Source organism: Chlamydotis macqueenii, chromosome 5 (genome assembly GCF_036417535.1).
Source record: "Chlamydotis macqueenii isolate bChlMac1 chromosome 5, bChlMac1.mat, whole genome shotgun sequence".
Classification (NCBI taxonomy): Eukaryota; Metazoa; Chordata; class Aves; order Otidiformes; family Otididae; genus Chlamydotis; species Chlamydotis macqueenii.
In genome coordinates, this window is record NC_141560.1 from 63863257 (window position 1) to 63934896 (window position 71640).

General features: G+C 43.9%; 1 protein-coding gene across 2 annotated transcripts; it reads left to right on the forward strand.

Moving 5' to 3' along the window:
• The first annotated feature begins 19241 nt into the window (after window positions 1–19241).
• On the forward strand, window positions 19242–53848 carry WT1 (WT1 transcription factor). 2 transcript variants are annotated; one of them, XM_086748629.1, is made up of 9 exons: window positions 19242–19935; window positions 23506–23628; window positions 23806–23908; window positions 28791–28868; window positions 38163–38265; window positions 39633–39783; window positions 47088–47177; window positions 48861–48953; window positions 52398–53848. In XM_086748629.1, exons 1-9 carry the CDS (start codon window positions 19545–19547, stop codon window positions 52517–52519), a joined length of 1254 nt encoding a protein of 417 aa, XP_086604755.1. In that variant the 5' UTR covers window positions 19242–19544; the 3' UTR covers window positions 52520–53848. The 2 variants fall into 2 exon arrangements, with proteins under 2 accessions (XP_086604755.1, XP_086604756.1); XM_086748630.1 differs by having other exon boundaries at window positions 48861–48944.
• Window positions 53849–71640: the final 17792 nt, after the last annotated feature.

The window sequence follows — 71640 nt, forward strand, 5'->3', positions numbered from 1 at the left end:
TGATTTATGGCTTTTGACTGAGGTCATCGCTTGGCACATAGTGATGACCAGTTTGATGGATGAAGGACTCAAGCAACTCAAGGGCCCTTAACATTTGTAACCAGTCATAATCTGGCTGGCAATGACCACAACAAAAAAAAAAACCCACATATTCTTGTTTGGATATATTTTAAACTAGTTTGGCTTTGTTTTCTTCTTGGAGACCTACTGCTGCCATAGGATACTCTTTGGTTTGCTTCCAAGGATGGGTCAGAGTCACATTTTTCTTTGATAAACCTACTTTGGTTCCCTCATTGATGTATGCTGCTGAAAGCTGCACGTTTCTTTTCGGTCTGCTATTACATTACCACATCAAGGAGAGGTTGAGGGGCCAGTTCTGCAGAGCAGGAAAGAGGGGATTTCACAGTGTCGGTGAGAGCACATGCAATATTTTTCTTTTGTATCCGCTGAAGCAGCAGGTCCTGATTAACAGCACCTTAGATAATCACCAGCTCGTCTACACCTGCACAGCATGCGTAAGGCACAGTGCTCCGGAACTGGCGTTAGTAAGATTTTTCTCTACTGCAGAAGCTGCAAGGGAGAGTGGCAAGCTCTTAGAGAAAATACATTTTCCTAGGCAGACCTGCAGTTGTGAGAGGTACGTTGACATCCCAGTACTATCAAGCAGTAGGTAGCTCAGGTTTGTGACATGTGGAATTTTCCTCCCTCTGGAAGGTCTGCAGACGGCTCCTCCCCAATTCCATAAGCTTTCCTTTGTGAGAGCCGTTCTCTGTTTTAGCCGTTGGTATCTCTTGGAGATGCCATGAGTCCCTTCCTCTCAATAATGTGTCCTTAATTTGTCTCATTATTTTATTTGGATTATACAATATCTTGTAATACTTGTATTATTGCATACTGCAATGCAAGCTACAGAATATCCCCCAGGCAGTGGTGGGAGAGAAGCTCTGAATATGGGAAACTCTGAATATACATTGTTCACATATTTTGAAAGTGAGCTTAGTTCAGAAATAAAACAGTCATATCAACAGCAATGCTCTGCAAGGCTGATACTGATGTCAGTGACAGTGTGATGTTGTGCTAGTTCAGTATTGAGCCTCTTCCTGTAAATCTTTGAAAGCTGGCTTTTCTATGTCAAAAGAGTCTTGCTCCACTGCATGGCTGGGAAGGAGATATTTCTCTGATGTGTGGTGTAAGCAGCTCAAACAACAGCAGTCAGAATTAATACTAGTCCATACTTATGTAGCACTTTTCACCCACTGCAGTGAAACAACATCTCTTGCACAGGAAAGTCCCATTTTATTAAGGCAGCCTTGTTTTGAAGGTGGTGATTTTTTTTTTCCTATGGTATTTCACAATCACAGGAATTTATTTAGAGGATATTGGTATGCCTTGTGGGTTTTAATCTACTCTGTCACATTTTAAGTTACTAAAATATAGGTTGAAAATAAATTCCGCAGAGAATTGTTATTGTTTTATTCTGTGGCAGTGCCTTGGAGCCACAGTGCTGGTTCCCTCACCAGTCATAGGGGCTGTATAAATGTAGAAAAAGGTGAACCTTGCTTCCAAGAGAGAGAAAATATTTCTGTGGCATGCAAAGGGAAATAGATATGAGGAAGGCTGTTCTTTTGCTCAAAGTAGCTCCTTCCAAGTGATTTGCATGATGAACACCATCTTTCCTGAGAAGATCTCTAGCTGAGAATCATGTGTGCAGTGCTCCTGAGCTAAAAATCCATGCTGGGAACATCACCGCGTGCCCTAAGCACTTTTGGGCTCAAACATGTCTGTTTCAGAGAACTAAGAACTGTCCTCCCAAACCGTCCCAGATCTTCATGCTCATCTTAGAAAGTGCACCTCTTCCTTTCACAGATGGAGGTAGGAACCGAGCTCTGTTTGACTGTGCTCATGTGATACGTCACTGAAAGAGCTGGGACTAAGACCTACTGCCTAGTAACCTAGTCACCTCTGCCTTAATCACAAAGGGGTGGGGATGAAATGAGTTTTCTTCAGATGGCCAAAAATGTCAGCAAACTCCAGAGATCTCCAAACCTAAACTGTCTCCAACGCCTTCTCATGAGTCTAGAGCCTCACCTCGTCCCCTCTGTGAAGCTGCCAAAACCTCTAGCTTCCTTTCACTGACAGCTTCACCAGTGCAGCTGTGTATTTTCAATGAGTAGGAAAATTTGGGGGTGGAATATAATTAAATTTTTAAAACCCACAGGAAAGTTTCAGATTTGAATATATTAGTCACTCAAGTTCAATTAAAGTTTAATTTCTAAAGAAGTTACGGGATGCTACCACAGATGATCCAGAGAGCTGCAGGATGAGCAGTGCTGTGGATTATGCTAGCCCCAGCACTGTCACTCTCATTCTAATTTGAATCAGTAGGAAAACCAAGGTACTGGAGGTCAGTGACAGACTCGGGGAAGGATTTGTGTCGGAACCAGGTTAGGTCTCGGTAACCTCTGGTTGCAGTTGCTGTGCAGAAAGCCGTGACAGTGTTCCTTTTGTGAAGCACAGCAAAAATCAGCCTTTCCTTGACATCTGCTGAAGAGAAGGTAAACATTAAATGCACCTCAGTTCTTAGCGGTTCTGAGTTACGATTCATACAAGCCTTGTTCAGTGAAAATAAGGTAATGTTTCAAATTAATGTGTGCTTGCCTTGTAATCCCCTGTTTTCTTTCCTTTTATGCAGCCCTACGTGCTGCTGAATAGAGGTAGGTCTGCTGCTGAAGCACACGCCTGTGTAATCCTGCTTGCTTTCTAAGCAAGGGATTCTTGAGCTTATATGGGGCGTTCTTGTAGCTGGTGTCTCTTCTTGGATCTGTTCTGAAAGTGTGCTCCCACTGTACGAGACACTGATATGCTCTGGATTCATTTGCCGGCTGTGGAGTTGTTTAGCCCTGTCAGAGTCCTTGTCTGGACAACAGGAAATCTAAGGACACAAATGCTAGCTGAATGGAGCCAACAAAAATAGTCTGGGCTTTCTTGGGCATACAGCTCTCACAGGTACAAGTTACAGCTCTGTGAATGTGTCTGTCCAGATGAAAGGGCAGCAATGGCAAGAAATCCTATCCAGCTTTAACTACCAAAAAAGCAGCTGTGGATTCTCTGGTGTGAAAGCTCACTCCTCACCACCATGACCACCTTATTTTTTTATATATATTTTTCCTTACATGAGCCATTAGTTGGCACCTAGAAAACAGGGCAACCTGGAGCAACCTGGTCTAGTGGAAGTTGTCGCTGCCTAGGGCTGGCAGGTTGGAATGAAGATGATCTTTAAGGTTCCTTCCAGCCCAAACCATTCTGTGATTCTCTGATTCTATGAGATGCATCTGACATACCCTGACAGGAGATGATGGCAGGAGAGTGCAGCCGTCTCTCACAACCGTCTTTACCTTCCTTCCAAACCTGTTTGTGTGGCTCCATGCTCCTGAAACAACTCTGCTGTCTCTTCAGCAAAGACTTTTGGTTGTACTGTGAGATACCCAGGTTTGCTCCGCCAATGAGTTTGCATGGTCCTTTCTGGCTCCTGCCTCTTATCTTTCCTCTTACCTCTGTAGAATGCTGCAACCTAAATTATGAAACCACCTAGTAAAACTGCTCTGTGGGCAAATCCCGCTGCTTTTCCTTCTACAAAAGTGCCACATGTTACATCTGAACTTTTCCTCTCTGCAGTGTGCTTTGGCCATTTATTCTCAGAGTGAGACCTGGGCACATACCAGCCTTTTTCATTCTCCTCTGCTCCTGTATCTCAGTTGCAATGAGGAGGAAACCCCCAGACGCCCAGTGGGAGCCACATGTGTAATGCAGGGCCAGGTCTTCAGGACAAGCTGTAGCAGGTACCTCCAGACAGTTTAAACACAGCCACTGGGTTGGGAACTTTTTTGTCAAAAAGGTTTAGTCCTAAGTGCTACTAATCCCACCTTGTACCTAGCAAGACACTGAAGAACAATCCAAACTTCTCTTTCCTATGGATATTGAACTTGCTTTTTGGGAATCTCAACTGCTACTGGTATTGGGAGCAAACAATGGAGGAGTTAGATCTCTGCACTTAAATAATATTGGAACCAGAAGAGGCTTTCCAAGGGTTTGTACCATGCCTTTAGGGATGGTTTTGTACCATGCCTTTAGGGATGGTTTTGTGAGAAATAACAACTGGAATTTTAAGTGACAGCTACTGATCTGATAGAGACTAGAACTCACTCCTTTGGTGATAATTCCGCTTCTGCCCTTGTCAAGCCCCCTGTTAATGGCTGGCTCTCTACTCCACCTAGAGCAGAACCAAAGCTGATTTTGGATGTCACTGAATGCTTAATGACATTCAGCAGTGGAGGGTACCGTAACGACGGAGCTGGTGTCACAGGTCTTGTCACATGGGAGAAACTGAAAACTGAGAATGAGAAGACTGAAATTTTTCTCATAAGAGTATGTATTCTAGAGTGACCTGAGCACTTTTATATCATCTAGTCAGTTTTTGACAGGGCAAGGAATTGATATATAGCTCACAAATACATCTGTCTGGCGTGGTTTCTGTCAGCTGGGCTTTTTTTTTTTCTGGCCTCCTTTTGTGTATGTCACAGGAGAACATTTTTATGGGATCCTTTATAGGAAATTAAAGAGAATTGGTTTACATCCTGCTTAGAAAAAATGGCATCAAACAACTTCTTCAAAGTTCAGCACACTTCCCTAAGCACAAGTAAAAGCCTAAATGGTTAAATCAATCCCAACTAATTCAACATTTAGTAAACGCTGTCCTTACTCACACGTTCTACTATTCCCAGGCAGAATAAAAGGTTGGTTTATAGGGGACAATGGTGCAGATGAAAAGAAGCATAAAATATCCCCCTTTGAAAAGATACAAGCTCGTCTTTGGAGTATTTAAAACAACCTGATGTTTGTTGCACCTCTGCATCAGTGGCAGTCTTTTCCTTCCCCCATCAATGTAAATGTTCAGTTCAGCTTGCTGAGGGCAATGGTATCTTCTACCTGCAGAAGCCTGTATGGTTGGAAGCAGGATCTGAAATTCCAGCAAATAAAGATTTTTGCAAGGCCAATATCAACTGAGCTGTGCAAATAACTCATTTTACTAGTTTCTTGGCTGAACTGAGAAACAAGTTGTTCTATAACAGTGGAACTAATTAATCCTGGCTGCTTCGAATCCTTGCCTCTGAGCTCTTTGCCCACCCCTCAACCCCTGCTCCCTACACATCCCCTGGGATTCCCTCTCCTGCCACTACCTTCACTTCCCTTAATTCTCCCCAGAGAGCAGCTGGGCAATGGTAGCACACATTGTAGTTAGTTCTGGTGAGTAACTGGCTGGGGGAGCCAAACTGTACAAATAACTGCTGAGCTCACACGGCAGTGCTGCTTTAGTGAGGGCACTACTTTAGGTCCCTTGGTTTCTACTGAGCTGCCAGCTTCTTTAAGTTTGTGCACACTTAGCATTGCTGGGAATGTCATGTCTCTACGAAATTCAGCTGAAACAGGTCTGAGCTTCAGAAGTTACGCGAGAGACAGAAGAACTGGCAGTGCAATCACATAAGCCTTGCTTCCTTCCTAAGGGAAAATGCCTTTAAATGCTTTGCTTGAACCAAGATAAAATATTTTTGCTTTGTTTTCCAAGACTTGTTAACTGCTTGGATTAAACTAAATATGCAGATGAAATAATACTTTAAGCATATTAGTACTTTTCTATCAGTTTGTCCATATTTTGTTTATAAAAAATAGGAGTGGATTTCTTTCTTTATAGATTTCACAAGAAAAGCATGGCACAGCTAGTCCTGCCTAGTTTATGTTGGTTTCACAGAATTTTTGCTATCACGCTGCTATTCCTTTGATACCTTCTTCTTTCCCTTGACATTTGATGCGTAGCCCAAATGTTGCGGTTTTCATGGGAGAAATAAACAGTGTCTTTCAGACTTTGCTGGCTTCTTAAAAGGTTCTGGTGTTAGTCCAAAAGTGTTTTTCTCCTCACCTTAGCATGTTTTCAGGTGTTCAGATGTTAGGTAGCTTTACTTATTATGGAAGACCAAAAATGATAAAGAAATGGCTAAGTATTAATAAACTATAGCCTTTTGAAATGACAAGTCCTGGTTTGCCATTTCCTTGAAGAGATATCATGCTTCTGTTTGGGCTTTTTTTGTTGACAGATGGAAATGAATACCAGGACAGGGTCTTCTGACATGCATTGCCATGTCATATTTAATGATAAAAGTATTTAGTTTTCCTCCTTGTGGGCATAGCAGCCATCGGCATTAATTGGTTGTCCATCCTGGTGAAAAAAAAAGGTCTGACTCTTAAATGCATAAATATCTTATTCACTACATCCAGTTTCTCTCCAACTCATCTTCCTTTTCCTAACTCATTCTACAGTTGTGACTAGCGTTTTGTACTGCACTGCAGGTTATTATGTGATCTTGGTGTTTGCAGAGACACAACGTGATTAGGGATTCTTTTCTGACGAAGGAGCTTATTACTATTACTATACTGCTATATAGAAGGCACAATAATAAAAAGATAAATGCATCACTACTATCATCATTATCTAACTTTAGAGTAAGAAGAGTTGTACGAACTATAAAAATGATGCAGCCGGCAAAAGCGATCAGTAACTCTGAGAAGAATTGTGTGGAAACCCAGGCCCTAGTTTCTTAGTACCAGGTGTTAAGCTAAGCCATTAAGAATTAAGATTCTCTGATAATCTCTTTTCATCTGCTGCTATTCTTTATTTGCGCTGCTGAAGTTCCTAGGAACCCTGGTGACAGACCAGTGTCATACTGTTCTAAGCACTGTATAAGCATAGAACAGAGAGGAGATTCCTGCATTTAAGGGTTGTGAATTCTCATAAAAAGTAAATCAGTGGGTTTGAAGAACACCAATAATGACATTATCAGCTATTAATCTACTCAGTAAATTTTATGTCATCTTTTCACCTGTCTTCATTTCCAGATCTCATTCAGAAAAATATTCCTTCTGCATATGCCTGTTAATTTTTGTCCTGTATTTCATTGAATGCGCTGTACTAATGTACTAAGAGAAGCTGTACTTCCAGTGAACTGTGTGATCACCCCATGATACAGGTGAGCTTTAGTGCATTAGTCTTTGCAATGCGAGAGCAAAGAGATTCTTACGGCAGGAAAGAGAGATGCTTACTAAATCTAAGGGAAAATACAAATGTCTCAAAACATGGGAGAGATGAGAAAGAGGTAGGTTGATAAGTTACAGTGTTTTTTATTATTAGTGTATTCAAATCCAGTCCTGATGGTATGAAATGCATCACGGTATTAAATGCATCATTATCGTTATCACAGTGCTGCCCACTTCGTGTCTGGTAAATGGATTTCCTGCTCACAGGAACAGCCAAGCTTGATGCTAATTGCCATCTTTGTTGCCATGGTTATGCAGAACAAACATTTCTCTAACCCCCTGGGCAGTTTTTTCTATACTTCCTCTATTACAAATATCAAGCTCATTTGAGCTTTCTGTTCAGAAATTTGACAAAAGAGAGAAAAGGTTGGTTGACCATGGCAAATGAGAGGAATAAATTCTACACATCTGCTTCTCCAGTTCTTCCACTGGCTGTAAGAGCAAGTCTGGTAGACACAGAGGAGCTGGAGGAATTGTGGTCATTTTGACATTTTGTACGGTCTGCTTGCTTTAGCAACATCCTTTTTGGCCTGCGGCTAGAGGGAGTGCTGCGCACAGCCGCTGGTGCTCGCAGCAATGAGGCGGATACAAAAAAGTTGTGCCTCCAGTTCACAAGTGCAAAACTGACTCTATCAACTGGCAGCAGAGTACGTTCTGTCTGCAAACTACACAAAAATATATTCTTAATGAACTTCTTCAGTTATAAAAGCCATTTAAATGACATATGACTTTCAAAACAAGATATTCTATAGGGTCTATATATCTCTCCCCACTCCTGTGTTTGCTTTTCCTGCTTTGGCATCTGACATTAATGTCTGTCGTTGAACATCTCAACCTTTCTGTCTTTCTCATGGGAGACACAGATCAGAGTGTTTAAGCTTTGTGATTTGGCATTGCTGGCATTTTTTCTTCACCACAAATGTTTCTGATGATACTAATGACATTTAGTAAGTTTTGGAGGAAAAATCATTAAGAATTGAATTTAAAAAAAAAACCCTTAGTGATCCAAATTGCTCTCTGAATAAGCTCCTTGAAGCTTAAACTCAGACACAGCATCCGAACTTTCCATGTGTACTAGAAGTGAAACTATTTGCAGTTATTATTTAAGAGAAAAACAATGTTGAAAACTTTAGACAAAAGTTTTTGGGTTTGTTCAGAGAAAGTATGACTATTGATCAAAAATACGTCCTATGTGTTTCCAGTTTATTGAGGCATACTCATTTCCAAGACCAAAACTGCTGTCTTTTTAATTTTACAGTCTTTGTTTGAACCGAGATCCACATTCATTGTTACTGAGCTTTAATAATCTAAGGGTCACTTGAAGGGCTTTTGTTTGAAAGACCTTTCAAGCCAAGCCAAGGCAGCAGTTTAGAGAATGTTTCTTGTTTGTAGACAAAAATATATTAAAACAACCAAGGGAGCTATTACTCTTCCACATAATTATTTTTAATGTCTCATTGGACATGTATGAAATGCCTTTCAGTTCCTGTGGGAGAATTACTTTTTTGTTTTGTTTTTACATTTTGCAGCATGGCTTTTGTTAAATTTCTATGCTGCTTTTCCATTGAGCAACATTCACCCCAAAAGACTTTATAAACACGAACAGTGTCTCTAAGAATACGCTTCCAACATAATCCACATAGTACTTAGAGGCTTGTCAGCAGTCATAGGGACCGATACCCTTCATGCCTCATGCCACCTATTTTTTCTAGCCATCATCAAGAAAGAACGTGACCCCAGTTCACAGTGGAAAAAGTCAGAGAACAGCCAAGAGTCCAGGACTGCGTGAGGTGAGCAGAGCAGCAACTTTAACGCTGCAGCAGCCAGTGCTAAAGGCAGGGGAGAGGGGAGGAGGGCTAAGACTCCCTTCACTCCCTTTCCCCTGGTGAATGCAAGCCCAATAATCAGAGCAATTTTATGTCTTTGGCATGAAAATTATCCACAAATGTTCTGTGTTTTGTAGCTCCTTTCACTTACCTAAGAAAGACGGAAAAGGAGAGCATCTTCTCTTTTATAACGAGCAAATTTGGAGGGAGGAGAAAAGGCACAGAAATTGGAGGCAGATGCAAAGAGTAGCTTTATGTAAAGACAGAAACCATCCTGTAAGAGTGTAGTTCTAGTACAAATATTTGGGCTTGGCTTGGGACATGTGCATTATGTGCCATTTCTGCTCCGCAGAGGTGCAGACTTAGCAGGTAGGTGCAGGTGCTTCACTGAGATGTCTCCTTCCTATCGTGTTTTTGTCATCCTTTAAATCTGCCAGTTGGCCTTTCCATTTTGAAAGATGGCCAGATGTTTCTTGCTCAGGCATTCGGAGTTCCCTCAGGTCACATAAGTGCTTGTCTTAATTCTGTGGCCATCGCCCTTCTGCCAGGTTCAGTGATGCCAACTGGACTGTGTTGTTAGCTTGGTCCTGGCACACGCTTTGGGCAAGCACCCAGAAAGCATCAGGGTTCACTCTAAACCTGAAACCTTCCATGGATTAAAAAAAGAGAAGTTACTACTTGTCTGTGTGTTGCACACATGTCATTTAACATGCTGCATTGCACGTCGCAGTACCAGTACTTGTCTCATCTCTGTCCTTGGGGCTGATGTGTGCTCTGAAGTTCTGAAGACTTGTCTCTGCTGCTATAAAAGGAAAATCAAACTCTGACTTCAAGGAGTGATAATGTAGCTCTGTGTCAGCTTTGGCATGTTACACAAATGTACACCATTATCAATGCCTAGTCATAAAGCTGATAAAGTTTAGCAAAAATGAATATACAGATAACTGTCTTTCCTAACTGGATGCAAACCCCATGTCAAATATGTAGTGCTCCCAGGTTTTGCAGAGATAAATTGACATGTTCACCATCTTCAGGTGACTAGACTTGAAGTCTTTCAACCCGAGATTGTAAAATTGTAAGTTATGTAGATAAAGTACAATTTGTAATGTGCTCTGGTTTGAGGAATGACCTTGCCTTGTTTGTGGATAAGAACCGCACATTTCTAGCAGTGAGAGGCTGAGGAAGCTGTTTCTTTGAAGCAGGATGTGATGATAGAAGCAAACTACTATAACTGTGTAACACAGTGATGTTCTAATGTTTTAAGCATGAGTTGCTCAACAATGAGTGATTTAATTGGGTAAAAAAGTTGCCTTTACACGAACTTCAGTATCTTGGAACAATAATTAAATTGTGTCTCAATAATATATTGCAGGATTGTAAGGATAATATGCACTTACCAGTATCTTCCTCATGTTGCAGTGACAGAATGTTTATAAAATATTTTGTACATAAAAATCACTGCTAATATGTCCTTGATGACACATTCGTTGAAACAAGGACCATAAAGCAGACCAGGGAATTTCTTGAAGACATTGTTACTCGAGGGCTTCCTGTGAAGTTGATCTTGCAGTGTCATCCAAAGTTCCCTATCCTGATTTGACAATTTTATGGCTTTGGACTCTCACTCAGTTGTTCAAGGTGATTTAGTCATTGGTTTGTGCATCCTTACATCTAGAGGCTGCCAAATGTAATTGTTTGCAGAATATCTAGTTCAACTTGGAGGGCTTCTATTCTGGAGAGATGCTGTTGGAGGGAGCTGAAAAGAGAACAGCAGGAAAAATGAAAAGGACTAAATACTTGCAGCCTGAAAAAAGGGTAGGAAAAGCTGGGATGAAAGGACATAATGGTCTACATGTAACTGAAACACATAAACATGAGAGAGAAGAATTATGTTGAGTTTGTCAGGAGGATGTAATGAGTAATAGATGGAATGATGAAGGGGAAGTAAAATTGGCTGGATAAAGAAAAGCTTCCTGACTGCGAGATCTTGTTTGATTACTGAAGTCTCCTAGGGGACTTCTGTGATTTGGGAAAAGCTGTACAAGACTATTCAGAGCCTCGCAGTGGTCCACAAAGCATAGCTCTGTAGTCACCGAATAACTTCCATCCAGGAGTGGATACTGCTTCCCATCTTCCAACTGTGTTTGAGGTTCTTTGGGTTCCTTGCCTTTACTGGGCAGCCCAGAGCATCCCTTGTGTGCAGGGCAGCCTGTGGCTTCTCTTTGGGTTAGGATCACTAAATAACATTACAGCTCTTAAAGAAAACCTACCTCTTCTGAGCTAGTGCCTACAAATGTGCTTGCTGTGGCTGTGGGATTGATCCTGTTTCTTTGATGCTAAGTGTGGGAGGCTGCAAGGTTGGATTCAGCTGTCCAAAGGGACACAGTCTTTGCAGACGCACTAGGCAGCAATTGTGTATGCCTTTGTGTGTGTACTCATAAATCTGGGCCCAAACCTTTACAATGTCTGGATGGGTGTTATCGATAGATGGTGTTGGAGTGGAGCATAATGCAAGTGTGAAATACTCTGAAATTCTGATTTGACTGAGAGATTTTTATGCTCTAACAGGGACTAGTAAAATAAGGAAAATTCTTGAAGAACCTATTCAACTTACTCAAGAACTCAAGAACATGATAAAGCACATGGAGCTATTACAAGGTGTTCATGTTACCCATACGTAGAATTATTTCATTATAGATCTGGTGTCTGGCTAAAGCTGGCTCCAGTAGTTCCTCTGAGAGAAGTTTATCTGATGAAAAATTAAGTGTGTTTTTAGATGATATCCAACCGATTTGCTGAACTTATTTTGACTTCTTCCAAGAGGTTTTGAGAGTAGATTGATAACTGAGAATCCATTTGGAGAGAAGCATGCAAAAACCAAGAAACGCAGAGACAGTGAAGACCACAAGGCTTACAAGTTGGGAAGCTCAGATCATGGAGTTAGGAAAATGGGCTGACAGACTCTTTTCCTGGTGGGTCTCTTCTGCTTGGCCTTTCAGTGTGTTCCTTGTTTTTTAGCAGCTGCTCAAAGCAGTGGAACCTGTTTCCTCAAATGCATATAGAAATAGCAGAGGCTGCTGCTGCTCAGGGTGAAGCAGTGACACAAATATTGCTAAGTTTTGAAATCGCACAGAGTCCAGCATCTACTCTGCTCCCAAGAGCTAACTGGTTGGAACTGTGGGAGCCCTGAGTTTTGAAACAAATTGCACAGAAATGTGAGTTTTTTCATGTAAGTTAATCCACTAATAAATAAAAAAAGAAATCTTCTTATAAGGATACTCCTTCTTTGAATTATCTTCTTATTTGAATTTAATATTTATTATCTCATGGGGGCATGATTAACTCTCTTTCAATAGGTACATAACTTGTACATTCTGAGATACATCTAGCGTCTACCAAAGGAAAAATATAAATCATTTAGATCTGGAACAGTGATCACAATGGAAGTTTCGTTTGCAAAGGATTTATGGAGACTTGAAGTCAGTACTATGTTTTGAATAAATGCACCATTGACCAGTATCAGATTTCCATAGGCTTTATCTTGTTTTTTCTAAGCAACTGCTCGTAAACTTTTTAAATATCTTGATTAGCATGATGGTGCTACTTGCAAATCCGTTTGTGGAGCTATTAATCTATGATAGTGCAATCTAGAGAAAAGAATCACACTTACATAGTTATTCCTTTCATTATTTCTTTTAAAAAAAAACCCCATAAATAGTAAGTTGACAGGGTTTCTTTGTGCTTCTTTCTTTTCAACTAACATATTAAGTATTTCAAGCAAGGTTTGTCAAGTCATCACAAAAGTAGGTCTTAGTTCTGATCTGTACTTTATTGAAAACAAGTGATAGATTTGATCAGTTTAAGAGTCCACAACTCAGTGGCTCCAGCAAACTCTCGGTGCTTTTAATTTCTGTGTCGTAGCAGTACTCAGACGAATTTAGCAGAATCAAAAGTACCTCAGATCTGAAGGGAAAGGAATCTCCTGTGCCTCATGGAGAATAAATTTGACTTCTAAGGCAAGTTCAACGCAGGGGCTCCCTCCTTCCTCTCATTTCTTCCCCCACCTCTCCCTGCAAGCTTCACCTCTAGCTGTCCCTGCATAGCTCCCTCTCAGCGTGAGCTTTGCGAGACACATCTCTTGGTGGCAGCTGGGTCAGCAAAGGCTGCTGCTGCACAGCGACAGTCACAAATGTGAGAACGGCCGAGTCCTGCAGTGACACGCTGGTGAGAACCGTTGCAGGCACCTGCACGGCCCAGTTAGGTTGTACTCGGTTCTGTGGAGGGCATTGGGACTTCTGTCACTGCTTGCAGAAGATCTCCCGTGGGCTGAGGCCCTGAAGCCATGGAGTTTTCAGATTTCAGTTCACCCTTGCAGCCAGACCAGATATCCCATGCAGGAACATGTGATAAATGCACAAGGGAAACATGGGCTGCAAAGCTTTGGTTTTTATGAAAAAAAAATATATTGAGTGGGAAGCCTCAGAATAAAGAACTGGGAAAGCTCTTGTTTTGGTTGGAGCTACATTTTTGCTGCCTGTAGCTTCCAGCCAACTAGATGAGAAAAATGAGCTTGTTTGCCTTTTGTGTATTGCTGCAATCCACATGTATCAGTACATGTAGTCCAGAGAGAGAAAAGAGACACGTACCTTTATGTATCTGCAGTTAAATGAAGGACTGGGTATGCTCGGTTACTAACGAAAATAAAGGGCTGTGCCGGGGGGCTGAGGGCAGTGGAATCTCTTCCTTAGGCTGTGAAGGAGCCGTTGGCGTATGCAGTGCTAGCGGGGCTGGGAGCAGGGACTCTCCATGTTGCAATAGCTCTCCAGCTCCAGCCCTGCCACCCCCTCACAGGTCACATCCCTGGCAGATCACACAGAGCTGTGCTGCATAACACAACAACCATCTGCGTTTCTTTGCTTACCCAAGGTCTCAAAGCACTCCACAAATACTGCCGGATTCCCCCAATGTTCTGGCAGAACTACTGTCACCTCTTCCATTTCCCCGGAGCATGCAGAAGGCATTGAACAGAACCCAGGAGCTTTTGTTCCCCATCTGCTTTGGGTGCTAGGCGCGTTGTCATCACTGTGTTTTGCACTCACGGAACATCCGTAGGCAAAGAGGATGTGCTTGGTTTTCCCCACTGCCTGGTGTGAGGCGTTAGACCCTGGCGGGCTGAAGTCCTTAAGCACTGATTTCAGTGGGATCACTCTTGCTCTAGAGCACCCTTAGTCAGGTGCTCGCGTGCGTGAATTCTTCTGAAGTGTGTAGGATGGGATGAGAACAAAATCCCCTGAAAGGGGTTTAGATGCTCAACTGAGGTAGGAGAGAGCAGCCTCACTGGAGCCACGCTAGTTTCCCACGGAGGAGGACTGGTCAAGAGAGAGTCTTTGCACAGGGCTGCAAAAGGGGCTTTGCAAGAACAACGTGAGATTTGGACTTTGCTTGCATTGTTAAACTGTTTGTTCAGGAATTAAGTTGAAAGATAAAGGCATGGATGGTTAGTGTTTAGGAAAACATGTTAATGGCCAGTCAACTGGAGGAGCTGGTAAAGGACAATTCGTCTTCCATCCCTGTCCTGTAGTACCCAACGGGTATTGAGACCTGGGGCCGCTGGTGGCATCAGTTACAAACTGCCTTGGCTTACCCGTGAGGTACCAGAAACACTGTGGTGTGTGGCTGGAGACAGCAGGTCTGCTTCAACTGGACTTTTCCTGACACTTTTATATGTGTAAGTGTTTGGTTTACCTTTCTGATGCGTACCCGTATTCAAAGACAGTGTTCCAGGTGGCTCAAAGAATCATTTGGATTTGTGTCAATGAATGACAGGTTTTATTACTGATTTGTTCCTATATTATATTTAGAGTTCAATATGTCTTTATGGTGGGATCTGCATTCTACAATCAGGGAGAAATCAATTCTTTAGATCTCAGTTACCATATATCCATTTATACTGTACTAAGTTTTAGAATACTTTTTATTTCTATTTTTTATTTTATTCTTTTCAAAGTCATGAGAGATAATGCCAAGAACTGAGCATATTACCTAAGAGCTCCCCCCCCAATTTCTTTTGTAAGTACCCAATACCTATAAAAATTATACATAACAGTTTTAGCTGCTCCGTAATTACATCCCGTTGTATATCTAAGACTTTTAAAATGTTACATACGCCGGATCTGAAAGATGTTGCCGATACCCAGCTTTCCCTGGATGCCTTTTTACCAGAGCCCCGCCGAGGGCAGGATGCACAGGGATGCTTTATGGCTCTCTGCAGCTCCGTGATTTACACGGAGCCTCGCCTCGGCAGGGCGCTAATAAATTTAGCGGAGCCCCTCGTGCTTCGCTCCAACCCTACCTCGCACCCCTCCGGCCCTGGAGCGGGCACCCCCTGAGTTTGGGGCGGGCGGGGGGGAGCTCGCAGCCGGGATCCCGCAGGTGCTGGGGGGCGGAGCGTGGCCGCCTCCCCCCACCCCGGGTTGAACGCGGGGTCAGGGCCGCGGTCCCGGCGGGGCCGGGCTGGGCTGGGCTCATCAATTTCCCGTGCTCGGTGCCTGCGTCCCGGCGCGGCACTAATGCGGAACAAATTGAGACATATCCTCTCCATAATTAGTTCCAGCGTTTCAAAGATTTACGGTAAAATAATGGCCTGGGGCCCGCCCCTACGCGCTCCGCCGCCGCACGGCGCTCCGGGCGCTGGGGAGGGGACGCGGGGGCCCGGGCTTGCCCCGCCGCAGCTCCCGCTCCTCGCTGCGGGGACCGGCGGGGACACCGGGGGGGGGGGGGGGGGCGGGGGAGGGGCGTCCGGCTTGCCGGGCTCCCCAGATTGGGCGGGGGGCGGAGGGAGAGGCACAGGTCTCCGGGCGGTGGGGGTGCAAGGGAGCATCCTTCCTCCCTCCGTGGGCCACCAGAAAAAAAAAAAAAAAAAAAAAGTTTGTTTTTTTTTTTTTCCCTTCTCAAGGGATAAACAAGATGTCCTCTCCTCGGCTCCACAGCGTGCCTATGGCCCCGCCAACCCACGCAGGGCAGGCCCGGTCCCGTCTCACCGAGGGGGAGTGCGGCGGTGCCCGCCCCGCAGGATCGGGCCCGCCGTGACGGGCTCCTGCGCGGCTGCCGGTGTCCCCGCGGCTCCGTTTCTGCTGCTCCCGGCGCTGAAATAACCCAATTTATCAGCTCCCTGAGTGAGAGGAGACAGATCCCCCTGCGAGCAGGGCTGGGGCTTGAGCTCTGTCTGAGTCTCGCACATCTCCCAGCCGCGAATGGATCGTTTCTGGAGTTTATATTAAAGTGTAGTGAGAATGACCGGTCCGTTAACTGGTTAACACGATCGGGGAAAAAGTGGAACGGGGAAACGCCGGTGCTTCGGCAGTGCTCAGGTCGGAGCAGGTTCCCGAGCCCATTTTGCCCGCGATCGAGTGGGATTGAGCAGAATAATCCTTGTCCGGGAAATAACCTGTTGTTTAATCTCGTTGAGCATGCCGTCTAGCGCAAGCGAAGATTGAGCGTTATCGGGAATTACCGTGGCTGTGGAATAGCGGGCAAAACAATAAAGCCTGATTGCTGCCTTGCAGGGATTTGGATCGGCCCGGGTTTGGAGGGGATTTGGGTCTGGGCACCGGGAGGAGATGCTGTCCCCAGACTGCCACCTGTCCGGCCGCTGCTTTCAGCCGAGCACCCAGGCCCGGACGCGGGCGCCTGTTTTGCGGGATATGGGGTGATTTACGGCCGAGCGCGACTGGAATCGGGGTCAGGATCTCCGGGGAAGAGGCGAGCGAAGTTCCCTGGACGGAGCGGGGAGGGGAGAGCTGCTCCTCTCGGCGTGCCAGGGCTCTCCCGAGGGGACCCGTTGCCCCCGCTCCTGGCCTGGGCTGGGAAATCTCCTGGGCTGGAAAGAGATTTTCCTCTCTCCCTGGTGCTGGCTGGAAGGGAACGGCTGCGGAAAGCGGCGCTGGCCCTTTCCCAAAAGTCCCCAGCCCGTCCCGGGATAGAAGGCTGCTGGGTGTGTGTTGCCCCCCCGCCCCCCCGCCTCCTCCTCCTCCACCTCGGGCTGGCAGCCGAGAGGATTTCGGTGCTTCACCGCCGGGAAGGGCGAGAGGGGCGAAAATTTGGAAGGACTTCGGCGTTTCTTCCTCCCAGGTGGAATAACGCAGACCTAAGCCATCAAGAAAACATCTTTCCCCTTCAAGAAGGTTTATCAAGCTAGGTTATTTCGATAAAATAAAATTTAAACAAACAAACAAAAAACCAAACCAAAACAAAACAATCCAAACCAGAGTAGTTCGGAAATATTCCGCTGCGGGAAAGGCTTTTTCTGTTTGTATCGAGAGAGGTCTGGTGTTCACGAGGAATTCAACACCCCGCTTAGGCTGGCCGAAGGCTTTTAGGTGTGCGCTGCGGATTTTAGGGCTGGAGGTGGAAGGGACTCACCTCAGGTGTCGGTCCACCGCAGAAATGAGCAAGTCCAGCCGCAGCCCTGCTCCCGATTCCCTGGGTATTGGGGCTGGAGGGAGGGAGCAGGGCGTCACTGCACCCCCCCGCACCGGCGCGGGCTGCCTTCGCCGGTGCCATCCCGGAGCCGTTGGGTTTTGTGTGCGCTCACTCGAGGCGGCAGATCCTGCGAACTTGAACGATCTTTAGTATCGGCAAAGAGAAACAACAACTCTTTCGCTCTTATGTTGCACGTAGGTTTCCGTAACAAACAGATTTACGCTTAAAAAAAAAAAATTAAAAGAGAATTATCTGAAGATAGTTTGTGAAAATAAAAGTCATTTCACTAACAACAAAACTCGACTGTTTCCGTTAAAGAGTTTAAAGAGAAAATGAAATTATGCTTGGCTACTCTAATAACAACGTGTCTTAATTTATTTTGTTGTAGCATTTTACCCTTTGAATTTTAAAACATCGTTTCAAGATTGGAGATGCTTGCGGTAAGGAAATACCGAAATGTAAATTGTCACCGGGAAGACAACGGGCTCGGTCTGCCCGGCGGCAGGTAACTGAATGTTCGCGGCGTTGCTTTTACAGTTTTAGGGGCAAAGGCAGGCAGGGGGGCCGGGGAGGCTGCGGGCTGTGTGCCGAGCCGCAGCCCCCGATGCGGTTTCGGTGAAGACGCGCACGGGACGAGGTCCGCGGTGCTTCCCCCGCACACGCTTTGCCTGCCCGCTGCACGGGGCACAGCTCCCAGGAGCTGTCCCACGCGTGCCCGTAGACGCTAATCCCCTCCCCGGGGGATTACTAATCAGCAATTTTGAAGGTACAGCCACCTCCCACGGGGCTCTGCCCGGGCTTCCCGCCCGTCCCGCACCGCCGAAATCACGGCGTCCCTCCTTGCCAGGGCCCACTCGAGACCCGCCGTGTCGCCTGGAAGGACCGCCTCAGGATAACGTGTGAGATGCCATCGCGGGGGAAGTGGGGGGTGGGGGGAGGTTCTCCCGCCACCGCCCCCGGGATGCAGCCTGAGGAGCTGCTGCCCAGGGGGAATGGGGGCGGGGGGGGGGGGGGGGGAAGCCCGGGGCTCCCCGGCAGCGCTGCCAGGTGAATTCCCCGAAAGCAGGTTCCACACCGGCCCCGGTCCCCTTGCAAAGGGAGCCCTCCTCTCCCTGGTGGAGCACCTGGTGCCCTGGCACGGCGGATCTCCGCCACTGCTCCCCCCGCTCGACACCCCCGAGGGCCAGCGTGTGCGGGGGAGCTCGGGGAGAGGCAGGTTCCTGCCAGAGCGGCAGAGGCACCTGGAAAGCCCCTTTCCCGTCGCAGGGACGGGGTCATTTTCGCCCGGCTCCCGCGTGGGCGGAGGTTTCTCCCCGCGGTCCCGAGGGCCCGCGACCTCGCCTCCCTCGGGGGTCCCCACGGCCACGCATGGAGCTGGCGGAAGGCGGGGGGGGGGATCATCCAGCGAGTACTTACTGGCCACCTGGATCCCTCTAAGCGAGTCTCTCCTAAAGCGAAGGGGCGTCAGGGTGAGATTTAGTGGCGCTTACACCAGAGGAAGGGTGGGAGCGATGTGTAGGGGAGGTGAATTCTCCCACAGTAACCTCTCTCCCTCCATCTCCGGCTCTCCTCGCCCCCCTCCCCCCGCGGGTCTGGTCCGGGTGGGTTCAGCAGAGCGGGCTGTGGGCAGCCCCTCGGCGGAGGTTGTGTGAATGGAGGATCGGCCTGGCTGACTCCTCCTCCCCTGCAAGCGCCTCTATTTGAGCTTTGCAAAGTTGAGGGCGAGCAGGCATCCGAGGTGAGGCGTGCGAGGCAGCTGTGCCCCCCTAGCACGGACAGACGGAGGAACGGGCGCACGGACAGGCACACACGCGGACCCACGCACACCCCGCCCTGCCCTCGCAAACGGGTGCAAGCCCGGAGGCGATCCTGGAGAACAACCTTTCCCTGTCGCTGCTGCCGGCTCCCGCAGGGCTGGACCCGGGGAGCTGCGTCGCGGAGCAAACTTCCCCAAAAGGGCTGAGCTCCCCGGCCTGGTGCCTGCAGCCGGAGCCGGCCTCCGGCTTGGCGGGCAGGGGCCAGGTATCCTGGAACAAGTGCGGCCCGGCGGGAGACTGGCTGCCCGGCAGCAGGCAGAAGGTCTGCGAGCAGATGGGCTCCGACGTGCGAGACCTAAACGCGCTGCTGCCGTCCGTGCCCTCCCTGCCGGGCAACAGCAACTGCGCGATGCCGGTGAGCAGCGCGGCGCAGTGGGCTCCCGTCCTGGACTTCCCCCCGGGGGCCTCCTACGGCTCGCTGGGGCCGCACTCCTTTATCAAGCAGGAGCCGAGCTGGAACGGGTCGGATCCCCACGAAGAACAATACCTGAGCGCCTTCACCGTCCACTTCTCCGGTCAGTTCACCGGCACGGCCGGGGCTTGCCGCTACGGCCCCTTCGGAGCCCCGCCGCCCAGCCAGCCGCCCTCCGGCCAGCCCAGGATGTTCCCCAACGGGCCCTACCTGCCCAACTGCTTGGAGAGCCAGCAAGCCATCCGCAACCAGGGTAAGGGAGCGCTGCCGGATCCCCCCCTCCACCCCCTATGTGCCAGGCTCCCCCCAGGCTGTGCAGCCTCTCCTCTCGCAAAGGCTTGTTCGGGCCGGGGCAAGTCCTGGAATGGGGATGGGGCCGGTGCCCCGAGACAATTGCCTCTGCAAATCTGGGATAGTGGGTGGGGGGGTACCGCCTCCAAACCTCCTCCTGAATCCGAAAACCGCTTCCCCGCACTTTGGTGTTTTGAAGCCCCTCGTCGACTTGGGAGCGCTGAATGTCCCCAGGCCGGCGTACGCGAACAGGGCAACCTCGTAGTTTCTATCCAGCATCCCCGTGGCCAGGACCGGCTGCGCTGTAGCTCGCTGCGCCACGGGAGAAATTCACTTTGCACCGCCCCGAGAAATTCCCGTGGGCTGCAGGGCCGGGCCGCGGGTCAGCCCCTGCCTGTGGCACCGGGACCGTCGTCTCATCGGTTTTCTTGCAGTGCCTGCGGTGTAAACATCTGCTGGTACGAACGCGAGGAAGAAAGGAGGGGGGAGGTGAGCGTGCGGAGACCCCTCCTTCAGCTGACCCCGCGCTGTGGGGCGCCTGTCCCGCACACCCAGCCCGGGGCCGGGCGCCGGGGGGGGGTGGGGGCGAAGCTGTGCTTGCGCGGCCTGCGGACGGGCCTCAGTAACCGCGTACGCGCAGAGAGCTGCGGGAGGAGAGGCCATGGCGGCGGGGACGAGTGGGTGCTCGGCAGCGGGGCCGCGCACGGGCCTCCCCCGGGCTGCCTTCACCCTCCCGGCCCCTGCCGGCCTCTAATGTCGGGAAAATGGCTGGGAAAGGCGGGGAGCATCCCTGGAGCTCGGAGGGAGACCCCCGGGGCCGCCCCGCGAGAACCCCAGGCTCCAGGCGGCGGGACGCGGGGGAAGCGGCTTGAGATCGCCCCGGTACAGAGCGCGCCGCGCCGAGGTTTTATTTTTTAAACATCTGAAAGGACGTCTGACATGGGAGAGGGTTTGTAATCGCTGGGCGGAAAGCGACGAGAAGGTGGAGAGGAGGGTGAGGGAAGTCAGCGCTGCCCCGGGCGGGCGAGGGACGGAACAGCCGCCGGTCGCCTGAATTTGCCCATCCCGAGGAGAAGCGGAGCCTGTACCGCACCGAAATGCGGAGCCCCCGCGGGGCTTTAGCGGCTCTCCGGCGCTGCTCGGCCCGCGGCCCCACGGTCTCCACACACCCGCACCCATGCAGGCCCGCAGAGCCGGACGCCGGTGGCCCGGGCCCTACAGCGGCCTGTGGGCAGGGGCGGTGTCCCGGCCCCCTCCCCTGCTCCGCGGGGCCGGTCCCCTCGGCCTGGGGCTGCTTCCTGCACGGAAAGCGCCGGAGCTCGGCCACGGCCGTTTCTGGCGAGCTCCTCCGGCAAGGAGGAATTCGGCAAAGGGCGTTTGCTTCCAGCCCTTTTTTTTTTTTTTTTTTTTTTTTTTTGGTGAATGGATAAAATGTTCTTGCTTTGGATCTCCTCAAGGTTGAACTCCTATTTTTTTTTTTTTAGCCGGTTCCTCCGACCGTGGGAAAGACGCTACCTTGGCTTTGCGATGACATTACTGCCAAGTCTGGGATGGGGTGGGGGTTAGGGAACTAAGGCTTTGAAATCGCTGCCCAATTTTCCTCTTCTCCTTCGCCTCTCCCTTTCATCCAGTGGGGCTCCTCCAACAACTGGATGCCTCCAGCGGGCCCCGTACTCCAACAGATGTACAACTTTCAATTATTTTCAGCACATTTTAATCAGGCCTGGCTCAGATAACGCCCTAATTAAAGAGACCTCGCTATCGGCACCGCGGTTCAGAACTCAACTTTCTTATCACATTCCTGAAGCTTTGGGTCAGGCAACACCGGAAAATGCGGCCAAAACCTCATTCTGCTCCGAGCTGCGTTTTCAAGGTCACTGAAAGTCTGCGCCGGGCCAAAAGTAGCCTAGAAAGTGTCAGTGTTTGCTGAAAGTTAAAAAAAAAAAAAAAAGAGAGAGAGACTGAGGGAAATGGGGAAAAGGGAGTTGAAGGTTGAGCCGCTGCCCCGAGGACTCGGGGAGGAGATAAGGAGCGAGGAGCAGCTGCGGGACGGGACCCGCGGGGCACCGGGCTGTCAGCGCTGCGGTCATCGCCGCGAGAGCCGCTCTGCTGCTGGGGCGGGGGGTGCGAGAGGTTTGGTGCGAGAGGTTTGGCCGGGGGTGAGTCGGTCCCGCTCCTGTCCCAGCTCCGCAGCCTCAGGGCCGGCTTGAAATCACCGCGCAGGTGAAGGCTTCGAAGTCTTTGCGGTGTTGTTTTGTTGTTGGGTTTGTTTTGTGGTTTGTTTTTTTTTTTTCCCCTGCCCGTTGCTCCTTTCACTTCTCCCGCGCAACCCCGCAGGTTCATCAATTCCTGCAATGTCGCTGGATCTGCAGAGACAATAAGATGGAGAAGCAACGGCCGAACCCCCTTGCCGCCTCTCCGTTTTATTATCTCTGCCCCCGCTGCTGTTGTCGGCCGGCGGCGGGGATGCAGGGACCCGCACGGCGCCGAGGGAGCTGAGAGAGGAGCCCCAAATCAGACCCGGGTGCTCCCCCCTCGCAGAATGAAGTCACCCCCAGGCCCCACGGCACATCCAAACGGGGCCATGGGGTGCCCGTGGGAGAAGAAGCGGGTTAAGAGAGGTGTGCGAGGGAGGGAGCGCTCCTCGTCAGTTTCGTTTCTTTTCCCAGCCCGCGACGGACTTTTTGTTTTGTTTTGGTTTGGTTTTGGAAGAGTGACTCTCGGAGGAGCTCGGTTCTCGAGGTAAACGCTGATGAGCCGAGAAGCCTCTGAGATAATATTACTTTGTAATTACTTTTTTAGCTGAAGTTGTTTAGCCAGCTCCAAGTCATTAATGAAAGTTGGTGTCCGAGCACCTGATTTACGATTTCGTCTCGGCCCAGGGTCAGCAGAGGTGGTCTCTTTCCATCTGAATCTGCTCGGTGTAGGAAACAAAATAGGCTGTTTATTATTTTGGAGAGCAATTTTCGCTGAAAGGAGGAGTTTTATTTTTGCATGTAACATTCCGCCTCTTTATTGCAGACTCTTCAGAGAGCTGCTCTTAAAAAAAAAAAAAAAGATTAAAGGGTAACTTCTAAATTGGAAACGGCAGAGGAGTACACTGAGCAGATGGGAATCTTCCTCTTTAATATGAGCAACAATTAATGAAAACATCCTTTTTTATTACCGAGGCCGATCCGTTCTCTTTAAACACCAACGAGACTTCCGACTTTCCGCCTCTCGGAGCGGGCTGCCCGGCTTGCTTCTCCCCGGGGCAGGGGGGGGGGGTCCCACGCGGGTCCCGAGGGGTTTCCACGGGGGTCCTTCCCGCGCCCGCAGCCTAGGGAGGTGCGGGGAGGCGGGGGGTGCGGTGGGAGAGTGAACGAAGGGGCACAGCCTCGCGGTGTCTTTTTCCCCACCGGGGGAAGCCCAGCGCGGTGCAATAAACGCCGAGTTTTTTCTCTCGCTCGACGCCTGCTCGGAGGGCCTTCGCGGGGCCGGGTGGGCTCAACCCCCCTCGCCCTTCCCCTAACCCCGGGGATCTCTTCGGCAGGTTACAGCACCGTGGCCTTTGACGGGACCCCGAGCTACGGCCACACGCCTTCCCACCACGCCGCTCAGTTTACAAACCACTCCTTCAAACACGAGGACCCCATCGCCCAGCAGCCCTCCCTAGGTAACCGCAGCCTCCGCGGGGTGCGGGCCGCCCTCCCGGCCGCGGCGGGTCCGGTCTCAAAGAGCACTGACGATCCGGAGTGACTCCGGTGTCGCACCTGCGGACCTGGGGCGCGGGGAGGGGGGGGGGATATGTCCAGTCGGCGCAGGGGTTAACTCTTTGCCGCTTTCTCCGCAGGGGACCAGCAGTACTCGGTGCCCCCCCCGGTGTACGGCTGTCACACCCCCACCGACAGCTGCACTGGCAGCCAGGCCCTGCTCCTCCGGACCCCCTACAACAGGTACCTCCGCCGGCGGGGGGCGTCGCCTTGCCTGCTTCCGCGCGGGTTTGTTGTTCGGACGTGGTCTCTGCCCCGCATGCCGTTCAAACAGCTTTCCCCTTTCGGCAACGAAAGAGAAAAGAAAAAAAAATCACACGTTAAAAAAAAAAAAAAAAACAAGAAAACAAAACAAACAAACAAACAAAAAAAAACCCAAATAACCACAAAACGAAAAAAAAGACTTCTTGTCTCCCTCCCTGGCCCCGCCGTATCTCAGAGCCCTCCCGACCCGGGGTGTGAGGGGCTGGGGCTGGGCTGCGCCTCGGGGCAGGGAAGTGCCCGCCGCCTCTGGGAAGAGGGACCCGGGCCGCCCGGCCTCCTCGGAGCATCCCCGTCACGGCGGGAGCCCGCTGGTGCGGAGGGTTTGGGATTTGCCCTCATCTGCACCGGGGGGAAGTGTCCAGCCCAAACCCTGCTCCAGAGCATCCCACCCCCGCCCCGCTCCCGTTCTCTCCGCCTCGGCTTTTGCAGACTGAGAGCCCTTCCGACGTGAGGTGGGGGGGACGGGACACCGGCGTGCGGGGAGGTTATTTATTGAAAACGGGGCAGTGGACCCGTCGGATTTCCTCGTCAGGAGAAAGGTGCGTGTGGGGCTTCGCGGCAAAAGCGCGAAATCTCGTCGCCAACAGACGGGGCGGTTGCGAGCGCGGCTTCCCGTGTTCTCCGGTCTGGCACGGCGGGGGCTGGGCGCGTCTCTTGCAGTTTTACAACGTGTTTAGTGAGCAAAGAAGCTCCCCAAAATTTATTCTTCAACTTTTTGTGAACTTGGAGCCGGTCCCGTATCCCAGTGTTGCTAAGTAACTCTCGCACACAAAACAATCCGCCCCGCGCGCAGGCCGGTTATTTCATCCCCGATTAATCAACACTGGACGCGGGACAACAAAATTCTGTCACTTCCAGAAGCCGCTTCGCTAATGAACGCGAGCTGACGTAAAGGGAAGGAGGGAATGAGGTAATGAAGGAAGGAAAGAAGCCTATCCAGAGAGATTAGCTTGCAGAATAATTGGCGGGGCGAAGTCCTGCGCCGCGGCGACAGAGATTGCTCCCCTCGCAGGGAAATCTATAAATATGGATCGCGGGGAGGGCGGCCCCGCACCGGGGGGGGCTCCGTACCCTTGGTCCTGCTCTGTTTGCGGGGAGGTTCACCGCTCACCTCGGTGAGATAAGGGTTTAACCCCTCCAACCTCACGGTACCGATGCGTCGGGGGTGTAAATCAGGGCAGAACTGGTTCCGGGTGGGGGGCAGCTGCAATTTGTCCAATGCAATTTGCCTCCCGCACCTCAGCCTGCACAGGTGGGTGAGAGCATCGGGAGCAAACGGTGTTCCTACTTTGCGAGTGCTGTGGAGAACGGTTACGGTGCAGAAACGGAGGTGACTCATTAGCCGCATCTCCAGAGGCCAAAAACCCACCCACACTCTCTTTATCCATATTTATATTGATTTGACGAAATCGCGTTGGGTTTTTTTTTTTGTTTGTTTGGGGTTTTTTTTTGGTTTGGTGTGGTTTTTGTTTGTTTTTGTTTGTTTGCTTGTTTATTTTGGGGGTTGTGGTTTTGTTTTTGTTTGTTTGTTTGTTTGTTTTTGACCGTACGTATTGATTCCGCACCTCCTTTGCGTAGATTTATTTCCCTTCTCGCCGTTCGGGTCCGGTTTGCCAGCTCCGCTGTGACACCCGACGGCTCGGTTACCGCATCCGAGCGGCGGGGCCGGGGCGGTGAGGCTACCGGTGGCCCGGGCAAAGCAGCCGGGAAGGCGACAGCTTGAAAGAAGCAGTCAAAAGATCGTAATTCTTATACTGGAAGCAAAACCATCTCCGCAATCTCCCGTCTCGGCAGCTGCCCCCTCCCCGCGCACCGCGCAGCCCGCCCCACTCGGGAGCCGGGCGCGGGTGACCAAACCCGCGCAAGTTGCGCGCCTGCGTTAGACGGCTGGCGTTGGCGGGTCGGTTCAAAGGGTGATGTGAACTTTTCTACCTCGCGCTGTTGGATGTAGTAAACATGCTGGATGTTGAAAATTTACTGTGAGTCACACTTACAAAGACTTTAAAAGTGGAGGAGTCCGGGTTCAGATGATAGCTCGTTCTGTGCGGAGGTCAAGAACTCGGTAATACCGCAACGCAGGCCAAAACAAACTCTATATGATCTACTACTGGCTTCCTTTTAAGTTCCCTTTTTGCTCAGCGTTGACTTCCTTTTATTCCACTCCAACTTACATTAATCCCCGTTGGAGAAACGTTCTTCCCTCCACCCCCTTTTCCTCTCGTTTCTCTTTAAAAGCATCTCTGTAATGAAAATAAGTTATTTTTAGTGTCTCCTTCGTGGCCGTTTGGAGGGCCAAGGATTCAGATTGAAAGCAGCGCAGGCGTATCCCCGGGGAGCCCGCTTTCCTTCTCGCCACTCAAACCCCATCGGACGCTGAGATTTTGAGAGAAGCTGTCAATTCCGTGGGATCATCTCACAGTGCCGTCAATAACGAACCGCGGCGAGGCGTAAATGGAGTTAGGGATGCCCTGTGATGTCACACGTTAGATGCGAGATGCATCCCTGCCTCCCCCCCCACCCCCCGCGGGACCGCTTTCGCGATTTCGCCGAAATTTGGGCAATTCCGGGTTTTTCGGGATGTAAACCTCGCAGAGTAGTGGGCTTGAGATTTCCACGGAACAGAAGTTTCTCCCCTTGGGCGCTGTTGGCAGTAGAGCTCACACAGAGATGGCACCCCGCGCGAGGGGTGTAGGGGTGCCCCTCCGTGGGCATCCCGGTGCCGGAGCACGGCCCACTCGCGGCGTGCCTAGAGCCCGCAGAGCGTCCCGCGGGAATCCGCTCGCAGGGCCTCGGGTGAAACGACTCCTTTTCCCCAAGTTGCGCAGCTGAAACACGCCCACTGCCGGCTCCGGCGTGGGTGCGGCCCAGGCTGGCGTGGGGTTCCGAGACAGCCTGGCGTGGGGTGTTGAGCCCGACGTAGCATGGGGTGCCGAGCTTGGGCTGGCGTGGGGTGACGCGCCGGGCTGTTGTAGGGTGCCGAGCCCGGCGTGGCGTGGGGTGCCAAGACGGCTTTGCGTGGGGTGCTAAGCCCGGCCTGCTGTGGGGTGCCGAGCCCGGGCGCCCGTTCCTCCTGACCCTACTCCTTCCCCCGGCTCCTGCCTCACCGCGACTGCAGCGAGGGGGCAAGGAGGGGTTGGGGGGCGAAGGCTGCGGGTCCTGCAGCCGCCTCGCGCCGGAAGGACCGGCTGCGGCAGAGCGGGGTCCAGCAGCAGAAGCGGGGCTCCCTCGCCTCCTCTCTCCCAGCGCTTTCCGAAACGCCCAACCCGCCCGAAAACCACCCCGGGCTCCCTTCGACGGCTGGGACCGGTTCGAGCTCCGCCGCTCAGCCCTGCCCGAAGCCGGGGGGGCAGGAGCGAAGCGCGGCTGCGGGTCGGGGAGGGCAGGAGCTTCAGGCGGGGGGGTGGGGGGAAAGCTGCGGGTTCAGCTGGCCGCTGGTTTCCGAGCGGTTTGTTTTGGACACTGTCACCCGAAGGCGGCATGCGGTACAGTGGCTGGGAGCTAGTGACAAGATGAATAAGTGTATGGCTTTATGAAAAAGCAAAGGAGGGGGAAAAGTGGATATTGTGGGGGAGGCTCTTATAAATGAACTGTCAAGGGAAAGAAAGTTAAAGGGAAATCTCCTGCTGTAAATGCATCGGGCGGGCACTTCTAATAAAAATCAGGGTCCTGGAGGAATTAATTACAGCAGCATTACAGGAAGAATTCGTGGAATTGCAAAACGTAGTTGGCACAGACCAGCACGGACTGCTATTGCAAATGGGGAAACTGCAGGAGAGTTTAACAATTCCTGAGCTGATATGCAGGACATTGTAGTAGCATAATAGCACTTCAGACACACTAATGAATAATCGTGTCCAGCGATACTGACAAATGATATTACGCATACTTCGAGATTGAAGTCACTTGATTTGTTTTTATATGCAAAAGCTTCCCACTGGAATTTGACTTTTTTAGGTCGCTTCTACCTAACACGAAGGAAAAAAATAAGAAAAAAAAAAACCAAACCAAACCAAAACAAACCCTTCCTCTAATAACAGAATGATATAAATTCACCGCGTAAGTCCAGCGAGTTTAGGTGTAATTAATCAGCAGGGAGACGCGGGGTTATTGCGAGCGGCTGTTCCCCGGCATCAATCACCGAGCCCGGCTGAAAGGCCCGCGCCCCCCCCCCTCCCCCCTTGGCCGGGGCGAGCGGACAGTGGGGCGGCCCCGCAGCCTGTCCCGGGGGCAGCCCCTCCGCGGCCCCGCCGGCGGGGGGGGGCTGCGGCTGGACGCCGGGTTTACCGGTTGGACGTGGCCGGGGAAGGTGGGGAGGCAGCCGGGACGAGCCCCGAGCTTCGTGCATCGCCCGGCCGCCCCCGTCCCCTGCTCCTCGGCGCGGCGACATCCGTCCCGAGTCGCGATAGCTGCTGCCCCTCCCCCAGCCCAAAGCAGTTTACAGGTTTGCCTTTTTCACACAAATACCCCCCTTCCCCAGCCCGCAAGGCTGCCTACGCGCCTCTCGTTCATTTCAGTGTGTCACGATCGGATATGGCTTTTCTGTAAGGAAAAAGTTTTCTCTCTCCGCTTCCAGCTATTTACAATTCGATTCAAAGAGGCTTTTCAATGCGTAGCCGTTCTTTTATTTTATTTCATTTTCTCTTCTAAAAACCCATAATACATCGATAATGGGGATTATACAAAATAAATTCACTTTCTACCGTTACGTATGTAAAAACAATAACAAAGAAAACGTTGCTTTCTCGACGTATCGATTTTAATTTAACGGCAGTACTTCTAATTCTTCGTGTTTTCACCACAGTGACAATTTATACCAAATGACCTCGCAGCTGGAATGCATGACCTGGAACCAGATGAACCTGGGATCCACGCTGAAGGGGTAAGGCGCCGCTTCGTTCCTCCTCTTTCGCCCTGGCGCCGCCGCGTTGCTGAGCCACCTTCACCTGGCGTTTTACGAACGAGCCCGGTCGCTCGCACCAAAAAACACCGGCTGGTTCCGACGGTGGCAGGCGGTCGGGCTAAGGCTCACGGCGCAGTTCAACACCGCCGGTAACGACCCGAGCCGGGGGGCAGGCGCGGGCTGTACTGAGCCCGGCGGCAGGTTCGTGTTTACCGGGCGAGGCCTCGGCGGGGGTCCCCGGGCAGCGCTCGGCCCGGTTCGGGTGCCGGTGCCGGTCCCCGCCTCGAGTGGCCGGCCCTTCCTACCATCTCCTCTTCCCTTTCCCTCCCTTCGCCAGGCCCCGTGTCCGGTGTCCCGGCCCTGCCGCCTCCCGCCTTCCTTCCTCCCGGCCATTGTCGCCCTCCCACCTGCCGGGAAGAGGCTCCGGCACGCCTCCCCCGCGGGGCTTCCTGCCGCCGGGCCTGCAGGAAGGCCCCGAGGCGCCGCGGGGCCCCGCCGGGGTGGCGGGCGGGCGGGCGGGGGCCGCGCTCCGGGCCTCCGCCCCGGCCTGGGCCTTGCGCCGGGCCTGCCCCCGCCGGCTCCAGGCCTGGGCCTTGCGCCGGGCCTGCCGGTGCACCCGGGGGCGGGAAGGACGAAGGAGGCGACAGGGCGGCGCGAAGGAGGCTCCAGCTGCCCCGCTTCGGGTCGAGTGTTCTCCAGAGCGCCCAGAGGCAGGGCCGAGGCCCACCGGGCTGGGGCACTGCCCCAGCTTCACTTTCTTTCATCCAGCATCGCTGCCATGGTCAAAAGAGACACCCTTTGGTCTTAGCCAAGGTGAAGCCAAACATGGCCTGCTCTGCTCGGAGCAGGTCACTGGCTGTGGAAGCTCCGCAGCCCAAGGTAGGCATCGCCAGCTTGCCTGGAGATGTTCTCGTGTCTAAGCCTATGCAGTCGCAACTGAACCGCAGGAGAGGTCTAGCAGAGCCCACGTAGAGCTGTGCTTTCATGTAGTTGTAAATGTGAAAACCTTGTTCAAGATGGACTTTGCGTACAGTGCTGTAGCGTGGTCAAGGAAAAAAAAAATGTTATGAGTCTGCTTCTAGCTCATTCACAAATGGTCTTTGAAGGTTAGAGGGAGACGATAGTAGCATAGTAAACTATCTACACCAGAATGAACTAGGGAATCGAGCCCAGAAAGATCTGTCAAGGAACTCTCTTGCTTAAGAAGATCCCCAGATCCTACAGTTGTGTAGAGTTCAGTGTCTCTGCTGCCCATCCTCTCTTTTTAAAGGTTATTTCCTACTTTTATTTTCCAGAAATGTTTTTTATTTCCTTTTTAAACCGTACCCTTTAAAGATCAGTCACTGCAATATTAGACACTGTTTTGTCTCTTCCGAAGAAAATATCCTGCAAAATGGAGAAACACCTCAACCTTGACTGAGGTCCAAGTTATTAAAGCAAGGAAGAGGTTATTCTTTGGGGAATTCAGTGAAAAAAAAAAAAAGACACAATAGAAATATTAAAGGAGTACTGAACAAAATAAATGGCTTCTTACTTGCCCAGGAGTCAGACTGTTAGCAGTGTAAAGTATGTGACCTAGGATGCATGGAGGTTGGGGGGGTGGAGGGGAAGAAATCAAGATGAATGATCTATGGTAAAGCAAAGCTGAAAGTTTTGGTATAGGCCAAGATTGTAGAATCTGTGGAAAATCAGTGCTAGACATAGCCTCATCACTGGTAATATGAGCCAAAATAGTTATCTGTCTTTTCTGGCTGAGAGTTACAATACACAGTACCTCCAATCTCAGTTGCCATGAACATAAGGTATTCTTCCCAAGATTTACATCTTTAAAATATATGAACTGTTCATAAGCGATTCCCAGGCGTTTAGTATTTCAGATGCTTTTCTCAATCTTGTAGTTGTAATTTAAGAATTTTGGAATCATTCTGTCTGTTGAAATATGGAGCTTCTAGATTCTGTCCAACGATGACAGTCCTTGTTTAGCTCCTTGCCTTGAGTTCCCCCAGCATTTCTTCCTGGCTTCGGCTTCTGTATATTATAAGAAGGAAGAAAACATTACCAGCAAGTTCTGCAAATGGTTAGAGACATCTATGATTATATAAAAGTTATGGGTCGTGCACTTTATACTGGACAGTATACCAGTTCTGTAGCTTGATTTCTGTTCACGTGTTCAGCTTAATTTACTGAAATGAAGCTGTGGCTGTCCATTTCAGGCAGAGCGTGTTAGCAGCTTCTATGCTTAACATTATCTAGCAGTTTATCTGGGAGCGTTCTGGTTTTAGCTGTTCACGTTCTTGCCAATATTTGACTGATCAGCTCCAGAATCTCCTTGCTCCAGATTAAAAGTTTGAAATTTTGCAAGGAGTACTGTCAGGTGGCCAAAACTGTGTCCTTTTTAGTTATTGTGAAAATCATTCCCATTGAGTTGCAAGCCAATGAACAGTCTTGGTTATGTGTGATCAGAAGCAAGAGCCTGGCAGCTAACCTATCTGATGATTTTATCTCCGAGAGCCTGCTTCAGTCTATGGCTTTAGGGCCTTAGAAGATTTTTTTCCTGTTTTTTTTTTTTTTTTTTTTTTTAATTCTTCCTTGGGTGTTTCAATATCTGATATTGGAACTGAGGGCAAGAAGTTTATTCATCCTGGTGGGTTTTAGTCTTTGAGTGCTTTCAAGTTGATTGTAAGCATTAGGGAACTGCAGAAGGTATGGCCTGAGGGTCAAGCAGAGGTGGATAATAGAAGGTATGGAATAGTGCGCCTGGCCAGCCATTGCTAAGTGGGAGAGAGAGAGAGAGAGACATCAGGTGAACAGAGATGTCTTCTGGCAGAGCACAACAACGTGATAGACTGGCAGGGGAAGGGGACAGAGGTGTAAATGGGGCAGCAGATAGAAGAGGCTGCAGCCAGACTACTCCAGAATGTGGAGTAGGTCCTAAAAGTTGAATTCTAGATGTTTCTACTTGCTGTCAAACCAAAAGGAAGTCTGATGACCCAAAATAAGCTTTCCTCTACAAGGAGTTGTCTGTGGAGAAGAAAACAACCTGCTACTGCTACCGTATAGTCCAAGTGACTTCAATCTGTGTTGTAGGTTTTCACTTAGGTTCTGAGTGCCGAAGACTGAGCTCAAGTTCTGCTTGTAACTCATGAGGGAAGAACAGTCCACATCTGGTGCCTTGTGAGCTAGTGTCTTGATTATATGTTGCCTGTTTGTCCAGGGACTTCTCTGTCACCTTCTGAACTTTGGGTAGACAAGAGGGAGGGCTGGCTTGTTGTCTGTGAGAGCTGTCACACAAACTGGCAGCTTTAAGGATCTGAAAGAAAAACTTCATGGTTAAGGCAGCGAACATCACTGTGGGACTGGATTTCTATCTCTTCAGACTGTTTGCTTGTGGTTTGTTGCTTATTTTGTGGTATTTTGTTTGAAGCAGCTGAGATCAGATTTATACTCTTGCGGGGAAGTCAGTGGGTCCTTTGCTTATTGTCCCGAGAACTCAGGTCTTGGACATCTCAAAATGGATGTCCTAGATTAGTGGGCACTTTTCCTCTCAGTTTCTGTCTTTAATATTTTTGTGTTGCTTTCTTATTTGTCCAATGTGGAAAATACTGCTTCCCTTGTAGTGGTACTGTTGAGGCAGACCTTGTGAGTATAAAACCTTCCGTGCTATTTTGATGAGATCTGTGTACAAGTGACATGGAAATGATTTATACCAAGCGGGAAATGATATGGCGTGGTAGCCACACACCCAACAGCAAGATGTAATAGAAATAATTCACAGTTGTCTCTTCAGCTGCTTGAGTAAAAAGTTGTGTATATAACCAGAAATAATTTGTTGGATTATTATTTTTTTTTTTTCCTTTCGGTTTTGCTCGGGTGTTACATAGTCAGCATGTTCCACAGACATTTGTTTATATTGCTGTTTGCTTAGGATCACTGGAGGAAAAATTAGGTACAATGTCTGTAGAACACAATTAAAACTGCATCAAAATAAGGCAGTGAAAACTTTTTGTCTAGGAGTTAATGGTAAAGGTTTTTCTGTTTAGCTTTGGTAGTATTATTAGTAAAATTTGGAGGTGCAAAACTTCCTACTTGGGTCCAGTTTCTGCAATCATCGTGAATTGTAAATGGCCAATGACCTATCGTCTCTGATGCTGAATTTCCCCTTTCCCACTGATAGCTGAGGGTCTCGTTTTGAAGGGAAGTGTTGGGTGAAATCCTGATTCCACTCAGGTCAATGATAAAAAAAAAAAAAAAAAAAGAAACCCAAACCAAACAAAGACTATTGAAGTCGGAGAGACTAGGGTCCCCTGAAAATCCAGAGCCTTCCTTTCATCAACCAGCTGTTTTTCTCATTGAAGATGGCAGAAGGGCTGTAATCTGTGAAGTCACATTTTTAAATATTCCTTTGCCTTGGAAAGGGCAGATAAAAGTGCAGCTTTAGACTCCACACTCCGTAATAGTATTAGACAAAAAGCAGGCAGAAACATGATCTTCTATATAACTAATCAGGATCTTTTTGCTGTCTCCATACATTTTTTTTTCCCAGGGTGCTAGGATGGTAAATATTTTAGCAGAGGGAATTAACTCTACTTCTCTTCCTTTATGTTCCGTTATCAACGAGACTAGCCCACACCCTCACTTTGCCTCATTTTTGGCTCCGTTTCTAAACCCTAAAATTCCTGTTCCTGCATTGAAACACAATTAAATTGAAGCTTAATGTGGTGCCTGTTTTATGTAATCTTGCTTTCTGGCTTTTTTTATTCTTCCAAGCCTGAATCTCATGAATCAATGTGTATTCACGTTTCATCTGAAATTTTCTAACTCTCCTCAGAATGCCCTAAAGCTTCCCTTTTTTGGTTTATGAAATAATAATAAAAACCTTAACTCTTCAGATTAAGTTGTAACTGCTTTATACATTAGACAGACAATTTCAGTTTAACGAAGTAAAAATGGTGTGAGAGAGAAATTGCAGCTTGATTATTTTTTAAAATATTCAGATTAGAATGTCATCTTTTATGAGGTTTTTTATAACCACTTAGATTGATACAACTCTCAAAAGCTGCTCTGTTTTTCATCACACATTCTCATCTGTAAAACCTTCATTTTTATTAATCTTTGTACAATCTGTACAACTGTGAGATTAATCATTTTAAAAGAGCTGTTTTCCTAGTGTTAAGGATTTGCTGGGCTAATGGTAAATGCAAGTGCTCCTAAATGCTCTACAACATGTAGCGCTTGCTTAGCGTTTTGTGTTGCATAAGTATCAATCTTTGTTTCCCAGTTATCTAGAGTTACATTTTATTGCTGTGTTTCCAGGTCTGTTTCTCGCTGCCTAGAACCAGAAAACAAAATATACCGAGTCCCTTTTTCACCAACTAACTCCAATTCTAAATATTTATAGTCCAGTTCTGTCTTTGTGCAGTTACCATTGAAGTCAAAGGGAGTTATGTATTTACAACGAAGGCAGAACTAGACTGTGGGGCCAAATCCTTCAGTCCTTACTCGAACAAAAATTTCTGTTGGATCCTGGCAGGCCAGTTTGGCTGCATCTAGCCTTGCTTAGATTTGACTTCTTTTAGGAGTTGTAGAGGGATTGGTCTAGTGTCTAACTGTAATTCTGGGCCTTTCTGGTTTTTTTTTTGTTTTTTTTTTTTTCTTTTTTCTTCTTTGGTTGTTCAGCTATTTGCCCCTTCATTATCACCCTGGCCATAGCTGAGTTTCTCCTGGGGGCTGCTCAGCCCTCGGAGCAGCAGAAGACATGGCGTAGCAGCTTTGGCCGTGCTCTCAGCCGTGCTCCGAGTGCACTTGCAGCAGGGCAGCGAGCAGCTCCCTTGGCAGTTCTCCAGGCTGCAGTGGTGTTGCTTGAGCCGCTCATCCTGCCGAGAGAGAACACGTAGGGCCTGGTCCCAGAAGCCTGTGTCTCCTGAATATCAGTGTTTACCTACCCTGGATTATCGCCGTTCCTCTGAACGGCACAGTATAATGCATCTTCTTTTTAGTTTATAGTTCATATGTTGTCAGTGGGGTGTACGGTGCACACATTGCAGTGCTTTGGTGGAAATCTAGTCTGTTACCTAGTCCTGAGAGTCTGTCAGGGTAAATTTTCATTATTATACTTAGAGATTTGGTGCCTTAAGTGTCTAAGGCATTGTCTCTTTGCCTAGTTAAACAGAGAGTGCTTGCCCAGAAAATATGAAAGTTAAGGAATCTCCTACCCTCTGAGGATTTCAGTTTAGTTAATGTACTGCAGGTATAAATTTGTCAGTTGCTCCTATTGCTCGTATATGTGGGATTGCATCTGACCATTGTCTCTTGTATGCAATAATGCAGGTGTTTGAGTTTCAGTAACGCATTTAGGAGGTTTATACTGGTTTTTCTATCAGTGCTTTTATTTTAGTATATAAATTACAGCAATATGAAACAAGCTGACTGTGCAAACTGTGGTATACATTTTGTGGCATACATCATGGATGCATTGAGTAAAGACTCTGGAAGAAAAAAGATTGTGTTTCACAGTGAAGTTACTGTCAATGCAGAGTGAAGGTTGAAGTTCAAGAGAGCAGAGATGTAGGGACGGTTTATGAAAACTCCTCCTTCAGTATTCCAATTTCTCCATGGACTGGAAAGAACATTCACCTGTTAATTTCTAGCTCCCTGAAGGTCTGATTATTCCGTAGCGCATCATAGTAAATAAATAGTATTTTAACCAAGAAATCTCATGTCATCCATTTTGCTGTCATCATCCATATGACCACACTGAGTACCAGCCAATGTTGATGGAAATGTGGCCAGTGTAGCATGGGAACTAGGGTTCCTGCTTGTTAAAGCGTCTCTCTGCGGGAGCCGGTTAAGTAAATGGCTGTTCATTACTTAATATATTAGGGTCAAGAGGCTCTGAAAACAGGTTTGAATCTTCAAGGCTTTGCAGCTGTATGTACAGTTTTAGTGAAGTATCACTAGAAATAATGGGAGGAAAAATGAAAAAGGCTGAATGTTGAGGATGGCTTCCCAATTGTGCAATAAAAATTGAGATGGAGGTCGTCTGGAGGATACTTCTCATTCACAGAGCCACTCCTTAGGGCATAGATAGAGTCTGTGTTCTGCTTTTTATTCCTAGGAGGAATTCTTTCAGAACTGACTGGTCTTTACAAAAGCAGTCATCCCTGAAAGGTGAAAACCATGTGAATTTGGAGGGAAAGCTAGGCTGTGTTTTATGGTATAAGCTTTTAGTATGTATTCCTCCTTCTGAAGATTCTGTCCTGGGAATTCTTATCTAGCTTTGTGTCTCTTGTTTATTGTAATGTGTAAAGTTGCTAGAACAGGCATGAATGAGAACTAGTTCATGAACATGAACACGGTTATCAGGGTGACTAATGCTGAAGTTCATATTTACTTTAATTTGCTACTGCGTTGCAGATGAGAATAGCTGCTACTTGCAGAACTTCCTCCTTACAAGTGGTAGTTCTAATTTAATTTCTGTTTTAAAATGCACTGTTTAGTTTGTGATCAACTTGGGTATCACCATGGGTTGGGTGCTTTTCAACTTTTTTAACATCTGTGGACTTGCAGCCTTTCAGTAGAGAGGAAAATTCAATGCTGATGTGGAACCTGAATTGAGCAAATGGTAATAGCACGTGGTAATTTGTTACTTGTATTAGGGAACAAAAGGCACATCTGGGCCCTGAGCAGAGAGGAGACCCTATTTAGTTGGACATGGTATGTATCTAGAGAAGAGCTTAATCCATTTAAACTGGATAATGGTATCTTCCTTTCTCGATTATTACAGGTATTAACACAGATCAGAGATAATTTCTTGCCACCATGCTGTAACTTATTTCATTATGATCAATTAAAATTGAAATAAGCAGAGCTTACCTTCGTAAAAGGTATAACCTTTGATTTGAGTAGGCAGGTGGAGCCAGGATTTGAATCTAGTATTTTTGCAGTAAGGGATTTGATCTAAAGGAGCACATCTGCCAGGTGGCAGCCTGCACGCTGTTATGGGGCTGAGGAATGCGACCCACACCCCGCAGTAAGAGCGGTTCACAAATACTGCTCCTCTCCTGTTTAGCAAGGTTCACAAACCGTTTAGACATCTCCCGCATTCCAGTTCCACTGGCTGTTCTGCAAATCACTTACGAGGTTTAAAACTTCCTTGTAATTCTACTCTGCACATGAACTTTGAGTGAAGAGAAAGGAAGGACCAGTGAAATGAGCGTCTGGGCCCCAGGGACCCCTTCAAATTGCTATTGCAAGCATTTGGCAAAGACTGGGATAACATCCTATGTATCCATCTTTGTCCCTAGCTGTGTGCCCTTGGGCTTTGTTCTGGGCTTTCTAATTTCTAGTGCAGTGCAGAACATATTAATACATGTGGCAATGTACACAATAATGTAACATACTCATTTAAAAATAAAACCTAAAACTTATTTACATAATTTTGATGTTAAGAAGGTTGCAAACAGAAAACAGCAATGTTCCATTCTGAACAGGAGAATTTAGGATTTTGAGGAATATAGTTAGATAAAACATAGAGTTGTGACACCTCCAAAGCACAGCAGAGGTTACACATTTTTGAAATTATTGTGATGGTGCTGCATGAGGAGTCTTGAAAATTTATACCTAGTAGGGATAGGCTGTGTTTGTTTTTTAATTTTATTTTTGTAAAAGGTTAATTTGTAGCGCATCCTGCAAGCTGATACGTGGGATAAGTAGTTTGGACACTGATTTGTAATCTCTGTTTATGAGTACATGACTGCTATTCTTATAAATGTCATCACTTTCTTGGTAGTATCTGGTAATATCTGAGTCATGAGGTGCTGACAAAAATCCACTGCACTTAATGTGAAACTTGAGGCATTTTGCTCATTCCAAAAGATATTAGCAATAGTCAGCCCCACATTTAACTGATAAATAACGTGTACATGTGCACATGACACAGTTATGCTGCTATGTGGATTTTTTCCTCTTACCTAAAATCTTTGTAGAAATACATCAGAGTTCAAATCATGACAATTTTTTTTTGTTTTTTTTACTGGACTGCCTTAATGGATGCTAATAGACGTATGTATGGAATCAGTGCATTGTGCCAGCGGGAGCAGATCCATACGAAGGCAGAGCAGGCTTCCTTTGGTGAATTTTGTTTGAACTTGGATGTCCTGGCTGTAAAAGCAAATGCTGCATATATTATCAACTACTTCAGAAATGAAACCTCTTACATGGAGCTGAGTAGTGAAAAATATTTCATTTTACCATTATTCCCCTCTTTATTTACAGCCATACAGCAGGATACGAAAATGAGAACCACAGTGCTCCCATGTTATACAGCTGTGGGGCCCAATACAGAATACACACCCACGGAGTTTTTAGAGGCATACAAGTGAGTATATTAGGGCATTCTTCTTAGAGAGGTAAACTGCTGCCTTTTTATAATGTTCATTCACTATTTCAGAAGTATTTGTAAATCCGTCCTTGATTTGCAGTTTCCCTGTGTTATCAAAAAATGGTTTACATAAGTGTTCTGACTTCACTGAAGCCATTGAGGTATAATGTAAGATTTCTTTCTGACACAGTCATTTAAAATGGTTTCTTTCTTCTAAAATATATGTGTGAGGCAATATTCCTTACTCAAGATGATCCAAAATATACTATCCAGTTTCTGACTTCTAGCTCCGGTCACTTTGGCCCTGTGAAGCTTCTGTGGTTACAAAGGACTCCGTCTGATAACTGTAGAGAAGAAAGTGTTAGATGACATTTTGCTTTTATGGATTTCTGAAACTTTACTAATTCAAACATATTTCCTTAAACCAAAATATAGTAAATGGTTGTTTCCTAGTGACTAAGTAATTAGTGAATATTTGGAAGGAACTTACCATTCATGGGAGTTCATTTCCTCCCTTTCTGAAACAGTCACATCATCAATAAATACCACTGTAGAAGATATACCTTCTTAAAACTGATGGCAAAGTCATTACGTAATATTTATCTCTTCTGCATTGCTTTGTGTTGTTGACATACATCAATGCTTTCAGATAGCATCTTTTCTCCTTTTCCTTTTCCGTATAGTTTAACAAGTCATTATTCAGTGGCAAGCTCTCAGAAATAAGCTCATGAGCCAGCTTTTGTTGAGTGAATAAAAGTGAGTGGCTGACATTGTTTAAGGAGGTTAATTATCGCTGGAGGAGAAGATTGTCTCTGATGGAACATTGTGACAGTGGCCAAAATGCATTAAGGCTGAACTATTCACCAGCTCCACCTAGACAGTCTTTCTTCTTTTGTTTTTTACCAATTTGTATTAAGCCGATACATTAGTTTCCCTGTCCTTTAACTTCATACGAATAAAGAGGAGAATGCTACTCTGGCTTGTGCTCTTGCCTCTTACATTGGTATAAGCCTAAAACTATTTCTTCTGCCAAGGGGTGCTCTTCCAGGATTGTGTGAGTGATTATACATGAGGTCAGAATGTAGTCCATTTAATCTTGTATATAAATATTGGTGAGAGAATTTAATACTTAGAGTTCATGGTATTTCACCTTGAAATAATTTTAATACTCTGCAAAGAGCAGATTAAGGTATACTAAGGTTGTACTTCTTTAATGTAGAATAAAATAAAATTGCCTGTTTGCAGTACAATATATTTAAGTATCAGTTTGTCCTGGAGAAGTGCCTCTGATTGTTTGTCTTTGAATATGTTGAGTACAAGTTTGAGAACATACACATTTCATTAGCAAGTCTCTGTCATTGCAGGATGTCCGACGGGTGCCAGGAGTAGCTCCAACTATTGTCCGATCAGCAAGTGAGACAAATGAAAAACGTCCCTTCATGTGCGCATACCCTGGCTGTAACAAGCGATACTTTAAGTTGTCCCATTTACAGATGCACAGCAGAAAGCACACTGGTAAGTGTCAGCATGGGTTGGTATAAATCACGTTACAGCACTGGACAGCAAAGTGGGTAGGGTGATTCTGAAATAGCATAAGGTGCAAGAAATGATCTGCCAGGTCAGGGGCAGTGAGAATCTGTCAGATGAGTATGTATGTGCTCTGTCATCTGGGCAATCCCTCTTTTGGGTGCGGAAGACTCTCCGAATCCAGTGAAGAAAAACACAGAGCAATGCTGACAGCAAGTAGATCACCTCCCTCCCTCTCTTACTGTTACAGAGCATCATTCAGGGCTGTGAATCATTGTCTCTGTGTTTTGGGTTTTTTTTCACCTCATTTGGGACCATCAAAGCTTGTTACAAATAGTAACTGTTGTCAGCTATTAAGAAGTTTCCTCTACAAGAGGAACCTAGATGTTTAGCAGCCTCTTGTCCTCCTATGTAAGCGGTTTCTGTTTGGGAGCAGAGGCAGGGATTGGCAAATGGGCTTCCTTGCTATGGGATATTTCCGTGAAGAATTGAGCCTCAAGCCAGTTGCTTGTAGGCTGAGATCTGGATTCTCTCTGAGTTCAGGCAATCTAAGTTACATCTCAAAATGTGGAAATCAGATGCCCTGCTGCACCTTGCCAAAGAGTAAACAGAATTGTTTCCCCCATTGGGAGATTTATACTGTTGGAAATGTATAATTATGATATACTTTTAGATATGCTGCTTATGCTTTTTTTATTTTTTTTTTGATTGCCTATCATATTTTTAGTTAGACAGTTTTCTTTTCTGGGCCAATCTAGAAAGCTGTGGATGAAATCTGTTAATCCAGATGCTCAGTTACCCATTAATATGACGGAAGGCCAAAGGGATGAAACCGGCAGCAGGAAGGCAGCCGTACTGCTGTGACCTAGCAGATTGTCTAACATCTCATAAAGAGTAGTTGCAGACTTTTCCTTTTGGAGACCATGTGGTGACATTAGTTAACTGCATAAAATACTTCTAGGTGATAAATTAACGTACAAAGCATTTTTAATTTCTGAATGGGCAGGTCACAAAATATTCAGATAGACATCTTCAGTGTTGCTCAGATTACACGTTCAAGATAATTTAGATTGTAACTGGAATTTGATCTTTAGAGATGAAAGTCTACAGAAATGCTGTTCTATTTTCTGTAAATAAATTGGAAACAGAAGAAAATTCAGAGCTCTTTTAGGGTCCATTAACTGCAGTATTTTTCTTTGTATACCTAAACATTTCTGAATTTTTCTCATAATCACTATTTCTTTCATGCCTGAAGTGATTCACTCTGTATTTTAACAGTCATAATTTGTTTGTTCTGGTCCCATATTTTATTCCATTTAGTTGCTTGGCTTTAGCAATGCTGTTTCTGGATGGTATCACAAGGACTTCAGCTTACGTCCTGGAGATTTTCAGAATTATACCACGTATAATCTAGGCATGTAGAGTCACAAAAGCCCCAAAAGACATAGAAGATAGGACTATGGCTGTCCAGCATCTTTAGAGAGACCTCTCTCATTGTCTTTGATGTCATACATGAAATGTTGCTGATGATAAGACCATGTAAGCTTTTGAGGTTGGTTGCAGCTGAAGAGGGGAAGCAAGGGATAGCGCATGGCTGCTATGGGAATTGCTTGGGTAACATGCCTGCCTGATGCATTCAGCTTTATGATCAGAAGGGAGTTCTCCCCTTTATCAGGCTAGCAGGTTTTGTCCTCAGCCTGTTGTATGGGTACTAGCCATTTCCTATGATTACTGTCTGGAAATTCTAACTTACCTCTTACAGCTGCTGTAGAGGCTTAGAATATGATGCCTTTCATTTCTGGTCTCCTTTTGTTGTCTGTTAGTTTTAGCTTTTGGGAATGCTTGGTGAACTGTATTTTATGGGAGCATCTGGAGTGGATAGTCTACAAATGCTTCTAAGTCAACATATTCTTGGCATATTGAAGAGTCTGAAATTGGTGGCCATAATGGTCTTTTTCATTGCCATGCTCTTCAGGCGTCCTGGACAGTTGAACCAACTGTTGTGAAGCAAATTCATTTCCAGTCTCCTTTGTAACTTCATGTCATTCTCTGCCTGTCTAACCCTGTTCCTCCTCGTGGAACAGCTGATTGTCAAAAGCAAAATTTGGAAACCAGTTTTCTCCAAGGGCAGATCAGTCATCACTGTGAAGAATGCATGTGTCTTGTTGGTAATAGTCATGGCAGCTATAGTTCACACTTCTCTGCACCTTCTTTTTTTTTTCTCCACCTGCTTATTTTTATATGTTAGGGAATATCTTAAGGGGCCAGTATGACTCAAGTGAGGCTGTTGGTTTATGTTGATAATTATGTGGCTGTCTCTTAGGCTCTTTGATCATCTTCCTCTTTGTAACCCAATGAACTCCAAAACCCCACTCTAGAGGTCTCTACTAGCTATAGAAATTGGGCTTGGTGGAATTAGCATATTGGACAAAGTAGTTGGCAAACATAACTCCTAATATTCTCACTAAAGAAAGGGATATGTCTCTTCTGCTGCTGCTTCAATGTTTTGGTGGGGAGGAATACTAACGAGCCAATTGAAAGTCAAGAGAGCTGTCAGATGTTGGCTCAAGTGGAGGATGATTTGGTTGTGTTTGGTATACCTCTCTACAGCTGACATAAAATTTTACTAGTCGTCCTGTAAGGTAGTTCTGGGTTCAGTCATGGGTTTGAAGCTCTTCCACCTTTCTTACTAGGTCAATTTTTAAAATTATTAACACTTAATTTGAAACGTATATCTGTATTTGTTACATATATCTAATATTAAACCAGCAGATAATATCTCTGCAGAATAATGTTGGCTCTTGATTATCTTTTTTCTTTCTATAATAGATACTTACAGAGAACTGGCTCATCAGATCTTCCATTCTTCACCAGTTGCAGTACAGCAAAACCAAGCAGGGCCCTGAAACACAAAGCTGGATTCTGTAATCAGTTTTTACCAATGTTTCAACATAGCCTTAGTTGAAAATATGTTGACATTTTGTACCCTCCAAGACTCCTTATCCATTGTTAACAATGCCTTTATTGAAAAACGTACAGCCAAAAAAGCTTTTTTTTCTTATCTTGGTGTATTTTGCTGCAGTTTCAGGCCTCTGAAAGGAAATGCAAAAATACATATAACTTTTCAACAGTGCTGCAAATAATGTGAATTATCATCCTGTGGCAGACTTCAGAGACTTTTTTGCAGAAACAAATTCATGCCTAGACCTTCATAAATTTTGTTTATGGTGGAAACATCAGCATTCTTGCCAGAGACACTTTGGGTTCAGTGCCACACATTGGAAAAACTGAATTTATCCTAACGGAAAACTGAGCATCTTTTCAGAGAAAATATGCTCTGCCTGTTTGCCAGGGATATTCTTCAGCCTAAATATGCTGAACTTCAGATATGAACTTCTGCAATGAAGTATGAGAACCTGTAAATCAGGAAGGTTGTCCTTTATGCGTAGGGGACTCAGGTCTTGGTGGTGAATTTTTGAGGCTCTTGGGGGATGTAGGTAATGCAGTCCAATAATGATTTTTATGCTAATCATCTAACAATGATTTATTTGCTTTGACAAAAGCAAATATCCTTTTCCTGTGGCATGTGCCACTGTGCTGCTAAATGCTTTACAGTCATTAGTGCAGTTCATCATTACAACACCTTCGAAAGACAGAGCTATGTCCTCTGTATACAGAGGAGATAAATTGATAAATGAGTGTAATTGTGCCTGAGCTTGGAACTGCACAGGCTCTCCCCTTAAGAGTCTCGTGTAGTCACTTCTGGGATAGCACTCTTTCATTAATGTTGCTTTGAAATACTGACCTTCGTACTTAAGCTGTGGAATACCATTCTGCAGAATACTGTGGAAGCTGAAAGCATACATGAGTTCAAGGAACAACTGGAAAATTAATGAAAATAAACTCCGTTAATGAGTGTTAAATAGAAAGCCACCTTTGGCTTGGAAAGTTGTTAACTCATGAACTGCTGGATACTCTGAGTGTCCGGGGAAAGTACTGCTGCGTCCTTGCTGTCTTCTTCTGCTCTCCTGCAGGCATCTTTGGTGAGCCATGATGAGAGGCAGCTGGGCTCGATGGACCTTTGGCCTCAGCCAGCATGAACTGCCTTTAGACTTACATTTCTGTGTCATAAAATAAGAATACATATGTAATTAAAATACGAGATTAGTTTCAAAACAGTAATGACATCTCACACCTGAACTCCGATGTGAAGGTGACAGAAAATGCTACCTATAAAGGCTCACTACTAAGTAAAGTAACATACATTTTATCTAAGTTTGCTAAAGCAAGTTGTGTTGAATAGAAAAATGTTACATTAGCAAGGTTGTGATTATGTGGTTGTGCCCATTTGATTAAGTAAGTGTATGAGAAAAGGGTTTTAAACTGATGAAGAGAGTATAGACAAGCCTTCAGATTCTCATTCAGAGTTGCAGTTTCTGGTTTTAAAATCAGCCTCCTCTCCTCATGTTTTCTTGTTAGTGGCGGGCAGGCTTTTGCTCTTGCAGCACTCTTTCATTAAATGCAATCATGATGAATATTTAGTGCAACTGCTGCAGCAGCAGGAATTTCTGTTTTCCCATGTGTCTGGGCAAACAAATTTGCTCCAGATAAAATGTGCAGGCTTCCTCTAGTTTAAGTTAATTCTTTTTAAGCAAATAGATTTATTTTGTTAGAAGTACTTATTTTGATATGTGCAAGGCTGATTCACACTTGTTCTCCGATTGTTGAGCTTTGCTTTCTCTAAATATTTTCCTAAATATTAAAGAACTGCTATTCACTCTATCCTCTCTCGTCTTGACTATCCCATTATGCACCGCGTTTAGCCTTTCTTTTTTGTGCCTTCTTTCAGTAATGAAATGTAAATAATCATGGAAGCCTCCGAGTCACAGGTGGAAGGACTGGTGAAGTTTCATCTTCATCTCCTGTTTTGTTTTGAAATTGTATATGGTCACATAGGAAGGTGACAGCATTATGAGATGTTTTTCATACATTAAGAGACTTTAACCTTTTACTGGAGAGGCTCTAATAGGCCTGGGGAAACGAGACACTGCTCTGACCCCTCTCTGTATAGTGATTTAATGAGGTAATAACAGACTTTTTCTAATCTGGGACATTTCTTTTGTCCTGTTCTGATGAAACTTATGGGAGTTAACAGGTATGTGACAGTTGGCTTCAGCAGGCATTTTGCTTGGCAGTAGCTGACATGGAAGATGTAGAAGGAAAGGGAAATTAGGATTTCAGTCCAAATATTGTGCCTCTTTTTGTTTGCTTGCTTTTTGTTTTCTACGCAGTGCCATCATATCTCTATGTAAGCATCTTGGATTGATTCCTTTAATATATTCATTGGTTAAATTTGTCCTTAATTTAATCAAGATTATATTTCAAAGTGTTTAAAGAAATACTTCCATGTGCATGCTGTCAGACTGGCTATACTGTTTTATCCAAATACCTTCTTAACCATCTTCTGCGTTTATATTGCAATTAGCAGACAATCATCCTGTCACTGCATTCTGCTCTGCTGACATTCCCCCTCTTAAATCTGCCAAGGGGCTGAATTCCTTGGAAGTAAGTGGTTCCTGAAAAGCAGGCACCCCCCAGGGAGTCCTTGTGGTCAAAGTGTATGGAACTATTTCAAACACCTGTGGCAACTTTAATCCCTTATGCTAATAAATTAAGCACAGCAGACATAGAAATTGTCCACACCTAGGTTTGAGAATCAGTAAACTCCTTTGGGTGACTGTCACAGGAAGTTAGCTTGTTCTTGCAGATTTAGTTGCTTTTGTAAAATTTTGATCTTGGCTACAGTAGTATGAATTGGGAATGCTCTTCTTAATGTGCTACTTATATAGTGTTACCTAGATCAGAAGGCTTCTGCTTTAAACTAAACTAGTTTGCTCTAGTATCTCAGAATACTGGTGCAAGCAGAATACCTTTTCCTCACCATAATATAATCCGAAATGCAGACACTCACAATGAAGATTTATGAAAGTGGTATGTATCTTAAAAAAGACCCACAGGAATTAAACCCACTGCCCACTTCAGCTGTTTTTTTTTTCCTTTAGGTCCTTCGTGCTGGACCTTTGTTTTACATTTCAGTAGACAAAGCAGGTCCCGGCTAGTCTTGTGTGTACCTTCCAGATAAAAGCCAGCATTCTCCCAGCTTTGCAGTGAGAGACGTTTCATTCCTTCTTGTGCTGGGGCCTCTGTGCAGGGCTGTGGCACTGTAACCAGGCTTCATGCAGGTATAAACGTAATTATACCTGAGGCTTTTGCAGCATTACAGTGTTGTGCAAAGGGGCCTTACCGTAGATGTGAATCAGATCTGAAAGATCATACAGCCCCTCCTGTAACAGCATAAGGATTAGGTTGTTTTTTTTTTTTTGTGCTGGGCAAATTTCCAAATTTCACCAACTCTGTGGTATGGTACATGCCAGCAATGTTTCCCTCTTTCCTCAAGCTCGTAGATCGCTGCGTTTCTTTTTGCATGTTTATGTGGTTGGTAAGGTGCTTTGCATTGAAAACCACGTTCATTTGACACTGTAGCTTGTAGGGATTTATTTATTATTATTTTTTTTAAAGTCAGAAACTCACTTTTCATCCCAGAGAAAACCCATCCTGAGGATCTCTGTTGAACTGTGTGGAAGGTGGAGGAAGAGTGTATATTTACATGAGGCTTTGCAATAATTCGTAAGCTTGCTTGTGGGAGGTGTGCAGCTACGTAAGAAATTCTGTTTAATGGTGCTTTATGGAAGAAACATAATTTGTGTATTTTTCTGTGGTTGAATTCTGCTTAGTTTCTTTTAATTCATTTAGTGTGGTTAAAATAGTCACCTACAGGGATCTCACTGGTTTAGTTTTTGCTTTAAATCAAATTTAGAGCAAACCACAAGTTGTTCCCTTGTACAAATTATGTATTACTGAGACAAGTGGAAAGGGCATAATATAGTTTTCAGAGAAATATAAAACAAGATATTTCTGTTCTTTTCCAGCAGAAAACAATAAAAAAAAATCATGCAACTTGAATTTTTTTGTAGCTTTAACCTAATGGGCTATTTTTTTAGAGTGAGCAGATTCAATATAAGTGTCAATGCAGTACAATTATGCCAGCCGTTCCCCACTGGTTCCAGCACAGCTGTGTGGTTTTATAGGCAATGAATCCTGGCGTACCACTGGACTGCTTTGGACAGGAGAGAAGTCCAAGTCTTTTAGTGTAACACATGTAATCTTCTGACTCTAGTTGACGTGTTCCCTCATTTAGCCACACTTTCTGATAATCTGTTTGTCCTTTACAGGTGAAAAACCTTATCAGTGTGATTTTAAGGACTGTGAACGAAGATTTTCTCGTTCAGACCAACTCAAACGGCACCAAAGACGACACACAGGTTTGTTGGCAACATATCTCTACTCATTAGAGTTCATCTTTACATGTGAATTGCGAACCAAAAATTGTATTTCTAAACTTCTATTTTTCTGATGTTGTGTCTGCTCATACATGATACCCATAGTGCCAAATTCTTGAAGTCAGCTTTAGGAGAGGATTGTAGCAGATGTGTTGTGTGGGTTTTTTTTTGTTTTTGTTTTTTGTTTTTTGTCATTTCAGCACTACTGTGGTTGTACAGGTGACCCTTTCATCCTGCCTCTTTTGAAACAGCTTTTGTAATTAAACTCTTGGCTCTGTATTGTATTCCCAAATTAGGAATATATTATTTTTTAAAAACCAAACAGCAAGAAAAAGTTGACAATAAGTAACCTGATGAACGCTATTGTTGATGGTCTGATGTTCGTGTGGCAATGTTAATAGGTGAATGCTGTGTGTGCATAACCTGAAGGGCTGGTGGAATTACTGTGCATTATATGTGGAAAGCATAAGTAGAGAAGCAAAAGCCACATCAGCTGTAGTGCTTAAGACCTTAACGCAGCAAACCATGTAAGCTTAGATTTGAGTCTTTTTTTGAATTCTGCCAACTAGGTAACAATACTAGGAGCAGCAAGAAGAGCAACTTGCAAGATCTGTCTGGTTGAATTGCACAAATAGCCTGGAAAGTTCCCATACAGCAGAGAGGGAAGCAGCAATCATGAATCAGTCTTGGTCCTAGCTAGGCTTCTGCATCTTTCACAGTGAAATGTTCTGAGACAGCCAAAACTACTCGTGAGTTCAGTCCAAATTCAACAAGTTGTTTTCTGCACATACACCATTTTCTGGAAGTGTCAAGACAGCCCATTTCACCATTTCAGGAGTTCTTGGAGGTCTAGATCAGATTGACAGGGGAGACAGCTGCCCTTCTCAAAGTCACAGAAGAGGAGACAATGATGACTCCAGCCTCCTGATTGGGAGGGGAACCATGAGGACACTTCATGGAACATGAGAAGGGCTTCAGAGTACTTCTCTGACTGAGTCATAGCAAGAAATTGCATTTGGATCTTTTGTCTCTCAGGAAGTGGCCTGACAACGGATTTACTCATTCTATGGTGGATTTCCGCCTACTGCTTTCCTTGCTAAAGATATTCCATCCCACTTAAACAGGGTTACTGAGAGATGTAGGAAGTGTCTCTGAAAGCTTGTGGGATGACACATTTTTAGCAACTGCATGCTAGAACATATCTGTGTTAAGCAGTCCCCAAGACTTACCCATAGTGTGTAAAGTAAGTAGTAGAAGTGTAAAGCAAGTTAAGCCTATTTGTAGTATATAAAACAGACCTCTGCACCTCTATACTGCTTGTATCATATTTGCATAAACATGAAGCCAATAGTGCCAAGCCACAGGATCAGAATTAACAAAGTTTGCAGATCCTGCTTCGTCCAGCAGTGTAAGTGGATGTTTGTTTATGATGGTGCTGTTTGAATGCTTCAGACCCAGACATTGGAAGAGGAGGCTGCAAAGGGATGGCAGCCTGACGAATTACTTTCTGTAATGTGTAGGTATCAAGCTGGGAGGAGCGGTTACAGTAACAAGTACAAAAAAATCCAGACTTTTGAAAATTCAGAAATAGCTGATTTCATTCACCCTTCCAAGAAGTGTTGGGATGTAAAAGTAGACTTTTTTTTTGTGTGTGTGTCTTTTCAGGTGTGAAGCCCTTCCAGTGTAAAACCTGTCAGAGAAAATTCTCCAGATCTGATCATCTGAAGACTCATACCAGGACTCATACAGGTAAAACAAGTGCGTAAACTTTTATTCACCTTTATATTTCTTTTTTTTTTTTTAAGTTTAAATCAATGTTATTGTAAATTACATTATTAGAAAGTCTCTTAACCAGGAGTTAAATATTCAAAACAACAGAAAGAACTTCAGAGTGTGCTGATTTTTCAGTGTGACTACATTCCCCAAGTGTCATAGTCACTTTTCACAAAGGGATTTAGGTGATTTTGGAAACTACACTTTCTTTCTTCATGTTTAAAGAAATTTCAGCTTGGCAAAATACATTTTGTCAGCTATTGTGAAATGAACATCATGGTCTCATCCCACAAATGTCAAGTTGATCTACTGTCTTTACTGAAAAAACCCTACAAGATAGAAATTTTAATTCTAGCTTCAGCTGAAGCTCTGTAATCTAAAGTATTCATGTGTACTCATGCTTCTTCTAAGTGTCAGTTGAGCCTAATGCAGGATAGCACGGCAAAGCTCTTGCTGTTCCTACTCGTACTGTAATCTCTCCAGAAGATAAAAGGAGTGCCTTTTGCAAACTCACACTGACAGACACTAAAGTAAAAGCTTACTCAAATATTCAAGGACCTTTTTGCAGAAACCATAGTATTTCATATAAATACAGGGAAAAAATAGGAAGCCATTTTAGTCTACTCTGCCCTCAAGTAAATGTAAACACCATTAAGGAGCAGCAACCTCTATATTTTAGTTTTAATTTTTAGAATTATTCTGTTCCCTTCCACTATGTATGCAGTATTTTTACTAAGTAATTGTTTATTGAGTACTTTGGCATGTTATTAGACGTCACAGTGTTTTCTATACTGGCGTTAACCTTTTAAATTCAGTCTCTGTACAGATGGACAAGGAGCCTGAAAATATTTTTCTTCCTGCTAAGGATTCTTTTTTACTCTTCTGGACCGTAAAAATACATATTTAAGACTTTCAAAAATAAAAGAGAAATTTTAATAAGGGAAATGATTCATCTGAGAATAATGGCATTTTCTGTGGCACGGGCCAAATAAATGCTTCAAGTAATGGCCGTATCTAAACTTGCAATCTGCAAATGGTAAAGCGCATGCCTGTGTTCCTGGGCTCTCCCCGTAGTCTCACGCTGAGCTGCCGGGCCTGGGTCCATGCATTTGTGTGAAGAAAGATATTTTCTTAATCAGCAACAGGTAACATTCTGGTAGAGACAAAATGGCAAGTGGTTGTCAGATGGTAGTAAGTCAGGATAAACTACATTCCCCATTACATTTCATTGCTAACTGATCTGCTAATTCATTATTTTCATGAGTCGAGTATTTTTTTTATCCCGGACTAGCTAAATCAGTGAAGAACTTGCTCTCTTTTTTCTGATGAAACCCATTCTAGTTCTTCCTTTCTCCGTGTGATCCAAGCCCATGCTGCACTCATGGCTGAAAGTAGCCTCACTTGAGCACTGATAACCTCATAGAACAGACCTTTGCGTGGGTTTGCTGCTTGCCACTGGCTCAGGTTCTGTGTGAGCTCTGCAGCCTAGCTGCATGCTGCTGCGATGATGCTCCTGTCGGCGGTTTTGGATGTGTCATGCTCCTTTGACTGTAAAATACACATATCCTGAGAGGAATGAACACAAGTAGTGGGTGGAGACTTTCCATCTCCATCTTGCCCTATAGCTTCATTCCTCTTTCTTTCTTGTACCCTCTAAATTTTGCAACAAAACACCTAGCTCAAGTTAGTTTTCTCCATCTTAAATCTTGATGAAGCAAAGCACAGGTGACTTCCATCTAATCCCATCCTAATTTTAAGTCAACTGCCAAACTGTTTGTTAAGCTACAGTTTCAGGGATTTTTGTCTCCACAAGCATTTTTACTGTGACAGCAATCTTTGCTGTCTATTGTCTTTGCAATCTTTCCTTTCTATAAAAAAAAAAAAATGAATCAAATTGAAACTCCACATATCTATATACATTTTTAGCAATGGAAATGTGATTTCTGCTATCTGTACAGTGAAGATGTACAAAGTAATTTGTGCCCAGCCTGGAACTAATGGAGATTGCTGTCCGCTGTTGCAAGAGGACAACCAGAATACCTCATGGAACAGAAAACTGCCACTTTTACTGTGGTAGTTCAGTGAAAAACTGGCCAGTAATAGATAACTTGCATCAGTTCACAGGATGTTTTTGCTAATGCTACTGAGATGAAAGAAGACCACTTTTTACAATCTGTGATTTTTATCAGTAGCTCTGACCAGATCAATTTTGTCCGGTACTGTTTTATACACTCATGTGAGATAGTTAATGCTTTTGCCAGCATGTATGTTAAGTGGATAAAGTAGATTTTAAACATACCTCCCTTCCTTACATGTATCACACGGGACTTTGCAAACGGAAATACATATTTATGCCAATCCCAGATCCCCTTTTGCCTGAATTTGGATGTTTGTGAAACACACAAAGTGTGAGGCAAAGAAGAGGAGAAGATGTCTGGGTGTGCTCCTACCTCCCCAGTGTGTCTTGAGTTGGGAGAGTACGAGGTGTATAGACAGCACTGAACAGCCCACCCCCAGAGCTGAACCTACTTTAAAATATTGCATTTAGTTTTGGGGGGAAAAACAGAAAATGCAATTCTAAAAGAAACATGAGTCACCGGGCACTGCTCTGAGCTACTGAAAGCATTCCATCAGCATTCCTGCGGCATCAGAAACACGGCCTGAAATTCCGCTTAAACGTTGTAGAAAATAGAGAGACCAGATTAAACTGTAAAAAGGTGATGGCATTTCTTGTTAAAATTGAATGTGCTTTTCTTGGGGTCATTTTTAGTGAATATCATGCTCATGGGAGTGTTAGGAAAATACTGGATATTTTGAGCCTTTAACATCTCCCATAGATGTGAATCTACTTTATTTAGACAGTAGTGGGAAACTTTCAGTCTGGCTCAGCAGACTTTGTGCTGAGCTCTGTTCCTTCTACCATATTCACTTACACTCACCAGTTTCAAAGCCCTTCAGCCAAAACTCATTGAACTAGCTGGAAAAACTCTCCTTGACTTGAGGTCAAGCTCTAAATAGTCGCTGACAATTTTCACAGTGACTAACAGTGTGTCTGCAGCGCAGTCCAAGGTGTGACTGAAGCCTGTGCGAATGCCAGAGTGAATTTTAAACTAGTTTATTCGAGAGTTGAGAGTAGCATAGACATGGCAACACGGCGTTCAATAAGGTCCTGTCCTCAGGAGTGAACCACTGCAAAATGTTCTAAGTCATCTGAGAAGGCTGTTGTCAAAGATCAGCTGAGGGAGAGGTAGGAAAGCACTGTGCGCTGATGTGAGCAGGCATGGAGGGCACTCCCTCTCTCAGGACAGCTCGGGATGCCTTTCCTCTTGACAGGGGCTCTGCCTAGCTCTTCACCGCCCTTCAGAATGAAAACAAATAGTGTCTCAGATGAGTGGTATACCAGTTAATAACAGGGTGTTTTGTTAACAGGTGAAAAGCCTTTCAGTTGCCGGTGGCCCAGCTGTCAAAAAAAATTTGCCAGGTCTGATGAATTAGTTCGTCATCACAACATGCACCAGAGGAACATGACTAAACTGCAGTTGGCCCTTTAGACAGTTCAAAAAAGTGAATAAACCAGATGGGACATTATGAGCTACTGCAAACTTTATCAGCTATCTTCGATCACCTCTGTCAGAAAGCTGCAGCTGTCTTCGCATCCTATTTGACACAAGTTAACTAAACCGTAGGATTCTGCTCAGCCTTGTCTTCCATTTGGACTTACACAAGTTCCTGTTCAATAAATTCCAGAGATTTTTATTTGTACTTTTGTTAAAAAGTAAGCAAGATTGCCGCAGTTTCAAGATTACTATAAACTATGCTTACCTTTCACGTCTGTCTCCAGTTTTCTGGTTTTATTTTCACTTGAACTTTTCTAGGTACAAATTGTTGTGCCTTTTTAAGTCCTGCAGTGGGTAGGGTGATTCCTCCCTGTTGAAGGTAAGCAGGTAAGCTTTACGCTTACTTCATCTGTGCATATGCTGAGGTTTCCAAATGCTAGTACAGCTGTCCTAACAAATGAGATGGAACAATCACCTGCAATACTTTTCGTAAACTTTGTACTTGTACTGCCAAAGGGCAAGCTTTTAAAGTTGAAAGCTCTGCTTTTGAATTTCACAAATCAAACCTTTTTTTTTAAAGGACGTATTTATAGAGCAGCTAAAGCTGGATGAACCAGAACCTCTCTGTAGAGAAAATAAGAATCTTACCATTAAGTTAACTTGTTTTTTAAATAATCACATAATCGATCCCCCAAAACTGTTTTGTTGGTTTTTTTTTTTTGTCAGTTAACTCTCCCCCTTTCTCTCTCCCTCTCTTGTTAATGTATTGGTTTAAATTTATTCTATCATGAGATGCATAGATCTCCTTTACACAAAACTAATTCCAATCATTGTAGACATTTGGGATTTGTTTACAATGTAAAGCCACACTGGTTATGTGGCTAGCAAGCTGTATAAACTTAAAACTGAACTTTTAATGGGGCTGGTCCAGGATCTCCATTAACAGATTACTCTTAAGATAAGTAACTTAAAAAGACTCTTTGTCAAGTATATGTGAAAAAGACATTATTAGTGTAAGGAAATATATTGTTTCAGGGTTTGGGGAGGAGGGGTTTATTATTTACTTTTAATTGCTTGAAATTGTGTGTATATATATATATCTGATAATGTATTGCTCTTAGACATCTAAAATTAGAAAGTGTATAAATATTAGATGCATCACTGTTCTGATGTTGTTGCTGTTACAAACTATTGATAACACTAAGAATGTAACCTGCATTTTTCACTGAGCTTTCAATTAAAGCCCATTCAAAGAGAAACAAATGAGAGTCCAACAGATGTCTTGTTTCATGTCTGGTATTAAATTTCAAATGCCCTGTCCAATAGTATCCTTTTTTTTTTTTTGTATATAAAGGTACCACCAGCACTGATGACCACTAGTTAACCTGTCCAGGTCTTGACCACAATTTATCCATCTCACTTGGGAATCATACTGGCAGCAGAAAACAGTATCAAGTTTCATATTGTGCTATAAAACAGTTCCTTCAATCGTTCGTCTTCTTACCAAACTATTCCTTTTCTTTTGACCTGTAAGATTTGCGTAAGAACTTTATAGAATAGTAAAATCCAGTTTATAAATAGCAGCACTGGCCTTCTGTAGAACTGCGCTGAAACCATAAGCACAGATAACTTCTTAGATTAGGATGTCATAGACTGACTTTTAAGTAAAAGTTAACTTAAGAGTTGGGGTGGCTTAAATCAGTTCAGCAGGTTGAAAAAGACAGTCTCTCTTAGATGATGAAGTGTGAAAATGAAGATAAAAAAATATTACTGTTTCTTTGTCATACTGCCTACTTTTCTTTGGAAGTAAGTACAGCCTGCCTCAGCGCCCTTTGACCTTGCAAAATATTTGTATCTCTTTAGCAAAAATCTTTAATGTATCTTGCCAAGCTTTTTTTCTCTAATGTACACAATGGAGTTCTATGATGGGTTGAGCTTTCTCTCTTAAAGTGCAGCTGCATCGTCAAGAAAACTCAACAGTTAATTCTTCAAGTCCTCTTTTTCGCATGGGTATTGCATCACTGTTAATTACTGTTGGGGTACTGTGACTCATTTGTATCAGTCAACTTTATCTTTTGCTGCCAAAAGACAGCATCTCTCTGGAGAAACTCATAACAAGTGTGGCAAACATCAAATATTTGGAGCGAATGGTGTACGTAAAACTGCACAGAATTAAAAAATAAAGCAACTCCTCCTGCTTTCTTGAGAGAAAAGTTCAGTCGCAATAACAACGTCCTCTGATTTACCCAGCAGTCTCCTGCAACTAGAAAACAATCTGTTTTTCAGTCTGCACCCAAAATAGAGAGCTGCCATGAGTGTTTATACTAAAAGCCAAAAAAAGAAAAATCAACCTCCAGTTGTGCCTGCATTAGTCAAACATAAATAAAACTATCTTTTGTGAAATACAACCAAAACTCCACTGCAGCACAGGCCAGACTTCCAGTGACCTGTAAATAACTACAGCCATGGTTCTGCTGCTTACTGCATTGCGTGCCAAATAGTAATGGTAGATGGCTACAAAAAACAAAGCGTGGGTTGATGAGTGACAGAGCATGTCCTTTTGTTTTTGCTGTTGCCACTTTTTCAATGAAAGTACTTATTGCTACTCTGTTGTTTGGTGATCATTGTGTTCCCCAACCTGCTGAGTACAGTGAAGACAATGGTGAATGTTTACAAGACTTTAAAAACTTTTATTTCTAGTTATTTTACAGTCTTTGTCACAAGAGGCATTTTATATCTCTCCCTTTCATTTCCCTGTGTTCAGGATTCTGTCAGCAAGGTAAGCCCCCTTTACTGAAGTGCTTTGCTACATGAATTTCTCAGAAGCAGCCCCCAGACACTGGTTCTTGCAGTGTGCAATTCCTCATTTTGCAGCAAGCAGAAACCGCTCAGCAGGCTGAGTTTCTCTGAGCTTGACCTCCTTATGAAAGATGAGGGGGCTGCATTCTATTATATCTTACAAGTATCCTTAGCTCTCTGGAAAATTTTCAATCCCACGATTAATTGAGCAAATCTTTTATGCCTCTGTTCTTAAACTGAAAATAGTGACCGATGTTATTTTGTTGGATGGGTAATATCTTACTGTGATTGGCGTACGTAATGTAGCTTCCCGTAGCTTCCTTAGCCCCTCAGAATGGAGAATTTTGTAGATAATTACATAGATAACACTTCCACTTCTTCTTGTTGCTTCATGATGTACAAGATGTGTTGGGCAGGAAAGGGAACGTGATCTCTTCTCTCTCCAGTGGTGTCAGCTGGGATTCAAGGGTTCACTTGCACCAGTTTTTGCAAGGTAAGCGAATCCAGCTAAGCATCCCTTCCACTTTAAGAAAACATGAGAGCTAACATGCCTGACTTGTAACCACATGATCATATTTTTGGTGCATGTCATATTTTTTAAGGATGCGGACTGTATTAACTGAAGAGAAGGTACAAAGACATTATTTTGCTGTGATTAGGCAACCAACGTGAAGGCAGCCCATCCTTCAAACAGGAGCTGATTCCTGTAAGGGAAGGAGGGGGTTTGCGAAGAAGTAGTTCTTTGCTTCTCTTTCCATGGTGGGTTAGGCGAGTTGTTCGTTTTAGAAGCCTCTCCAACCAGGCCTATCTGTTTCAGGATGTCAGTAGGATTCATTTCACTGCTCCACCAACCAACCTTACAGCAACTGGGAACAGTTCCTGAAGATGCAGGTAGGTGCCTTAAACCAGTGTTTCTTCCTCCTTCCCTTTCCCCAGACAGGCACTGAGAAAACCCTATTACGTGCAGTCTTTTCCCATCATCAGTGTGACCTCACAGCAAATACAATATGGTAAGCAAGCTGCTCCCAGCACCTTGTCCAAAAGCCCAGCCAGACTCTGGAGTGGATCCAGGGGCTCCAAGAAGGTGTCTGCGACCCCGCACCCCAGAGCTGCCTGGACCTAGCATGAGGTGGGTACACAAAGGCAACCAGGAGGCAGAGGCATGCTGCCAGAGGACGTACAAAAATTCTACTGCACAATCCTGCTTCAGCCCCACTTATACCTTTCCCTTGGGGCAAGTGCAGGCAGCTTTTCAGCTGAGGAACTCTTCCTTGCTTCAGGAAAATCCTCTTCCCCTCTCCCTCCCTTCCAATTAACAAAAAAGTAATTAGAGGCAATGTATGCAGTTCAGAATGGTACTAATGGGCAAGAAAGCCCAGCTGCAATATTTGGGAAGATCCAATAAAAGATTCATTAGGATTCTTTTAGTTATTGGAAGTCCTGATGACACGAAGGAGCCTAATGAAACAGAAGACCTGGTCACAAGAGTGATGAGTTAAAAAAAAACCCAAACCCACATCCCAACCTCACTGACGCTGTTCTAAAAATTAGACAATTAAGAGTAAAACCAGGAATGTAGCCAGAACTATTCCACCTCAAATAATAAACACAAGGATAAGTTGCCAAGTGAGGTCAAAGAAGCAAATGGTAAAGTGAGTTTAAGAGACAGCTAGACACTTTTATGGGGAGAGAGGGGATTGAAGGATACAGTGACAAAACTGGGGGTAGAGCCGAGATAAACCCAGAAGACAGGCACAGTGGGCCAATAGCCTCAGAGCACTCTCTGAGCCCCAGTTTCTCAGTAGAGGAGCAGAGCGGCTCATGGCTTTTGGGGGAGACTTACCAGGGCTGTTGGCAGCATCCTGTGAGGGATGAAGGGAAGATGAGCCTCGTTGACAGAAATGGGTGTGCTCTCAATGCAGTGGTTTTAAGTGCTGCCCTTGGTTTCACTAGTGAGATGCTATGGCAGACTTGCTAAAAACCAGGCTTTTAAAGAACTTTTACCCAAACAGCTTGTCTTCTTGCAAGTTAACAATGCAAAGCACAGAAAGAGACGCTTAAAAAACCCAGGAAGAAAAAACATTTTTCATTTTTTGTGGAAGACTACTTGAGATATAGGAAAGAACAGTGTTGGTTAGAATATGATTCAAATGAGGCAACGACAAAATATACAAAGGTTATGTTCTTCTCTGCTTGTACAAAGCTTTGCATACTTCCACATTGTCAGCACAGCCTGTGTCGATTCCCATAAAAAAAGCTGGCAGGACTTCTGCGGCTTCAAATAGCAGCATGATGAAGCCTAGTTTTAAGTGCTCGGTTTGGCCATGTCTGTGCTGATGAATAGATGTCGCTCCAACAGCACAGTAAGGTTCTTAAATGTTGGTGGTGAGGGAACCAAGACCAGTGTGGCCTCTGGAAGTAAGCCAGAGCATCAAATAAAGTGTAGGTTTCTATATAGATTGTAATCCGAACAGAAATGCCAGCTTCTGCTGCTACAATAGTTAGCTTTGAGACCTCAAAGGGCTCTGAGCAATGCGGGCGGTCTGAAAGATGGTATTGTCCTAGAAGCCACATGTAACACGGACAGATCTTGTGCTGGGTGATGTAGGAACACTGAGTAGTAGGAAGACTCTGCCCCGAAGGGGTTGCAAGACAGAGATAAGGTTTTAGAAGACGTGTTTAAAGCCACTGAGGCAAGGCTTTTCTATTCCTGATGACTAAGTGCCTATCCCATAGGTATAAATATAATTTAATAGCATCACTATTTTTTTATGTGAAACAGGCTAGTTATGTTCTGATGAACTCTTGCAGAGCCAAAATCTTAATCTGCAAAAATAGCCTGAGTGGTAACGGACAGACCGACCTGATCATCCTGGCTTGAATGACTAGAGAAATCTGATATAGAACTAGTTGCCCTTCCCCGGCAGCAAAAGAGCCCTTTTGGTGCAAGAGGATTGTAAAAATGCACAGGGCACTGAGGCACTTCAGTGTGGAGGTGAAGGAAAGAAATGCAACTGTTTTTATTCTCAGACTGTTTCTTTTTATGGCTCATTCTCATCTGAGTCATGCCCCAGAACTCCCATTCATTTGAATGAAATGTTGAAAAACATAACTACAAAAAAAAAAGTAACCTCACTGCCCAGAAAAAGTCCTGCCCCAGAGTTTCTTTGGAAATGGCATGTCCTTGTGCACATGCTCTACTTGTACAATAATCACGTCTGCTTAATCTTTCCTCACAGGAAGGTCTCTGACATTTTTAACAGTATTGCTGAGGTTTTAAGGTTAAGTTATTGGTCTAGCTGCACGCTAAAGGTACATTGTAAAGGCAAATAAAGAGGTTTTTTTTTTTTTTTATCTACTGTATGGCAAGCGCTCCAGCCCAACAAAGACCTGTATTTAGAGCAGGAGAGCTTTTTCCCTCTCAGCCGCTAGACGGCTCAGCCCAGCGGGTTTGCTTGCTTTTAGGGCAGCTGGGGTTCCAGCAATGTGATGCAGCCAAGCGGCCCGCTGCAGCTGGAGAGATTTCCTAACTTGCAACAGAAAGCTACAGGACTTAACAAAGCAGCAGCCAGAGCTGAAGGCTACCATGTAATACAACTCAAAATGTAGTTCAGTAGCTTGAGTACGGTACTGTGCTGATACTGTAATTACAGCATTTATCCAAGTGGATCTGGGTAGCTATTGAGAATTACAAACTTAAAAATCTGGTTGCCTGGGGCATTCTTGAAAGGTCAAGCTCCTACTGTCTTTGAGGCTGCCTAGGACGGTGCTTCTTGCTCTGAAGAGAGGTGTGCTGTAAATCACTCGCTGCTTGTTACCTCAGAAGTGTGGAGATGCATGTTTCTGTTATTAGAAGAAAGAATTGGTGGAGAATCAAAGAAAGGAAAGGTCACATGGCAGCAGGATTTTAATTGCCTGCAATGGATGTTGCCCTGGTGAAAATCCACCGGACTGTCTGAAATATAAATCTCAAATTAGTTTTTGCGCTGTTGTGGAATGAATGAAACCTTCTAGAGACCCAGCTGCTTCCTCACCCCGCTCTGAGCTGCAGGACTTCAGCGTGGCTTGCCACAGGCTTCCCCTTTGTGAAGCAGTCTGGGAGGACGAGCTGCAGTTTGCAATACTGAGGGTCATCACACGGGACGAACAACCTACCAACAGTCTAGTATTTCTAAGCTGTATAAATTCCTAGTGTCTGCTGCAGGCAGAATCCAAACACTTGTGTCAATTCTGTACCATGCTCCAGACTGCCAAAAAACATTAATATAAGCATATTTATCTGAGCTGCAGTGTGTTACAAGAATTCATTAGGACAATATGTGATACGGTGCTGAAACAGAAGGCTGGGTTTCTCTGGCCAGAGATGAGGAAGTCTAGTCCCTGCTGAACTTTTACTACTGATAAAGACAATGTCTGCTGGCAGCATTCATTTTTTACTAGGCCATCTGCATCTAGTCAAGGATAACTTGACTTTCTGAAAAAGCCATTCATCAGAATCAACCCTGTACAACTTTTGCTTGATGAGTAAAGCAACACAAAGAAAGACCAAGATGGTTAATAAACTTCTTTGGGAGCAAAAGGTCAATGCTGGTGTAAACAAAGCAGTGTCATAGTACTATACAGAAGCATTGAAGTTTCCTGCGTGTTTATATGGCCGATGCCCCACTTCTTTTTTATCAGTGTTTGTTATCATTTATTTTGCTCTGCTTTAGCTGATCTATAAATCTTTATAACAGTGTTCTTTATTTTCTTAATTTTGTCATCTCTCTTATCGGCTTTTATCACCTGTTTGTGTCTACTCTGTTTGCTACTCTCTGCTTCTTGATGGCTGCCCACGATTATTTTTTTTAACCCTTTCGTTCTCATCTACCACACACAGCTCTAATAGTTGTCTTTCAGAATCTCCTGTTTTTCCTACAGCTGGATCAAACACTGAAGACATTTCCATTGTCTCCTTAACAAGTCATGTAACTATTAAAGGTGAAAAATGAACGAGTGCACTGATGGGGAAATATTTCTGCCCTGAGTGACAGAGCTTTGCTTTTAGCCACACAACACAGAGAGACTGGGTAGTAGCAGTGTATTTTTCACTTCAGGTCTTTACCACTGTACTTCAGATCCAAACTGGAGAGTCCTGGACTTGCACCCTGCAGGGAAACAGGTTGCTCTTCCTGCCCTCCCAGTCTTTGGCTTTCGTGCTTTGTGGCTGCGCATGTGGAGACTGCAGCCACGCGAGAAGATGGACCGAAGTCACCAGGCTCCCTTCATGTCAATCACTGGTCAAACAGCCAAACATTTTATTATGAGCTTCGGCTAAATTAAGGGCAGCCAGCTAACAGGAGAATATTCCATATCCACAATGACAAATATGAAGCAGCTGATACCTTGATGTTATTCAGCTATTCAGTGATACTTGCTTTAGAGCCACAATGTTTAAAACCTTGTAGATAGATAGGTGACATCTGCCTAAATATATTCTTGAGCATTTCAGAGAGAGCTAAAATTCTTCATTAAAGAATGTCAAAGAAAAAAAAGAAAGTGGATTTTTCTTAGTGAAGAGCCTCTAGTGTTCCCCTTTTTTTCCTTTGATGTGCTATTTTGTTTCAGGTAATTAGATTACAAAAGTTTTGTACAGGCTAGATATCCAAAATCATAGAAAAATTGGATTGACCCAAACCAATTTTTTTTTTGGGATGGCTTCAGCAAAACATATACTACTCTTTTAAAGGGTTTACATATTGAAATGTTTTGTCTAATAGAGATTTATGCAATAGAATATCTAATGGCACCAGAGTATTTATTGGAACTGGGTACTATAGGGAAAAAAATAATAAAGACTCTGAATTTCACAATTAATTATGAATTTTGAGACCAGACAGTTAAAACATTAATCTCCCTTGTTAATAAATGTAATATAAAGTAATGCACTTCTAATAGTATGACCCTCTGCTGAATCTGCAGTCTTAGACTCGTACTTAGAAAAGCCCCATGTTCCTGAAGTTAATATGAGTAAGACTTCTACCTGACCAAAAATTGCTGGATTAGGTTCAAACCCCACTGATTATTCAAAATTTAGTATTATAGTTATTCCACATGAGTATACAGTTAAAGGATATTCTGTCACACTGATAGCAAGACTACAGGGAGGTCCATGTTTTGGGATTATATTCTGTGTATAATAAATATTCTGTAGTTCAGCTGGATTTCAATACTTCCAATACATGATTCTGCATTTATCACTGTTAGATTTGGATATTATTTAAGTAGAATAAAACTTCAGATGACAGAGAAACCAAGGGCAGGTCTTTTTTTTTTTTTTTTTAACTTCCCCTCTCTGCCTGGAATGAGTATTTAATGTTGGAAGTTAGGAGTAAGCTAATCTTGAGACTCAGTTGAAATACTGGCCCAAAACATGAACTCACTTTAGGAGCAATGTAGTGAATAGTCATGAAATGTATAACATTGCTTTTAGTCAGGGGAAATTTTGTCATTGTGTGTTGTTTAACTTGGCTATTTGCTGAAAATAGCTTAGTACATTCCTGGCTCTTTTTGCAGAGAAATATCTTTAAAGGCAGGGTTGTTGGTTTACATTTTAAATGTTTTTATTCAGACCTATACTAAACTCAGAAAAAAAATTGTAAGTAACCCAGCTGATTTTTCAGTTGTACTTTTAAATAAAATGTTATTGTGATTGAATTTAAAAAATCTCTTTGATATCAGTGCATTTAGAATTCTGACCTTTTCTGAAAACCTTAGTAACTGGTGAAAACAATTTTGCCTTCTAGTGGAAACTCTGGATTTCTGTACACTGTGCAGATTGCTTGAGCTGGCTGGCATGAAATTTAATTTGCATTACTCAGCCACAAGCAAGGGCAAAGTGAAATGACTGTGACCCATGGAGTAGGATTTTAGAGCATTTACAAAATTATGATTCTGAGCAGTGTGGAAAAGCAATGGCTAGCGTAGGGCACGTTCTGTCCAATTAATGAAGTGAATCACCCTAATCCAGCCTGGTTGTCAGAAGAATTTGGGCTGCGTTCCTTGAGCAAGAGGCCCTTCAGCTGTGATTTGACAAAGAACATAGGGTGTGATACTGAGGGAGAATTTGCCGTAGTGAATACAAATGAAAACATTCCAGATTCAGCAGGTGTACGTGGCCCGGCCCCAGACACCCACCTAACCAAGCGTCAGTGCTAGTGCTGCACTGAGCAAAGCCCAAGTGAGGAGTGGGCCCGAGGGACTCGGCCACCTCTGCACACTGTTGCCCATGGCTGTTGTTACCTTTGACTAAACCGTGGCTAGAATGCTCCCTCCTCTGTGCTGTAGCCTGTAGTGGGGTGTGCATTAAACACTTCAGGGGTTCTGCAAAAGGCATCTTTGAGGGCATAATTTTGGCTTGCATGAGCGAGCCATTGAAATCAGAGTTTGAGGCCTCTGTTTGTGAGATGGGCTACAGAAATGTTATGTCTTTGAAATGGCTGGGACTCTCCTGAGCTTTTCTGCTCAAAACCACAAGACGGTTCATTTCAACTTGAAGTTTTCCACCATATCCCAGTGCTAAGTCCAGCCGATATTTATACCTAAACAGTTCCCTGAGAACTTTTTCAACCGTACTCGGTTTCATTTCTACACTGAGAGTCTGCACCAGTCACAGAGTTGGTAACAAGTGGTGGATAAAGAGTGTTTTAAAGATATAGAATGTAATTATGCATTGCTGAAATTATATATACCTTTCTGTCCAGCTGAGCTCTCTGAACACTTACCATAGCTAAACATGATGATGATTGTTTATTGCATATGATATTGCATTGGGTGCTGCTCAGTGTAACTGTACAAAGAAAAATATCACTGCTATGTTACTATCAGGAGATACTAATTTCCTCCATAACTTTAATTAATCTTAATTTCTTGTGTGGAGTTAATGCATTGATGTGGCTTTGAACTCTGAAACACTGCAGAATAAAGCACATTGCTAATTTAATTAAGGATATGAATTGATTTTTCAGATGGGCAGCCAAACTTGGGTATCTGTCCCAAATTTCAATTTCATTGGGCTGAATTTATATTTAATCTTTTGGGGCTTTTTTTTTGTGGAATAAAATGCTGGAAACTGCTATGTCAAGCTGAACAAAATATTTCTCTCAAACCCCAAACCTCAATGTTTTGTTTCAGTATCTTGTGAGAAAAAGCAAAGAGATTGAAGGGTACAAATCAGCATAAAAAAGAAGTTTTGTATGCAGCGGTATGGAATGAGAGCATTTGGGCTGCAGAAAATGAAAGTTCAATTTTCTCCTTTGTCTGGTGTAATTCCAGTGAATCATTTTCATAAGAAGCAAGTACAACACAGAAATTTTCATCATGCAAGCAAGTCACATTTTTATTTACAGATATAGTAATGCTGGTTTTTTCATTCCCAGATAAATGGGAAAAACTGATACTGGTGGCACTGGAAGAGCTTGGTCCATTATTACCTGGTGGGCACTGAATCTGTCAGGTAACAAGGCTGCATACACTCATGGTATCATTAGTGAATTATAGCTTAAGTCACTTAGTTTTAATTTACTAGTTGAAGTCTCAGTCAGAACAAAGATGAACAAAAATTGCTGCTATTAGTAGTGTGCCTGAAATGAGGCTTTTAGTCTGTGCTGAGTTCTTTAGAGCTGGTTGTCAGCACAATGAAAACTCCGTAACTGAAGAAGTATAGAAGTAGTCAGAATCTCAATCCATCTGTACCTGAGTTAAGAAAATATATAAATGTTCAAAATATGAAAGGTGTAAAATTTACAGCCGTAGAACAGTAATGTTTCACTTTTCAGTTTCCTACAATAAACTGACAAAAATAGATCATGATAAAACATGGATACGTGATACAATGGGAAAAATCTTTACTAAAGAAAACTTTGGATAGGGGTCACTAACGTGAGGGAAGTGCTTATCTCCTTTATTTGTTTCCATTATGTAATGAACAGTGCAAAATAGCGCTCCAGTATCCCATTGTGCCTTAATTTTTTTCAAAATAGGCCTCAGAGATGTGCGTATATGCCATTTCTCTGCAGGAAACGTATTTTCCTTGTGTAGGAAATGTATTGCTTAATATATCTGAATATTTCAATAAAAATGCAACTAGGTGATGATCTGAAAGGCTATTTCCCTTTACAGACTAAAAAAAAAAGCCACAGAAGCAAACAATTTTTGTAAGTGACATCTCTCACTGCTCTCTGCTCTGGTAATTTATAAAGGCTCCCAGCCATCATTATTTCAAGAGATTAATTCTGTTTAAATAGTCAATTGGGCAGAACAAGACATTAGTAGGATAGTTAGCTATGTGTCACAATATACTAGATAAAGGATTATGCCCCACTTAAGAATTAATAACATTTTAAACCTCTACATAAACTATTTTTTTTATCAATAAACATGTCTCTGACAGAGGGCCAGATGCACTCACAGGTCTTAATTGTTCAATCCAGTGACTAATCCCCACTTGATCAAGATTTTACTGACTTAGCAGCTGTCTGGAGAGTGACAAATTTATGATTCAATTGCAATTTCATCTCAAACTTGAAACTGCATGATCATTTGTGGGAATTAGCTACCTGATAAGATAACGAGGGTGGAAGAAGTGCACATAATTCTGTGCAGCAGAATTGGAGTGTTGCAGAACTCTTTAGAATGCATTGGAAAGACACAAATGGCCATTAAGGGATTAGCCCTTCACTGACTGAGTGGCTGCACAGAGTTGAGGTTTACTAAATCACTGGAGTGGTAGGTCATTATCCTTGGATACAGGAGACAGTTGAATCTACGTCCAAATGCATGAGCAGTAAATTGGAGTGAACACAGTGTGCCAAAAATGAAAAATAAAAAATGCTGAACCCTTGTTCTTCAAGTGTTCAAATTTCCAGGTCATACCCCAAGTTTTTTTTCTTTCTTGGCATAAAAAATATTTTTTCACTGCCTTTAGTATCAGCATATTCTTGTCTCTGTAATCTCTTCTGAGTGTATTGCTTCCCCTCAATGCTATCAAATTTGTGCTTAGTTAAGAAATGCTGAAACTTAGATAACATTTTAGAAACTGATTAGGAAAGCAATGTTAGGAGTTTCTCTCTCCAGTTTTGATGGCTTGTGCACAGTTACTACTAAATATGTAATTAAAATAAATTAGTTTTCCTCATTTGAGTTTTGTAATGATAACATTTGGGGAAGTCTCTTTTCTCTAATTGTTTTATGTGCTATTGAACTGAATCAATAGTGTTCTGTAATAGATTTGTTTAGTTTGAAGAGTTATGACAAAAGTAATGTCTTTGTTAAAAATAAATACAAATCAAAAATTTTTTTTTAAGAGAGAAATCATAAAATGCTGCAGGAATAACATAACACTCCTGCCTTCCTTGAACATGTGTTGATGCAGCTGATGAGTAAAATTAACTGCTGAGCAATTCCACTTCTGTAACAATATGTCTAAAGACTATTTGGCAATTCTAATTAATAGCTTAAATATGTCAAATTTTGGAACTTTTGCTGTGCTGGCCATGGCCTTTGGCTAGCCTGAATAAGCCCAAGATCCCTTGGGGCTATTTCTGTGTGAGTTGAACTTAATGATCTCTTTTCCCAAGGTATAGATGCATCTAATGTTGTTCAATTTATCTCAGTCTAGAGGGGCACATAACTTTAGAGGGACTCGTTTCCTGAAGCATAGTGCATTTCACTACAAATTTGTGAGCTAGCAGATTGGAAAATTCACCTTCAGAGAAACCTGGTTAATTTTCATCATGCAATGCGCAATTTTCACTTCCTAACACAGCAATAAAATATGCAGTACAGAACAGAGACAGCTGGAAGCCAAAGCTGAATATTGTACTCACCTGTAAGTAAATGTTTTTAACATATACTTTACTGAGATTAACAGAGAAGGAAGGTGAATGTGTTCAGCAATAAAGGCCTTAGGCCAGGTTACATAAACCCAAACAAATATCCTATTTTACTCAACACTCATCAAGCGGTACCAGAAATGTGTTATTTCCCAGTTCTTTTGCTCTTTACCAGTTCCAGTTTAAAAGTTGAAAAACTACTGTTGTACTTTGGGAACATGCTAATACCTTAAATAGAAAGTAGAAGAATTGGGCCAGTCTAACTCTGACTTAAGGGGGAACAGGAACAACATAAAGAGGGAGTAGCATAAGTTTGGGGAAAATAAAATAAGAGTAAAAATAAATAAAAAAAAAATCACAGAGGAATTGACTATTTTCCGGACTTGGATGTAACTCTTATGGCAAGCCTGAAGGTTTAAATTAGCCGAAAAGCTTTATCCACATTTTACATGTTGCAATCCTTGGCCAGCTCTACTTTCTAAGATTCGACTGATGTCCAGAGCATTTGGACAAGTAGATGGTGAGTAGGACTGGGAGAACAAATTAAAAGGAAGGAAAGTGCAAGAAGAATATCAATCTGCCAAATTAGACAGAGCAAAGGAACAGGAAGAAAAACAGGAAATAAGCTAATAAAATATAGTGGAAAATAAATAACTTCCAGTGCCCCAACAATTTCCTCTCACAGAAAGTATTGGCAATATAAAGCAATTTACAGGCACATTTCTGTCTGACTATGGAAAGTAAGCTATTTAGGGACGACAGATGGCATTTTCCCCCCACAAAATGCAGATAACTGTATCAGGCATGAGTTTGAAAGTCCCACAGGTGAAGATGAGAGCACAAATATGACCCAAAGAACGTAAGCTGAAGAAAAAACCAGACGGTTAATGAAGGTGAACTTTTTGAGGTGCAGTCATGGAAATCTCTACCCATTTTGATTAGTTCTGCCTCAGGGTCTGATGTCATGTGGAATATAGGAAACCTGAAGGAATGAGAGTAACGCCTCTATGCCATAGCATCCTAACATTTCTGGAGATATCCTAGGCATCCAGACACTTGGGACTAGAGCAAGAAAGCTAGTTTGTTTTATGAACTTACTAGGTAGTGATCTCCACTCTATTGGGTAGCAAAGAGGCCAAAGAGACTTTTACTCTCCCCCAAAGGGTGGACGCACAAAGACGGCGTTTATTTAGGAATGATGCCACAGCACCAGCTGCGCAGTGCCATTAAGTTATTGCAACTGTTTTCCCAGCAGTTTCCTATAAAGATACCTTACTGAGAATAGCAAATCCTCCCTCATTTGCAGGAAGTTTGGCAAATAAGTAGAGAATCTATTTTCACCACTCATTCTGCAGTGTTTACAGTTTTTGCACTCTAGAGAGTGTGATTTTAAAGAGTCTCAGCGTTTACTTCAGTTTATTAAAGTAAATATTGTAGCATTAGTTATTTGCCAAAAACAACAGAAGTATAATTAACTTGAGTAACTCCTTACTGAGCAGCCACGTACATGATTTACTTACTTCACTGTGTTTAAAGTGATCTTCCTGGAAGCAGAAAGCATATTCAGCCTAGCTCAGTTACATGAAGGTTAAAGTGTGTATTTCAAATGTACTAGTAATTCTTATGAAGGCCTCCACAAGTGAATGAAAACACAGTGTTAATGGTGTTATTTATTTACATGTTTCATCCTATATATAGATACTATGGGATACAGAAAAAAAAAATTAATCACAAATAATCACAAATTAATCACAATTAATTTGCAAATCCAGACTATGGAATGCACTTTATAGAATCAGAATCTTTTAAAAATACACATGCATTTTTCAGCTTAGAGTTTATCATTGATTTAAGTGGAATAAAATTACTATCTTTCACAGTACTAAAAAAATAAGAGAGCTGCTTTCTTGTTTACATAATTTCTAGCTTTAGAATGACAAAATGAACCAGGGCGTACCATGCTACGATTTCACCCGTTGACACAAATGAAAAGGATAGAACAGACATAATACATCTGGTTTACGACTTTTAATTGGCTTTGTGACCCAGTTCATACCAAATCCTCTCAAGGCAAAGTCTCTTTCTTTGTATGCATCATGGGGCTAAATCTCTATCTGAGATATGTTGCTTAAAAAAACATCGCCATGTTAAAAAGTAACAATATTTCTTGCTCACATAAATCTTTAGTACTTGCAGGTGACCTGAGAAAGTGAGAAGTGGAGAGTTCAGTTGTCTGGTGAATGAGTATGTTAAACTTCCCAAATAAAAGCTACTCCTAAAGCACCAGATTCTTTAGCAATTAATCACTATACTGTTGTTTACTAGGAAGACACGCCTGGAATTTTTTAGTAACTCAGGTAACCTTTCGTGGTTTGATGGATACAAAAGATAATTGTGTCTACAGTGATTTAATGAGGCTCTCTGATGTAATAGTAGTCTGTGACTACTGAGTTGGTGTCTCTGTTCTGGGAATAGGGAAGGGATATTGGAGAAGGGCATATGTACAGAAACACACTGTTATAGAAACAATATATTGCTAATCAGTTACAAGAAATACTTTCTATGTCATGTAGCATGCCAGAACAGACTGCTGGGATAACAGCTCTGAACTTTACTACTAGACTGGAAATCCTGTGGCAATGTCATGTAGCTTCAACAAGGGAGATTTTATTGAATTAAGAAATGAACAATGTGCTCAGGACAATATTTCTTGGACACACAATTCTTTGACTTTCCTGAAGTTTGAGTATTGGCACTCTTTAAAGGGATGGAAGTACGGATCCTAAAAATCTTCGCTGTAATCAGGTGGTCAATCACTGCATATGCTGTGGAGCTGTCATCAGATGGTGATGATGATGGTTATTTTTGTAAAAATATGCAGACTTCTGAAATGTAAGCAGTATCTTCCTTGATTGTAACTGTCCTCTCTATGGGCCAGGGACTAGATTTCTCCCTCACATACTGCACAGATGGGATTTAACTGTGCACTGTATCCAGCAGTGCTGGTTTCCTCACAAGACCGTCACTCACTCACTGCTGCTCAGATTATTAGAACATCAAATGTAATTTAAAAAAATTCTTACTGTCTTCTTGAGACTGTCTCTTTAAAATTAATTCTTAACTCCCAGTTTAGTAACGTCTGCATTCAGGTAACTACTGTTTTTTACTCAACTGTTCAAGTCCAGCCTGACTTTCAAAAATGGCAATATAAAATTGCTTGTTTAAGGAACGTGTTTCTTCAGTTGTATCTAGCAACTTTCTTATTAAACAATGTATTTTCTTTGTTTTGTTTTATTAATTTGGTTTTTTTAAAAATTATTTTATTCCTAGAACAGTTAGCACTTCTCTGATTTTTTCAGATCAGATATAATTTTTCTTGCGCTGAATGACAATGAGTATTTAGTAGGTTCTAGCCATATGATCTATAAGAAAACATTCTCATTCAGAAAACTGTTGAATATGTGTGTAGTCTACACACTGCTTAGAAATGATGGACTTATTGAAGTGCATTCCTGAATTAAAACCAAAGAGGTTGAAATTAAGCTGGTGAGCTCTTACAGATGTTACCTGAACAGTTATCGGCTGTGATAATGTGAAGAGCATGAAGAGTTTCTCCTGTAAATATTAAGATACAAATGAACTTGGAAAGCTGGCATTAGAGAAAGATGAGGTTCCTGTTTGCAAACCAAGTGCTTTTGGACGTGGAACAAGAGGCAGTCAGTATAAGAATCCATAGTGGGTCTATGTATGCTCAACTTAACCATAGTAACTAGAAACTTTTAATACTTCTATTTGTAAGTAGCCAAGTAGGAACACCTTGAAGATGTATTGTTTTCTAAAAGGAAGATGTATTGTTTTATGAAACTACTCCTCTGTCCTCTGAAAAATCACAACCTTTTCACAATATTTCATATTGTATAACCAAAATCAAGATTCCCAAAATCATGTCCAACATTAGGAACTTTGGAGAAATCAGCTTTTACAGAGGAAAAACATTTTGGATTATTTACATGTGCTCTGAATTACTTCTACTTTAACATTTTCACTGGTAGTTTCTTAAGAAAATACAGCATTTCTAAATGTTTAGGAGGTATATTCAGAAGTGAAAACTTAAATGGTCTGCAGAGATTCCAAAATTTGCAGTGCTAGTGAATCCAGGAAATGAGACACACATCAAAGTATTGGTATTTTAGAGACAGTAAGGAGCATTAAACTCACAGGGGTTTAGGAATTCTGCAGATTCCTTAGCTTCTCAGCCTTTGCAAAACATCTGTCTCCATTTGTAAAGGCACTATCCGCCAGTGCTTTCCCAGCTTTGTCATTTTAGAGCATACCTATAGCCAAGAATACTGGTTCCAGATCTCAGTAAGTTAAGAATGAGTCTAATATTTTGTAGGAAAAAAAAAATCTGAAAAAATAATCTCATCTGAGAGCAAGATTGACCAAAATACTGTGTCACAAACAAACAAACAAAAAGATAATAAAACTTTAAATGCAGTATGAAATGAGATCTGTCCTACTGATGTATGACAGGATAAAAACTGCTGTCCACAGCATTTTTTAGGAAATAAAGGAGAAATTGAAGTTAAGGATTTTCAAAATTTGCAAGAATTCCTGGTATGATTTTTTTTATCCTCTAGCACTGACAGTTAATATCATTACATATATAAAAACATCTACATAAATATATTTTAAAATTCCTGTCTTTTCTTTTTCTTGTCTCATTTAGATATTTAATGTAGATTTTCAGTAAGACTATTATTTTGATTTCAAACAAACATGAGTTTGTTCTGCAAGATGCTGGACACCATTCATTTCCATTCATCATTTCCCAGGAAGTGTTTGGAACCTCCCAAGCTTTGCTACTTTCTTGTGGGAATAAAGTCTTTGCAGGTAAGAACGTCACCTTGAGATCCACTGTTAGTGTCTTGCACATAAGAAACAGTCGTTACTTTGTATATACAACCTGTGCAACCTCTTTGCCCTATGCCAGGGTTTATTCTGAGAACGTCTATGCACATGAGAAATCTCTACTCACATGGCTAAAGGTGTTATGTCCCAGAAGAGAGTGCATCCAGATCAGTGCTGATATTAGGCCAGTGGGCATTAACATGCAGGGGGGGGTTCCGCACAGTACAGACAGTGAAAATAACAGTCTGTCATCACCATACTCCTGTAAGGTATGCATTATATTTTCTGTTTTACAGAGGAAGGCTAACCTAAGTCAACAGTCTGAGCAAGCAAAACTTTTTCTCTTTCCATGTAAACTGTGCGAGTGTTACAGTAGTTGGGAACTTGGCAACGATGGATGAACTATTTGTACACAGGTCACCTTCCGTGTCTTCTCCAGCATACTGTTATGTGACAAAATGGTTTATATCTTAATTCATGAAATTTATTTTTTACTGTAAAACAAATGATAATGAGTAGCTCTTTAAACTAATG

Excerpts from the sequence above, each read along its gene's own strand:
- WT1 (XM_086748629.1), top strand. The coding sequence starts at position 19,545 with ATGGGCTCCGACGTGCGAGACCTAAACGCGCTGCTGCCGTCCGTGCCC. Across the intron at positions 19,936-23,505 it reads GCAAGCCATCCGCAACCAGG|GTTACAGCACCGTGGCCTTT; the intron begins GTAAGGGAGCGC and ends TCTCTTCGGCAG. Across the intron at positions 47,178-48,860 it reads GCACCAAAGACGACACACAG|GTGTGAAGCCCTTCCAGTGT; the intron begins GTTTGTTGGCAA and ends GTGTCTTTTCAG.